This window comes from Tinamus guttatus, unplaced genomic scaffold (genome assembly GCF_059628265.1).
Source record: "Tinamus guttatus ecotype Peru unplaced genomic scaffold, ASM5962826v1 Tinamus_guttatus_pri_ptg000198l, whole genome shotgun sequence".
NCBI classification, from domain to species: Eukaryota; Metazoa; Chordata; class Aves; order Tinamiformes; family Tinamidae; genus Tinamus; species Tinamus guttatus.
The window spans coordinates 413,910-485,998 of NW_028288732.1; the positions used below are offsets into that span (position 1 = coordinate 413,910).

General features: G+C 44.4%; 1 protein-coding gene across 2 annotated transcripts; it reads right to left on the reverse strand.

Annotated features, from left to right (window-relative positions):
• Window positions 1–12,727: 12,727 nt before the first annotated feature.
• On the reverse strand, window positions 12,728–27,079 carry SENP5 (SUMO specific peptidase 5). Of its 2 annotated transcripts, none has more exons than XM_010225570.2 (9): window positions 25,692–27,079; window positions 22,370–22,475; window positions 22,071–22,218; window positions 21,375–21,422; window positions 19,393–19,470; window positions 16,765–16,902; window positions 15,041–15,124; window positions 13,631–13,681; window positions 12,728–13,538 (listed from the first exon to the last, which is right to left on the reverse strand). In XM_010225570.2, exons 1-9 carry the CDS (start codon window positions 26,644–26,646, stop codon window positions 13,428–13,430), a joined length of 1,719 nt encoding a protein of 572 aa, XP_010223872.2. In that variant the 5' UTR covers window positions 26,647–27,079; the 3' UTR covers window positions 12,728–13,427. The 2 variants fall into 2 exon arrangements, with proteins under 2 accessions (XP_010223872.2, XP_010223871.2); XM_010225569.2 differs by having other exon boundaries at window positions 12,728–13,556.
• Between the last annotated feature and the right edge of the window lie 45,010 nt (window positions 27,080–72,089).

Below are 72,089 nucleotides of genomic sequence, written 5' to 3' on the forward strand. Positions count from 1 at the left end.
GCTCACCAGCCTCCCCTTCCTACTCCTCAAGGGTAGGGAAGATTCATGGCACTTCCAACCCTGATTTACACACACATCCCTGCAGCTCACGTGTTCTCGAGGGTACAGAGAGCAGGAATTTTCCAAGCTGTTGGTGACCACCAGATGCGCTGCCTGCAGCAGGCGCGGTGCTGCTCGTGGGGTGACACCCGCCTGTGCCGGAGCACGAGCCATTGAAGACGTCTCTCCTTAGCTTGCATGTGTGGTCTAACCACTAACACCCAAAGGACCGAGATACCAGCTAGCTGCAGTGCTTGACAGAGAAGAGAGTCCTCCAGAGCTTGCAAACCATTTGCAGAGAACAATTTATTCATCCAATTTACACTTTATTTCTGTTCACAAGCAGATCATAGTTTCCATGAAATTGCTCATTGCTAGAAATTATGCAGCAAATATTTCAGCATACGGATCTTCAGCAAATTGCCTGCTGCCAGTGCTATTTCCCTATTCACAGTTGGAAATCTGAGCTGTTTTGATAGGACATGCAGCTTCATAGCACGGCTTTTTCCTGTCACAGAGGCATGGTGCTCCGAGGACCTTGCGCCAACAGGCAGCAGCTCTTAGCTTATAAATAAAAGCTCACAACAGAATCAACCTTACAGTGCAAATATTCATGATTATGAATTTGAAAATCACTTCCTATGAATAAGCCTGCACAGTTTGCATTAAAATACGCTGCTTCAGCATCATTGCTGCCAGTGTACGTTTGTGAGAACAGCCACAGAGAGTAAACCCAAAAAGGTCAGAAAGGGAAGGCGAACAAATTTATCGAGAAATTCAAACATACATTTGGAGATGGTTTAAATAAAGAATTACTGCAAAAAAAGAAAAAAAGCTTGGTGTCTCCATCACCCTTGGAGACTTCACTCTGCAGAGCTTGCTATATAGGGATAGAGGCCTCAGCTAATTGAAAATCTGATTAATTTTTACACCTACCATCTTTGATATTTAAAAGGTCTTAATTTCACTTTAAAGCATTGAAGACTTCTCTGAAAAAGATTTAGAATTCATATTGGAAAACCACAAAGGAGTTTTTAAGACTCTACCTTCTTATTTTAATAAAATGTAGTTTAGATTATTTTTTTTTCCTGGAAATATCTTCATTAAATGGAAGAGGAACTAAAGGGCATGTTAATATAATTCACAGACGATACTAAATTAGGATATATTGTACACGGCAGCGCAGACTGCGAAATAATACAAAGGGCCCCAGAGAGATTGGAAACCTGGGTAGAAAATAAATGAGATTCAATTTGGAAAAAATGCCGTCGATGCCTCTGGGGAAAATAATTTGAAACACGCGGAAACCTGGGAAGCAGGAATGGCTAACAGGGAGTTTAAAACAATAACAGAGAGAAAATTGGTCTGCAAAGCATTATGGACCCTCTCTAACGCCCACCGGCGCGGGCGCAGAGCTTCCTGTGCACGTCAGCAAGGCTCGGCCCTGAGGACGGCGGCTGCCTCGCTGCTTGCGGAGGCACAAGCAGGCGAGCGTCACCGAGCGCAGCCTCATCAACCTCGCCCTGGGCAACGTTCTGCCCAAACCGCCCTGATGGCAGCGAGAAGGAGCGAGGAGCCCATGTGAAATGGCTGGGGGGCACGAGCAGGGCTGGGAGGCAGGTCCTGCGGCGGAGCGGGGCTGCGCGAGGACAGCGAGGCTGGGAGCTGCGCCGGCCCCGGGAGGCAGGACGGGACGGGGCAGGGTGCTGAGGACGCTCCTCAGCAGGACCACGGTGAGAAGAACACAGGCTAAATACTGACATATCGCCTCAAAGGATGGCCCAGCAGGAAAGACGCTGGCAGCAGAGTGCTCTGCACACACGAATTCTTACCTACAAGCCTCTCCTGGCAGGGGCACAGAGGGACAGGACCCAGAGGACTTCAGACTCAAGTGTGTCTCCTCTTCTGCCTGGTTACCCTTCTAACCCACTATTAGAGCTGCTCAGAGTAGGAAGAAAACAGAGACAGAGAGCAAGCGTGAGCAAGAAGGGGAAGAGGAAGTGGGGACAGCCCAGCCTGGGCCTCACAGGACATGTCCCGTGCCATACGGTGCCTAACGGGTCCTGGCTCTCCCACCTGGGGAGGGCTGGCACGTGACAACATTCCTCCCGCTCCGGCGCCCTGCGGCTCTCGCTGCACGTCCGCTCCGCGTGCCTCAGCCGAGGCGGGGGCCTGGACCGCTTCCAGCAGGGCCCCGGCACTGCCAGAGGAGCTTTGCTGGGTGCAGCAGCCTTCCCAAAGGAAAAGGAATATTGGCTCAGATCCCGCAATTGCTCAACCCCTGCTTTGTCGTGTTTTTAATGAATTAACCTGCAGAATTCCCACTGTCACTCTGTTAGACCAAGGTGAAATGTTCTTACCCTCGTATCCAGACTCACAGCAGCTTCAGCCTTCCTTCCTTCAGGGGAGTCTATCAGATGCTGCTGAGTTACCAGAGCAGAGAGGAAGAGCCACCTCTTTAATGTCACCCCGTCCTGGGCCAGGACAAGACTGTTCCCCCAGGTCCAGGAGGATGAGCAGCAGTGCAAGGGATGCAGTCCTCACCTCCACCAGAACCCTTCCTCCCGGAGATGGGCTGCTCTCTGCTCACACCGTGCCTGGCCCCTGCTAGGACAGCAGTTTGGATGCATCAGTCTGAAATCACCAAAGGCACAAATTCACACAACCACCTTGGAAAGATGTTTTATAGAAGAAATTTCTTTGAATAGGCAGTCTGATCCAAGCAAGAAATTGCCATAGTTAAATGCCAAGCCCAAATGTTCTGCTCAGTTGGACCTGTAATGCTTGACCATCCCTGTGGGATGGATGAGGAGAACCTTGTTCAAGTCCCCTTGCTCCCCAAACAGAGGCTTCCCCCATCTCTTTGGATCACATTTTGGAAAAGATAAAATGGAAAGAAGCTAAGTGGGAGCTTTGGTAGGGGATTGACAGGCTGCTCAGCTTTTAGCTCTGCAAGGTAGGAGGGAGAAGACACTGTTCACTGTCAGGGAGCAGAAAAAACAATTATGGGGACCAGAGCGAGGTCTGTGGGGCCACCACTAAAGGTACCTCCTCACCTTGGTTGCCTGCTCAGATGAGCTGTAAGGAAGGGGTCTGCTCTGCAGCCACTGCAGCATCTCCCATAGCCCAGGCACAGCTGCAGCCTCACGCCTGCTGCTTCCTGCAGTTTGGTGGAATTCAGAATAGCTATCAAACGCTCAAATAAAACTTAGCTATGCAACATCTGAACCACAAAGACCCCAGTTCTCTCACTCTGAGTTGCACCAGGTCAGCCTACTTGCAGGATGATGACTTCTTCCTCCCCCCGTCCCCCTTCCCATGCTTAGGGTACTATTTCTCCAGGGTGCTCCACGCAACACTCCTCACCTGATTTCTGTATTTCAGGAAACTGTCTAAGCCTATACATTCCAGATGATAAACTCTAGCTAGCAATTTTCTCCTTTTCATTAAAATTATTTACACTACAAGAACCTAAAACAAAAATCGATTTCAGAAGAAAGGAGGAGGAACAGACTAAGGACTCCTGGTTTCTGCTGCTTCTAAAAAGGCTTGCACTATGTTTATAAACTTGAGCATAACGTACATATTAAAAGGTAACAGTTACAGTATCCATCTTTTATTCGTGACCTTACAAGAAACAGAGCTTGTCAGGTAACAGCATTTCTGACATTTTGAAGCTGTTTTTCTTTCACCTTTGGGACAAAAAATAAAAAAAAATCTTTAAACATTTTGTTGAATGAACTTTCAAAATGGTGGTTTTAGAGACATCTAGCCAAACACATTTTTTTTTTGATAATGTTGAAGTTATATAAGACATTCCACTGATTCTTTTAAAAAAATAAAGTCAACATCTCTTCAAAGCATTTTTATGGTAAATGAAAATGCTCGCTTCTCCCACATGAAAACTCTAAGTTTTCTGAAGCTATGAGAAGGACTGAAGGGAGAAAAAAACAACCATCTTTTTGACTAGCTCTCCTTAGAGCCATTTGCAGGTTCTTGGAGATATTAACCTCGGAGGACACTTGTTTACTCTTTTCCAGAGCTATTGATTCTTAGACATCTGTGAAGCAGCCTATATCTGGCTCTCATGAGAGGGGCCCTTTGGAATTAAAGACGTGGACATGAGACTGCCTTTTGAAAGTCTCTGGGAAACACCACAGAGGAGGTTCAAAAAGCCACTTTCCTACACTCTGGAAAACACTGGGTTTCTAGTCAGCATCCAACTTCCACCAGCAAATGTTTAAGACCTTCAGCTGAGGGTGAGGGAGAAGCAAGAGGGCTACAAAAACATGTTACATGGGCAAGCAGCAACCAGCTCCCAGCCTTCGTCTTCTCACAAGTAAACAACAACTAGGTTTTTAAAAATTCTGTCTTGAAGTGATGTGAATCAAGCACATTTGCATGTTAAGCTTTTAAAAAATAACCTATTTCTAAATTTGAATGCAACACCACACACTAAGGCAAAAGCTTACATGTAATCTATTACCTAAATAAATAAATATATGCTCCTTCACTCCTCAGTCTTAATGGCTTAAGGGAAGGGGAATTTTTAATAGGTAACAATCAGGAAGAAAACATCTTTAACTTCACAACATAGTTAATATTGTGGGCTACTTAAAATGTGCTGTGTCCTGCACTAAAACATCAGTCTTTAGACTGGAACAAAGGATGATTTTATGTATTTCAATACAAATATTTACATATTTTGTCATGAGCTTTTCTCCTAACAATACCAGTTCCAGTTCAGTTAACATATGCAGGGCAAGGTGGTCTTCATATAGTCCAGCTCAGTGGGAACAGAAAAAGCAAAGGATCTTCCTCTTCTTGTTTATCCAATAAATTCACATCAACTGGGGAAGGATGAGACCTACAAGCTTAGAATCTTGCAGGAAAAAAAAAACACCCATGAAACTTCCCAAAAGTCTGTAGGTACTAAATAATGTAGACAGTTGGTCTCATAGCTGCTATTTGGAAGTCCCCTTTACAACTCCAGAGTCTGCAGCTATGTTATGAAATCTGCCCTGTCGTGACCAGGATGTCACATTTATTACCATTTATTTATGCACCTAGAAATGCAAAACTGTTTGATAAGCTTACTTTTAAAATTAAAAAAAACATTTTGTACATTTTAATTGTAATTTCATGTTCAACCAAATGTACCTCAAGGAAATTTGAGTTAAAAAATATCTATTTAAGGTAAGATTCATTGTAAAAGTGAAAAACTAAGGTTCTGAACACAACAGTGAGCTATGCCTTTGTTTAAATGCGTATTCCTTTACCATATCACCCTCGCCAGTAAGAAGTAGTGCCATATTTAATGCAAACAGCTATATTTGGATACAAATCATGTTTTAGCAATTATACTACCCAGCAAGAATGAACAACTCTGTAGTTTTTAATAAAACACATATGAGAAACAGGATCTTCAGTTTACATTTATTTTTATCTTGCTCATTCGTGCTCTCAAGCTACTTTGTCTTGTCTTTTTATCAGAGCAAAATAAGGATATGTTTGTCCCTACTGTAGCTTTACTGCTACTCCAACATCAAGTGATCCCTGACTTTCCTACCCCACTCAGAACCGAGAGCTCCCTCGGGAAGCCCTAGCTCAGGTGTTGGGCTTCCCTCATCGGCAAAGAAATAAGAGCATCAATATCGTAACTTGAGAAGTACTCCAAAACCGAGGGCTGGAGGATACTTACGGAGCTGGGGAGAAGTGGCACTACCATCTCCCTCCAAGCTGGAGGGCAGGGCCTGTTCTCCACCCGATTTGCTGTTTCTTGCTTCCTCGCAGATTCCTGTTTGCACCCACACAGTTTTGGAGACCTTGCTTTCTTCCTTCTTCATGCATCACCTGGACAAAGCAAGTACTCCTGGTACTAAAATGAGCCTGAGAAGCCAATATTCCTCTCATTTTAAAGCCTAGCAAAGGCTCCAATTAACTCCCATGGGCAACAGACAGGCATGTTAAATCCACCTTGTTTCAGTCCTTAATTGGCTGATCTGCCCCTTACTGCAGGGAGGAAAAGGTGGAAGAAGGGAGGAAAGGTAGAGAAGAAGAACCTAGCATGACAGGGTGACCTGGGAAACAAATGAACAAACTCCCATCAAAATACCCCTGTTATGGGCAGTAGCTCAGGAGCCTTCTGAGTGCCTTGCTCTTCCACTGACTCTGTGTTTTGTCAGATCCTGAAGGTATCCCCATGCCATCACCCTTAGTTCCTGCTCCCAGGCAGGCAAGACTTCACCACCTACCCTCTCTTCAGGCACCAGACACAGCAAGTGCTTAATTTTATCACCACCTTCAACAGAAAGTGTTACAATAACTCATGGAGGACATCGACTAATACATCTGGGGACATGGACCAGAGGGAGCTACCAGCAGCAAGGTCAGTATGGGCAGTGTTTTGCCCAACACACTCTTTGCAATTTTCCAAAGCAAAGCCTTCCCTCGAACTTCTCCACGCTTGGGAAAAGGAGAGTGCAGATTTCTGCCAAGCTGAGAAATCCCATTAGCGAACCAGATACGCAGAATAAAAAGTACAGAAGGGCAAAGCTATCGCAATGCAGTTTGCTTTCTGTCCACTGAGTGGATTAGCATAATTAATCAAGTATTTTGAAGTTTTTAGACTGGGAAGCAATGCCACCTAGTGAACAGGAGCAGAAGGGCACGTTGCGTATACGTTTCTTTTCCTGTGAGACCAGAATAGGGTGGGACACCAAATGCAGCGAGCTGCCACGGAGAGCTCGCAGCCGTACTCGGGCACGTATCAACCCAGGTGTCCATCCACCAGCTGCCCCCCTCCACCTCTCAGCTACACAAACAAGTTCAAAGATATTTTAAGCAATGAATAATTTACAGAAAAAATGCACTTTTGGTAGACCTTGAATTTAAATTTTTGTTCAATGCTTTCTAAAGTGAAGAGATAGACAGCTCAGAAATGACAGAAGACTAAAATTAGAGATAGATCATACCGGCATTTATAAAGGTATTACAGAGAGAAAAGGCAGCACTGAAATTGTTACTAATTTTAGGCCAACGCCCGAGCAGGCAGCAGGAATTCAAACAGAATTCCTCCAAACCCAGGGCTCAGCGGCTGCCTTCAGCCACGCTGCAGCCCCACAGCCGAGCTGAGGGCAACGGGTTCCCGTTCCTGCTCTCAGCCATTTTCCATGTAAAGATCCAAATTGTGAGCGAGTCAGGCTCTGCACACCACATATCTGATGCAGGGCATTTTTGTGTCCTCCCCTTCCCCCCCAGACGAATTCCTGGTTTTGTTTAGCTATTTGCAAAGCCATGTCAAGCTATAAGCACACGACCACAAATCAGATGGAAGTTGCTACTGATGTGGTTTCTCTTCTTCCCCTGCCAGCGTTCGCCATGGTAATACAGAGTTATAAAAATAACAGTCATGCTCTCGAGCAGAGCAGCAGTTTGATCAAGCTAAAGACTCCTGGTATGCGAGGCTTTTCTACCAAAAAAATGTTTTGGTCAATTTGTAAAATTGATGGGACTCCAGAGCAATCGCGCTGGAGCCGAACACTTCTATCTTTGATGGGTTTCATGGACAGTGAAAAGGGGGTGTGCGTGTGTGCGAACAGACACATTCTTCTTCCAAGTGTGGTGCACATTTTGCTGAGAAACATGCAAGAATAGTTCCCAACGTGGCAGGCACCACGCAATCAGAAGACATCATTCCGCTGCCGATCCCTCAGCTCAGCCCCGGAGCACACGCTATTTTTACGGTGTTTGCGTGACATCTGCTGGTCAAAAAAGTACACCGGGAAGAACAACGTGACTGCCGCTACACCCAGAGCACCCTCCCCCTCAGACACATGGAGGGCTGCGAGCTACAGCCCTAGCGAGGGCTTCATTGGGACCTGCCTGCTCAGGTTATGATGCAGATTCTTGCAGAATAATCAAATAGCGATTTTTTTGGAAGGGAACCTAAAAGTTCCCCAGGAACATCTTGCACTCCAGATGCACTGGTCCTCTCAGAGTAGATACACGTCACCTTTAAAGACTGGGTTATGTTATCTAGGGACAACCAAATGTCTAGAAGAATCCTAAGCAGTGATAAATGCAAGGCATTGAGTTTCATTAGCATGAAACTTTAAGCATTTTCCAGAGGAGTTTTTTTTTTTTTTTCTCAACTTTACAACATAGAGAAATCTGTTCAGCTGATGTGTGACCCACTGGAGGGCAAAACCCCAAACCCTGCCAAATATCTGCCCTGAAGCCTGTTCTCTGCCCTAATAGCAGTGCTTAAAAATCACCTCCTTAGACTAATTGCGCGAGAAGCGACGGCGTTTCAGCCTGCCAAACCAAAAGCAGCCCTCCAAAGACAGCTCTTCTGAATGACAATACACTGCAGGTACATTTTAACACCAGCTGAAGGGTGTTCTGGAAGAGCCTCCGGAGCAGCCGGTGCTTGTAGGAGGCAGGAGCACCCCTGTGAGCTCTGCACGGCCCAAACCCGTCAGACAGGGTGAGGACAGGCCAAGCCAACATCACCTTAAGGGAAGGGGAGTTCAGCCCAGCACTGCGGAGGGAGTTTCTTCTTCAGCTGCACTTGCTGCCTGCACTGAGCTGATCCAAAACGCAAGCACCTGAAACCAGACACACTACCTGCATGGCCACAGCCCCCGAAGCTGGAGTCTCCTCTCCAGCCTTCTCAATCCCTCTTCCCAAAGGTTCCCATAATAATGACATCTCCTCCTCTGCAGCAAGACACACAATCAACATGACCCAACCCATGGCATCCAGCTGACTACATCTCACTTAAAGGGCAGTTTTTCCCTTGCCCTTCCCCCTCTGATGCATTTAACTTGAGGGGGAAAGGGAGGAACGGATTTCCCAATGGATTTTCCATCCCTTCACTCAGGCACTTCCCAGAGCTCTCCCACAGTGAAGCCCAGGTAACCTCAGCGACAGGTGATGTCTGAGGCTCCTCAGAAGCATCTGGAAGCTGGAGAAAGCACCACATTAGGGGAGATGAGTTACTATCATAGCTGAAATCCAATACAAAAATTAAGAATTCATCAGAATTTCAGGCAGCAGTGAAAGCTACTTTGCACATGTTCTATTTACTTGTGTTCAGGGAAACTAAATTACTTTATTTCAAGATATTTCACTCAGTTTGCAACAGTTTTTAGCTCTATAGGTTGTAATACTACATGCTCAGAAAACTAAATTCAATCCTTAAATCCTTCTAGTGGGTTAGTCATAGAATCCATTAAGTTCAGGCACAGGCAAACCAGACTCATCCTTCCCTCCCAATGCCTATTACATATAAATAGTAATTATTGTTCCTGGCAAGGCTCTGGTGTCTCTTATGATTTTGTATTTTAATGATCTGATTCCTTAGCACTTCCTACTGAAAGAATATAGTTAACAAGCAACCATGTTCCCTCCTCCATGATAGATTTTTAAATTATGAATGTAATAAAGGCAATGATGTTGCTAGTCTCATGATTAATAGCTTAAAGAGACATACCCTAAGCCTTCAGTCCCCCTTTTATCACAAATTCACAAGCTGTATAGCTTTGTATAATTCAGCAAAGATTTAACTCTATAATTACATAACTAAATTAACAAGCAATGCAAGGGCATTAATTTAGTTTGATCTAGAAAAGCAATTTAAGTCCTACCTGTTCTGTTGAGACATCTGTGTTTTTTTAAATGCCACCTTAGTAGGAAGCGTCTAATGCAAGATTTCCACCCTTATTTATGCAACGTGTGACATCTCCAGCCTTGTATGTTGTCACAGCTCAAATGGCAGCAAGTTCCATCCCTGCAGCGCGACGGAACAGAAGGCGTCGTCAGCGTGTGCTTCAGAGCTATCGAACTAATCAACTGGAGAGGCTTCTCCTAACAACAGATCCCAAACAAGCAGCTATAAACATTCCCTCAACCATCACATTAAAAGCTTTTAAAATTAAAAAGAAAGCAAACTGCTGAAAAAAATATAGGGTTTATGGTGAAACTCGGTTTTATTACTCAGTTTATTACCACAGGAACAGGGGCTTCATTTGATTCAAGAACATACCCACAAAACACAGTTGTTGCTTGGAGGAGCTAAGTCCACGTCACTTCCCAAGGTTTAAGTTTTCACATTAACTTCAACAAATGCTACAGTTGGAAATGCCAGTCAAGAACTCAGAGGAAGGCAAGATAAGCTAACCATTATGTTAGAGATTCAACACAGGCCAGTGACACTCTGCAAGCCTCTTTAGCTCTGCTAATCAGTGCAAGACAAACATGGAAAATATTAGCTTTACACTCAAAAGGGCCAGGTGAGAACGGAGCAACAGTACATCGGATAGCATGAAAGCCCTGTCTCCACTCTGCAAAGCATCTAAAGGCTTAAGAACAGACACAACCTACCTTGCAGAATCAAGGCCAAGCTTTGCATTTCTTTGATTTATATCAGCTGCACGGTCATTTTAAACTATAGATTAAAGCAAACAGAAAATAGAAACTCATAATTTATTTTCAATTTTGTTTAAGGTTTATTAGAGCTCAAGTAGCTTAAATACGTCACATGAAATGGAGGCTTTACTAGTTCTGGGACTATTTGTATAATCCAGCCTGGCTAGACAATCCCTCAGAACAAGTCATGAAATTTAAGCATCAGCCAAATCAGTTTACAGTGCTTATGAAATTCTGAATATCACATTAATGGATTTGCTAATAGCCATAACTACATCCACATAAATATGCCTCCTATAATAAAAACACTCTACATAGTTCTGAATGCTTTAAGAAATAGTCAAATGACTACACATTATTGAGTCCATCTCCTTAAAGGCATCAAAGACATTCTCAAGGATGAGTTAATTAGTCCAGTTTCATAGGATACATCATTACTGAGGGTAAGATCCTCACTGCCTCTGATTAAGTGCAGCCCTGCACCAATGCACTTTGCTTACATTAGCTCTGTTTTCAATTTCCCCCTCTGTTCTTTTTCCCCAGAGGCCGCTCACTGGCATGTTCACAGCTGGATACTTGAGTGCAACTTCTCTACACTGCCCCATAACCAACTGAAATGCTTATTAGCAAACATCTAGCTGACAAGCAAGCAAATAAGGAGCACTTTTTAACATGCATCCTTCTCCACTCAGTTCCCTAGCTCACATTGCAGCAGATGTAAATGCAAGGCCTCCTCCCCTCAAGCGATCTGATACACATATGAAGTCATTTCAAAATATCTACATTGTTAAATCTACACTGTTAAATAAAGTTTGCAGAAACAATGTCCTTTTTGCTGATGTCACTGATATAGGATCAAGATTTAAGACTTCTTCAAGCTTCTCACATAAAGGAGGAAAGTCAGATCCCTATCACGTAGGCAGCAAGTTTCAGGAAAGGATTGTTTGTGGTTCAATGCTCCAACACACACCCCTGCAAAGAATAAATGCCCATTAGCAATGCCCCTCTTCTATGAAAAAGAATGGGCTTCCTTGGAGTCACTGAGATGCTCCCAGTCATCCGTGCTTCCTTACCAAACTTCCTACTTTTAGGAGGTAACAAAAGTACGTTCATGCAGTTTTCCTTCTACATTTCATTCCCTTTCTATAGTAAGCCTTGCTTGAGGACACAACTTCACTCACACATCCAAACTTGGCACTTTTTTCATGCATCTTCCTGGCCACTCCATTCTCCCTCCTCATTTGTGCTGGTACAAACATTTAGTGACAAGCCAGACTGGGTCTAGAATGCTTGAATTAAGAGCAGCGTTTTGGTTGGCTCCGTTTTGATCTGGACCAGTTCACTTGGCAGAAGGAAACAAGAAAAAGGCAGTAGTGACTCACATGCTTTAGCTTAGCACTTCAGACACTACATCCCAAGATTAAATTTTCACTTCTCCAGCACAACTCATTGTGCACGTGCTTTCCTTCCTAGCCTGGCTGCACTTGGCACTCCCTCCTTTCTCCTTGTTCCCTCCAGCAAGCCAAGAGGGATTTGCACCCAGCTTTGCTCAAGCCTGAATTCCTTTGCAAGACAGAGGGAAAAGACAGTGTCCTCTTCCAGAAGTCAAGCCTATTGCTAGACACTAGGTGAACCAGTGCAAGGAACGATATTTAGCACTGAAAAATAATATTCCCCTGGGCTCAGCCCTTTATCTGGCAGAGAAACAAAGCTGAAGACATTTGTTGGTGGAGCAATCCTATACAGCAGTCCCTTCAAACAAAACCAGCTCTCTTCAGGAAGGAGAGCACAGCTTACAGAGGAAAGCCACAATTAAGCATCAAGATCTGCTGCCCTCCTTCACGTGTGCAGCACCACTGCAGCAGAATGATGTCGGTTTGGGGAGTTTGCAGAGCAGCCACCACAAGTGCTGTTGTGCCCAAAGAGCCATCCCCACAACTGAACAGAAACAAACTAGAGATGCTTGAGACAATCACATAGCAGATGCAGCAGAAATGAATCAATTCATATATGACCAAAGGCAAAAGCCAATGGTAAAGACAACAAGCTGTAAGAGAATTGATTTGCAGACAGAAGTGAAAGATGTTGAAATGGAACATTTTGATTAAGATCGTGGAACTGAAAGTGATTCAAAACCATTTGAGATTTAAATGGTTTTATCTTGGCATCTCAACTGACACTTCAGGAGCAGCTTTGTAATGCCCTTAATACACATGTCACGGAAACTTCTGCAGCACACAGGAATATACTATCAGACTGGCCGAACATCTCTGTACTTTTTATTATACAGACAAATGCTGAAGCTTTATTTGTGCAAAGGCTGCTTTTCATCTATGTAGAGACAGGCTGATAGTGACAGCTGGATAAATGTTAACAGAACAATGTTTTTATTAGCAACTTGAACTATTTAAAAAAGGGGACTCCACAAATCAAATTTGTAGATGAATTTACCACCCTAAAAGAGAGTGGCAATTCAGTATTATACAGCCACAATGGGGGAAAAAAATGGAATAATCAAATAGCTTCTAGCTGTTCTTTTTATGGCATCGAGTTTGATACATTCAAAGCATTATTGCATCAGAAAACAGATCATGCATCTTTATGTTTCCAGACAAATTCACCTGTATTTGTCATTTCTAGCTACGTTTCAAAGGTGCACCAAATCTACAGTTTTATGTTTTTAGTTGCATGCTTTGCCTATACGCATGCTCAGATAATAAATATTAAATACAGGAAAGAACATAAGAGAACAAAACAGACATTAGAAATATTTTTGCGGCAGCTCTGTTACATTCTGCCAGGTAAAGAGCTTGTCAGAAAAAGTTGAGGTAACAACAGTGGCCACACCACTCAGCTGAGAGTCACTCAAAATCCATGGAAGTTTTCAGAAATTCAAGTACACCAACACCAGCCGCAGCTTGTCAGGAATACTAGAGAAACTGGTGGACTGTATTTCATTAGTCTATTAGCTGGCGTTCACACAGCTCCTTGTAAATCCTTTTTCTCACTCTGGGCATATCTTCCTGGGAGAACTGAAAAGGCTGGTCTAAGGCGAGGCACTTGCAGTACTGAGAAAAAGGAAAAGGCTTGATTGAAAAAAATAAGTTTACAAGATGAACAATACAGGCCACTCAATTCTTTTTTTTCAAAGTACACTTACCTGGAGCACAAAAACCCCACAGTCACTGTCATTTTTCTGTTGTGGAATGCACTAGAAGGGAAAAAAGCATGAAGCACTTTGTTAGAAAATTAAAGGGCAGCTAAAAATCTAAGTCCTATTTAAAATCCAGGATGAGATCTTGCAAAAAGATTAGGGGTCTTTGTTCTCAGAGTAACTTGTTCTGCAGCACAAGAAACCACAGTCGCAATTACTTATTCTGAGCCTGATTTTGCAAGGTGACACTCAGCACCTTGTTAGTAACACCTAACATTTAGAAAAATATATGATGTAGGACAGAAAACAAATTACAGATCTTTCTTTCAAGTTTATTTTCTTTTAGCGACCTATGCAGAACAGCTGTTCAATTAGTTTAAATAAATGTTTGTATAGCACTATCTGCTTTACACAGAACCAAACTACATCAGCAAAGTCACACAGGCCTAGACGACTATTCTCAGCACCCCGGCTCCTGGCAGCAGCTTTCCTCTCCCAGCCACACCAAAGGATCTCAGAAGGAAAGGGCTGGCAAGACTGAGGCAACCCCAAACAGTAACTTTCAACCTTAATTTCTTCCAATGTGCTCAATTTGATATGCAGCACTAAAAAACTCTGCTCACTAGTGTTACTGTGTTTCTAGCACTCAAAGGGGAAAAGCCATTTTCCTCAGCCCGCAAGATCACCCACTTGACAGAATGGAAGAGGACAAACTGACCACGCAAAGTGTGCGTGAGTGTGCAGGGAAGTCATTTAATCGTTGTATCACACTATTGCACTTAAAAATAACTCTGCGCAAGCAGGGAGCTGTTAGGACTGTGTCTAGTGTGCAGTGACCTGTTTATATCTTTGAAGCCACTATGGGAGGGTTACGCAAATCACAGAATCCCTCATTTGCACTACATACAAGTTGTTCCTTTTTATTGCTGCCAGGCTTTGTTTACTTGTGATCAAAATGTGCCACAGAGCATGGAAGACCAAAGCCCTCTATCCACTGAGAATATAAAATACAGGCAGTAACAACATTAGCCCATTTGCTCCCTCACCAAATCCCACCTATTTTGCATGATGTGGGACAGTCCCTTCTGCAGAAGTCAGGAAGCTGAGTCTCCAGCTCATTCAGCCCTTGACCTTGTGCCAACACAGGCAACAGCTACAGGTTTGGCAGCATGGGTATTTAACTGACTAGAGATTAGGCTCAGATCACCAAGTCACTTACAGAAAGTATTAAAGACCTGATGGGAGCTGAATGAGCAGAGTACTAATTAGCTTGGGTAGCCACTTGTGTAGCTCCTATCACCCTCCCTATAGTCAGAATAAAATTATTTCCTTCTTGCAAAGATATGCCAGTTCAGAAACAGTGTTCCTGAGTCTCCCAGAAGGTTCAACTGCAGGGCTTCAGGTGCTGGCACTTACCTTTGTCACAGCAGTCTGCCAACCCTGAAGAAACTCAGGGCGATTCTTCTCTTTTGCTTCAGTCAGCAGATACTTTCTAATGTTCTTTAAAAGGAGATTAAAGAGGAACAATATTATTCACCAGTTAAAGCACAGGAGAAAGACAGTGACATCTTCCTTAGCACCCATTCGACAGTGAGGATGAATTTCGGGTGAGCGCTAAGTATAGGGAGCTGAGCTCAGACCTGGAGGTAAGGACATAACTCTGGGGGGGACTGCACCTTCCACCATCAAAGCTCATCCTGGTCTTTCAAGGGAACTTTAACATTTCTCATTCCCCCTGTACACTGGTGTACTTAATACTGCACTGGAAGTACCACTAAGACAGAGGGATTCTTCTTTGGGGTATGAGACACTGCATGGCCCAGCACATGTTTTTCCTGACTCATTCACCCAACACCAAGGCCCTTACATCAGGGTAACAGCACTTTCAGCTCAGCTCTCACTACAAAAAGCTTAGCATTCTGCAGCTAATCAAAAAAGCTCCAGGGAGCATTTCAGTGACATACAGGAAAAACGTCTGACAAGTGAAGGGAAAAAGAGATGGAAGGTAAATGAACCTCTGGTCTAGTGTTAAGCATATCCTTCTACTTTTCTGTAAGTAGGCTAGTGTTTAATACAACAGTCTAAATGCATTCCAGCACACCCAGATGCACCTTAGTTCTATGCATCACAGGGCAGTCTGTGTCTTCACTCCCTCACCCCCAGAAAAGGCAGGAACAAGTGTCTTGTGTTTGAGAGACAACTAAGGGCAAATCCCTAGCCCAGAGAGGGATGGGACAGGTCACACTGAAAACCTGCAGGAGAGGCTCTAGTGTTGATAAGAGGGAGCCTTGGTTCATGCAACAGGTTCAGAAGCCGAAGAGCATTAGACCACTCACTCCCAGCTCAAACATGAGTTTCAGCAAATGCCAGCAGGGAACAAGTATCTCCATTCAGATGTCCTAGCTGTGAGCTCTCCTGGGTACAATAATTACTATTCTGTTGTAAACCAACAACCGCACACACATAAAATAGAGGGCTGCTGCATCCAGCAGGCAATTAAGTTGACAAAATTAGCCTTTGCAAGAGGGTCATTATGCTTTGCTAGCCCCAGCAAAAGCTTCCTGACTGCTCTTTACCAGAAAGACTGATGCTTTAACTCCAATATTCAGGTAACAGCTTCAAAAGGTTGCTGGGGTATAATAAGTGGCAACAGTAACAGCCCAGTAACAGGTAAAGCACACTGGGCAGCACTACAGCCTCTTCAGTCCTGCTCTCTCAGTCAGGCACCCTCCCCTAGGAAGGGCCAAGATTTATAGTTTCCTGAACCCAGAAGTCTGCTACTGTTTCTAGAGCTGCTTCCACTCTTGTTTAACTAGTGTGCTTCCTTATGTCACTCTGCTTTGAGACCCTGTCTTTTGTGGGAGTGACAAGACAGAGCAACAAAACATGTGCCAATTATACAGTCAGGCTACTTAGGCAATAGGCAATCTGCCCTCAACTCCCAGGTCTGATGTGGATTCACTCTACAACGCTCTAGGTCCATTCATCAGACTCCTCCTTGTCACATCAAGCTAGCTCATTTCATACATGGCAGGACAACAGCAAAACACACTGAATTTAAACTTTAAGGACACGCTGACAAAGGTCTTGTTCGTTTTTAAGAAAGCAGTTGAAACTTTACAGACAGCTGTCACTCTTACCTCTACACAAAACTTAAAATGAATGCCTTGGGAATCATAAAATGAAATAATTCGATTGGGGATGTTCACAGTAATGAGGGACCAGTGGACTTCCAGGTGAATAGGAATCAACAAGAGAGCCTTTTTGAAAAAGTCCACCTGGCAAAAACAACAATATACGTTAGAAACAATTCCATGGGCAGGAAAGCACGACAGAAACTGTATCCATCTTCAGCAACCCCTAGCTAGTCTTCTTTTTCACCCTGTGCTGCAAGACATTCTTCACGTTTCACATATCTCATTAGCAGGCACAAACACAGAGCTACGGTCTATCTGTGCACCCACCTACGGAGCATTGCACGGGACCAGGCTAAGTGACCACTGTCTTTGCAGCAAAGGCTGCTCGTGTCACACTTGGAAGCCTGGGGTGAAGTGGGGCTTGTATTAAGCAATGCTGGTGATACAACCCGGGCTCAAGTTTGGTCAGTCGCTTATCTCCTGTAATGACATCCTGGCAGTGCAAACACCACTGACTTACAGCAGATTTGCATCATAGACAGTGACAGATTCAGCGGTTGTGATTAAGAACTCCCCACAAACACAGCGAGTTGGTGCAGTTTCTGACTCCCTCTGCTTAAGGCAGGCTACGTCACTGCCAGGGGAGCACCACAAGGTGCCTTGGTAGCCAATGGAAGGGAGACGGGTGAAGGCAGCACAGAGATTCATGATTTGCTGAATTGAATCTTGGAAGAGACCAGGGAGGTTTTGAAGCACAGAACAAGGAGGATGAGATGCAACATCCCTAGTATCTGTGCAGATGAACCCTGTTACACCTTGGAAGTTAGTCATAAACCAGGGCCTTCCAGAATCTTCTTGCTCATAGTGCCTCTAAACAGATCTAATTGCTGAGGTTTCAGTGGTACAGACACAGGACACAGAAAGAGAGGAAATCCTCTGAGGGAAAAGATTCCTGCACTGCTTTTTTTTTTTTTTTTTTTTTAAGTACTATGAAATTTGAACACTGCATAATTGCTGCAGCACTGCTACAAGCTAGGCCATTCACAAAAAAAGAAAACAACAAACAACAACTCTTTGTGACTAACAACAGGAAACAGAAGGTTTTTGTCACAGGTGATTGTCACAGGCACCTACTATGGCTGCTCCCACCTGCAGAAACCGCTTCCTGCCCAGCTTACAGCACACTTAGCACACAGCAATCCATCATGCTCAAGCAGGAGAAGCAGGAAGATGTCAGCTAGCAGCAAGAAAACTCAAGTAAGACAAATGAACTACGCTGATGCAGTCTGATGTGCAGCAACAGCAGGGCCAAGCTAAACTCAAGGAGCCTCCTGTGACTCAGGCTTTGAGCTTGCTGCAGGGGTGCAAACCTTTAGCAGAAACAAATGGAAAGAGGCAGCCAAAAGATGCAAGTGTCTTAACTAAGACGTGGTGTAGCAAAAAGGCTGTGGCAGCCTAGAGTCACTGCACCCAGAGCACACAGAGCCCGCGAGCCAGCGCGACAGGGAACGGGAGCAGGAGGCCGAGCCCAGCAGCGCCCGAGCAGACACGGACGAACAGCGGCTTTGACACCACTTCATGCAGATGCACAAGGACACATCCTTCTGGGCTCTGTCCCAGACAGCATAATGCATTTATAGAGCCTCATGAAATACTCATGTTGAAGCTTCCTCTTAACTGCATACTGCAAGAGGAAGCAGTCTACCTGCACCCTCCCAGTGGGAAGGGCTTAGAGAGGAGACTTCACAGCAGTTTAAATAACTGTCCTGTCCACACCTGGACACTCCTCAGCAAACATGCAATATGAACACAAGTTCTGCTTTCCAAAATCAGAGAAAAAACGGTTTTCTTTTTTAAAATCCACCAGTAATAAGCACCAATAAAATATGCTTTGATTTAGTGTCTCTTTAAGGAGATTTTAATAAATTATATGAATAGGTTTTATATTTGGATATTGAGTTTATCTCTAGCATTTCACAGATGTGTGCTATTTAAGTGCTTCTGCAAAAAGATCATACATTCAGATGTGATTCTTGATTAGTGGTGTCTCATTTCCCATATTAGAAAGGCCAAATGTTCACAGAAAAAGTGCTCTTTGTACTATAGCTGCCCCAGTAAAGTATCACAACCATCATATAATCATTTTACTGCATAAATTCTGGAAAACAAAGTGAATTTTCTCCTTATCCTCATACAAACAACACTTTGGCCTATTCACTATTGCTCTTATCTCTGCTCTCTAGTACCTGTACATGTCAACTCAGCAGTAATAATTTAATTTTATCAAATGATTCCAGGCTGAGATAAAAAGGAATCAGAATTAAGCCTGATCTTCTGTAGACTAGTGCACTGGGCACTGTCAAGAGCAGCAAGAGACAGTTTAGGCACTAAAACACATTGCATGAAGACACCCAAGAAGTTAACCCACCACCTAGGATACAGCCATTCCCAAAACAGGTTTTCAGAACATGGTCACACTAACCCAAGCAGTACCACTGTGCTGGGGCTTTTAACATCACCCCATTTTGCACAGCTCCTAACCCCATCCTTTGCATATAACAGCGTTCCCAGTTCCAAGGTCATGGTTTAACCCACCCAAAAGAATCAGAGCTACATGGAATTAAAGGATACCTTTTTAGTCCATCGTTTTACCCCATTATATCCTTTGGTTACGAGCTGTCTATGAAAAAAGCTGTTAAAGAAATGAACCTAAAAAAGAGAGAGAGGAGGAATAAGCACAGAAATCTTCATGCATAATCATTCCCTCTCCCCAAGGATAACTTAGACAAAACAACTTTTAATGAGGCAATATTTGATGCAGGTTTAGAAACAGAACCCCAATAGGGACAAACAGCACTACAGATGCTTTACCAAGCCCCAACTTTTGCTGTTCTTTGGAGAACAGATAGAGCAAGACTTGCTGCCCCATAACAGGGGATGTAAATCACTGCAGCATTTCTATTTACACTTTGATATCTGCAGGCATATTCGTCTCTGATCTTTTGTTGAGGGTAGGCTGGGGAGAAGAACACCAGGATAAGGAGCTGCAACTTTTGTTTTTCTTTCCTTTCCAGAGATTAAGGAAGAGATCACTGGGCTGGGGAAGGGGGCTGGTAGTCAAGGGAATAACTTCTGCTTTCAGTTGAGAGAAGCTGTAAGATTCAAAAATAATTTTTTTGATCAAAAGGGTATGAGATTTAATCCAATGTGATCATTTGTATTCAACTACCATAGCCAGCTCCAGACTTCAGACAGAAGCAATATTCTGTTAGTTAAAAGCATTTTTAAGTTCTACCACATCTGTTCTGAGAATAACTAAAAACCTGCGTTTATGGCAAAAGACTGTAGGCTTGTATTAAAAAAAAATGTAGCTCCAGGTTAACACTATTATCCCCCATGCTTAGCTTCTGGCAATTACAGGAACAGATTAATATAAATGCAAACCTGCAACATCTGTTTTTAATAATTCTGCAAGAGCAGAGGTGGTAGAAGTCTTGAGTTATTACTTGAAAAAAGTTAAGAGAATTCACATCTGAAAAGGCAGACTAACACCCATTAGCTATGCCAACAGACTTCAAAACCACATTCAGGGGCACTAGCACTAGATCTCCCAGGAGGATTTCAATTATGCAGTATAAAAAAAAGCAGGCACAAGCAAACAGATACAATCTCCAATACCTCTACCCTAGCTCACGCTCAGGAAGTACACAGAATATTAATGAAGAATCACCATCAACACCAATCAAAGCAGCAGTGCTCTTTCTTCTGAGCTCAGATATTTTAAGCATTACATTCTGCAGAGCTGATCTAAAAATGGCTTGGCTTGGTTCTTCCTTTGTGGTCTCACCTGAAAATTGTTCAGCTCTGCTAGTAAACAGATGGTTCTTTATAATTGCCACTGCTGCAAGTGCAAGGCACAGAAGGTGAAGCAATTTATTTATTTATTAAGTTTCCTATGTACTACCAGCAACAGATAGAGCCATTGCAATGTGAAAGCAGTTAGCATTCTGTTAAGAATGCACAAATTCCAGTAAAGTCCTGCAAAGTCAACACTGCTGAGGAAGGGAGCAGCTACGTGTTAATTCACATGCACTGGCCAGGCCGCTGTTTGAGCTGTGACTGTTACTGCCCCACAGCTGGCAGGCAGCAAGGATTAGGTGCCACCATGTGACCTGCCCTCACAGCAGAGATGCAACTTCAGGGGAAATTTCCTCTAAGACTGGACTGTGAACCAGGGCACAGACAAACATTTCAGAAGCAGCTACACTGGAGGCAGAAACCTTAATGGAAAGGTGACTGTGGGATGGGGGAGGCAAAGCAGGGCACCTGCCTTCCAAAGGTAGGTCAGTAACACAAGGCTACCAAGGCAGACACCTGCAGGCTACCCCAGCAATCTCCTGAAATAACCGCAACGGATCTGAAAGCTATTTTAGTGCAGTAAGGATACAAAATTTGAGCTGCAGATAGCAAAAAGGGTGTCATTTATACTGCAATCAAACCACATGGCACATCATTTTGAGATAATCTTGGACTTGTATCCAAAATATTCTGTATTTCACCTTCCCCAGTCAGTCTTTCATTAGTCACATTTGCATAAAAACAAAAACCCTCACCTTTTCAGGGACTGCATCCATTATGAGTTCACCATACATGTTAATTATCTGCAAGAGTTAGTAGATATTTAAATATGTACAGAATAATTTTTTACGACTAAAATTCACAAGCTTCCACAAAAAGGAGGACTTTTCACACTATAAACAGTAGTAAGAAGGTGAGCAATTATAGTAACTTTTTGCTATAGTCTGGAGGACAAGCACTCTGGAAGTAGTAATAGCATGCCAGGAGAGAGACTGTGTAACTTGCTGCTTGAAGGCTGCCTCAATTTGAAAGAGTTTAATTCAATTTAGTTTAGCAGTGCATGTCCTGGGCACTGCAACCTTCTTGCTTTCTTGGCTACAGGCCACAGCCTGCTGTTTCACTCTGCTGCTCTTGTATTCTGCCTTTCTTACATTAAACTAAGGGCAGGGAGGGAGGAATGGACACTTTAATGCATATGGGTAACCATTATTTTCTTAAATAGTGCATCATTTTCTCAAAAAGGAAATGATTTAGTTGTAATACTTCCTGTCTTCCAGACCTCTAATCACTTTTATTGCACCTGCCCCTAAAAAGCCCTCACTGCTTCCTCTTGTTTCTCAAGTGTAAAGTAGAGCTGTTGGGTATGATGCAGCAGTAGGTGAGTACTGATACTATAACATTGAAGGGCCAAAAAGGGGTAAAGAACGACAAAAACACCAACCATCGCTAACCTGGTCATTCAGCCAGTTCTGGCCTTCCAGTGTAGCTAAATCATCCATATCTAGCATGTGCTTATTATAGAAGACCCGGAAATTGCAAGTGGAGGATTTTGGATGTTTTTCCCGATACTTCATGATTTCCCTGGTGATAAAAGGTTTTCTAAAAGAGGATTGAAGAGGTAAAAAGAAATAAGTTAGTATCAAGGTCACACCAAATGGACTTGTATTCCAGGAGGGCTTCCAGACGGAGTGCTCATCAGCAATGTGAGCAATTTTTCCTTCACAAAGGCTAGAATGTTACTGCTACACACCTATGAGAGAAATCTTCATTAAAGACTTCTTTTAATCTTCCCAAGACATCTTTTTCACAGAGTGGAACTAAACTGCCATATTTCTTCATAACTTCGTCTAGGAATCCTTTAAATATACCAGAAAAAAAAAAAGTACAAACATGTAAAATAAAAAAGCCTCTGAGTTCACTGGACCAATAAAGTAGTCATTTCTAGCAAGTACTAACAGCAAAGCATTTGGCAACCAAGCACGCAGTACCACACATGGCAAATATTAAATAAAAAGGAGTTAAGTGGAGTGTCCCCTCTGCCAATTAAATAAAAGGTGGAAGGGAGGACAAGACCAGGAAGCCAGGAATCTGATCATTCAGCCTTACAGGAAAGGATCAGACCCCTTTATTGCCATATACAGATTCCTACATCAAACTAATTATAATCAGTACTGAGAGGAGGATCCATCCCACTGCCCATTTCTACTAGCCTCTAAAGTCACTCTGCTGCATCATGGAAGACCATCACCTTCTGCAACAGTTTTCATCGAGAAACCCAAATCTTATTCCTGCAGGATGCAATTTGCTTTCTTCAAATACAAATATCCAGTCAGTGTTCACAGCCTGTTCAGCTCCTCAGTTGCTACCACAGCAAGTGGAAAATACACTAGCCTCACAGACAGCTTAATTCCTTTACCCTAATATTCTAGGGATGCCGTTGGAGGCGTGATGGCCAGGTATACCAGCCTGCCATTCTCTGGGAAAGCACTGGGCCAACAAAACCCCAAAGATACTAATTGGAAAGGAATGAAGAGATGAAATCTGGAAGGCTTAAAACACACCCTACAAAACTTATTTTTATATGGATGACAAGATACAAACAGAGGAGGCATAAATCCCACCCAAGCCTCCAAAGCTGCATTGAGACTGAAATAGTGGAAGAACAGGATTTCAACACTTAAGAGAACAAGAAAAGAGCCAAATTCCTCAACTTTCCAAAAATGAATTTTTGAATGCAGCAAAAATCATGTGTTATATATACAGAAATAAAGCTGGATTCCAGAACAGAGTCCAGAGAAATTGTTCTAACCCCAATTCCAGTGCTTCTCTCAGCCCTTGTGTATGATGGGAGAGAATATCACTGGATATCGCAATGTTCTGCTCACTGCTTAAGGCTTAAATGATGTTGCCTGAAAACTTTCAATGATAGAGATGGAAAGATGACAAGGGAAACATCTGACAGAATAAAATGCCAGAGAAACATCAGTCAGAAAAGGAAAAAATAATAAATAAAGAGACCAACAAGACAACAAGAAAAGCAGCAAAGATATCGCAAGAAATACACCTGGATGGGACAGAAAGGAGGGAGGATTCAAGAGCAAGATCATACAACAAGGAAGCATCTGTCACTGGCAGATACCCTTCAGTGCAACTCCGCTGCACCTACCTAACAACTTGTATCCCTTGCATCTTAGCAGACTGACATGAAGGATGTTTCACACCCTAGTCTTGATGGAAAAGGCATGGGACTTAAAAGTCTCCTGACTTTCAGCACATAAATTTTTAAAAGCTAGTTATTCATGCACACACAAGAATTATTCTTGGAGTTACAAACACAGCAGTAAAGTTTTAGCAGACATCTAGCTAGATTTTGACCTGTCCTAATGCTAATCTGTGCAAAGTTCCTATCACTTTGGGGTGCAGTTAACATTCCTATACAAGCAAGGACTCATGTCCATAGTTATGCCAACATCAAAATGCTTTTCTAGCCCTTCCCTCAGCTGAGAAAACTCAGAAGGCCTCTGCTATGAGCATGAACTGTACTTAAACTGTTAGCTTCTGCCAGGAACACTGATGTACTGACATCTATAAGTTTTTCCTAGCGGAGGTCTAGCTTCAGTTCAGAGGGGAATCCTGAAATGGAAGCCGTTCACACTTATTTTCAAAAGTTAGGTAAGAATTCACTGAAAATTGAATGAATTGAAAAATCATGAAGACTGTTAATCTAATGCATGTGCTGGTTGCTATAGATATATATATTTTATATAAAGAAGTTAATTCCGTCCTCCCATGAACAGGACCACGAGGGCTTATCAAACACCAGAACTTTAACATTTGCCACTCTGATGCAATCTTGGCTCTCTGTTGCAATAAGGACTACATCTCTTTTTCTGCTAGATGAACTTTAAAAGTCCCCTGCAGAAGCACCCCTTCTGCTTAGCACCCCAGATTATCAGTTTCTTGCATAGTGTCAGGTCCTTGCTGGATGATGAAAAGTCAACCACAGAGCAGTTTATCCCAACTAACTTGCATATATGGATAGGGAATGCTAAATCATCTTGTGCATCCAATTTACCATTCTTTCACAATAGGTTTTAGAGAATCAGCTATAAAATTCCAGGGGCAGGGAAAGGCATGAGTTCTAAGCAAGGACAAAGGGGATAAGCATGGGGGAGGGAGGAGGAGAAAAGAAAAAAGAATATGTCAAACCTCAATTTTTTTTTTCTTTTAAATCACATGACAACATCTTCAGGTTTGTGGGAATCTATAAATCCAGCTTTCCCAAAAGACAGCTTATGTTATCAGAACCTTGAATATTATATTAAGGGTACAAGATGACATAATCCTTACTTTATATAAGTATCCTGATACACATAAGACAATTATTACAAATTTAACCATATTCATATTGGTGACTATCAAATTATGCATGCCCAGCCTTTTGCTAAACAAGCTCCAAGGAGGACAAGTCTTGTCTTTCTTCTTAATTAACTCTTATTAGACAGATTTTTAATCTACTTTATCAATAATCATAGAGAAAAACGAGTATAAATTGACCAGCATGTGGCTACTAAAACCTGAGATAATGAAATTACATGACTTAGCTTCAGTTTAGGACAGAACATAAGGTGAGTAAATAAGACTGGAAGACAGTATTAGAACACTAGGGGTTTTCAAAAACCAAGCTAATAGTAGTAATTGGCACCCATTTAAAAAAATGAAAGTTTTAACCCCACATCATCTTTTGAAAACACATAGTTAGAGATAATTGAAATGTCTATCAATAATCCCGCACAAAGCATCCAATTAAATTACATGGTATCTAAAAAACAAGCACATGCACCATTCGACAATCCCTCAAAAACAGCTTTTCAGTTTAGCATTAATTTGGCCTTCCTTCACGCAACCTTCCTCTTTGCAGCCTCAGCTCATTAACTGTTACACTAAGCACCTTTTAGAACTCGCAATGAGAAACCACTTTAATAAATGAATTAAATCAACATATAAACTTGATGATACATTCAGCAGTTTCCAGGATCTGCTGGAAGCCCTAAGATGTGTAAGAGGTATACCACAAAGCCACGTTGTCAGCTGCTCATCAGCCACCCGGGAAGATTTCTGACTGTTCCTTTTGCCTCCCTTCTGAGTTCCTGATTTTAGTCCTGTGCTTTCTGGCAAAGGCTCTTCAAGAGGACTTTTACAGTAAGGGTGATCTAGTAACTTTGTGCCAAAAATATCCAGGTTTAGCGAGCCCTCTACTTCCATTTGGCTAGAGCCGTCCTCACTTTGTGCCAGTTCCATGGATAAAGGTCCATTTGCAAAATCATCATTCAGATCGGAACCCTGCAAGGAGGATTGCAACAGTATCATTTCATCTACACTCATAACCTGATTAGATTCTGCATCATCTTGACCTGAAATAGCAATTTCTTTTTCTGCCACAGAGATGAAAAGGTCGGAGCAATGATCCTCTGTCAGAGCCTCATCTGTCTCCACCTCGTGCAAGGTCTCTGCCTCCGGAGCTCTATCGTGCAGTTCTGGTTGGACAGCATCAGCGCTGCCATCCCGGCCTCCGGATTCTGGCTCCTCGGAACACAGCTCCGTACATGGTGACGGATCCTGCGTACAGCAGATCTCAGGTGCACATATTTCATTCTCCTCACCTAAAGATTCAGGTGTATTACTGTCCATATCTGATAAGCTGCACTGCTTCCAAAGACAGTTACTTTTAAATTTCCAGTAGGAAAGCCAGTTACACAATCCACTGTCCAAGTCCCGCTGGAGAGTCTCGTGATGGTCCCTTGTAACTTTCTCCACCTGCCTTGGCTTGATTTTTCTTGACTTACAGGTTCTGCCTCTTGCTTGAAGTTTTGGGGATTTTATAATTCTATACCAACACCTAACCACAGAAAGTTTCTTATGCATCATAAACAAAGATCTCTTTTTTACAGTATGATAGTTGAATTTGGACCTCTTTACAGTTGTAAAGGGGATACAAGTTCCATTCCACTCCCTTTGAAACAGCATTTCCTTTTACAGTGGTTTAAAACTATTAGGACTGTGTTGCCCTCACCATTATTTCTCTCTTTCCCATTACACACAAAACCTTCTTTCATTACAGGTAAGGCAGCACCACACAGCACACTACAGGAGACATAATGGATATTGACTTGGACGCTATCGAGAACAGCATCGGTTTCTAATTCTTTGTTCGAGGGATCTTCATGCTGAAAGGATTCATTGTTGAGGGCTCTTTTACTGCTTCAGCAGATGGGCTTTTGGTTGTACCATAGGGACAGGACCTTCTTGCCCTCCGTATTTTTGCAATGAATGCTCTATATTCAATAGTATGTTTTTGATAAGTTTTGGCATTTAGAAGCACATCAGCATCCCACCTGCTCTGAAGCTCAAGTGCCTGCCTTCCACACTGGAGTCTCAAGCGCAATTTGTTGCAATTTAAACTCACATTTAGCTGTGCATGCTGTCTTTTCTTCTTAGCTAGGAAGCAATACTTTTGGAAGTGGTATTTTCTGAGCTCCCAAAATCCAAGGGTCCATCTCCTAGACTGGGCAAGCAACTGACTTCTTTCATAAAGCAGGTTCCTTCTATGTTCTTTCATTTTTCTGCTGCATTATGACCTTGAAAAAACAGCTGAAAGAATAAGGGAGATTAATTAAAGAATTATCTGTATTGTAACATAATAGCGAAAACTAAAGGCACATTCCTCAGGCAGTGTGCCTATCTAAAATTCCACCCACCTCCCAGACACAACCCTGCAATTCCTAAGACATTCTCAGCCACACCAAAAGGAGAAAAAAAAAAAAAAAAGCCACAACACTGGAGCTGTAACAGCTCAGTGCATAAGCAGGCTCTTCTCTCATTTACCTTCCCTTGAGGTACAGTACTAAACAGGTAATCCCTACCCAGCCCAAACTCCCTATATCTAATTTTTGACTCTCTGGCCCTGGATGAAATCTCTCCTAATACCCAGGTTGTTAAGATTAATTAATTAGCTTGTCTCAAAGGCTTTTAAAAACCAAAACACCAAGTCTAAATCAGTCAAGTCAAAGAGCGTGTGCAGGTACCTCTGCAGAGCAATGCCCAACAAATGCTTGTTCTTGTGCAGGAGTGCTAGCGGGCACTGCGTTCAGGCACTCACTTCTTTCACTTCAAGCGATAATTCACATTTTGCAACAAGAAGCTTTCATGCTCTGTTCCTCTATATTTACAATTACTGCTTACTCCATCAGACAACGTCAAACTGCCCTTATGAGTGTTTATCATTATATTAAACAACATCTTGTAAGTAGCACTGCTTTAATGAAGCTCCTTTTTCCACTAAAAACCTGCGTCTCCAAGCATGCAGTAATAAGGACGTATTTGAGTACCAAAGTACAATTGCTAAGACAGCTTCTACCAGCCACATTTCCAACCAGGTACAACAACAAAAACACAGAGGTATAATTTAGGTTGCTCCTAAACTGCACTCGAGGAAGTCTTGGCTAGTTCTGCTTCAGTTGTTATTGCACCAACTCAAATTTAAGAACCTGAGGAGAAAGTCACAACTAAGCTCAACACATTGAAACAGGTGAACTGTTGAGGACAATGAATTTGCACTGAATTTGCAATGAATTTGATTGGTGAGAACCACACACTATACAGTGATGCTGTCAAGATTTCACCAGCAAACCCTTTAAATTCAGAAATGCCCAAGATGTCTGCCTTCCAAAGGCCATAAAGTGAAAGGAATTTACTGCCATTAGCTCTCACCTTTTTAGCTTTCTTCGCATATCATCCATAAAGTATTAAATATTAAATGTCTCGATCTCTTTTGCAGTGGAAAAAGATAACTCTGCACAGCTACAACTCTGTGCTAATGGTGAATTCTGGTTATTAAAGCTTTGTACTTAAAGCTTTAGAAAAAAAATGGGAGTTATTCAACACTTATGTTTTCAGAATTACATATATACATATATATATATATAATATATATATATCCCCGAAGCTCTTGTAAGCACAACTTTGTGCCAGTTTGAGATATTTAAAAAAATAATAATAAAAAAAATCAGTGAATATCTCAACAGGAGGAATACAGGAACAAGCTCTCAGAACGCCCTTGATCTCACACTCAGTAACAAGTTCGTTGCAGATGCATGCTATATTTTAGTGAAAGCAATGAACACCACACTATTCGCAACTTAGATGCTTGCAACTTACCTTCCCTGAATCAAAGCCCTGGAGGAGACACAGCACATTGGTATCTTTTACTAACTTCAAGCCTGTTACAATTTAACCACTAACCAACCTTTGGCAGCCCTGTTTATCTTTAGAGGGCAGGTTTTGCCCAAAAAGCCCAAGCAGAGGACAGGCCACGTTGCTAGCGGTGCTCTGACTGAGGTTGCTGCTGGCACCCATGGGAACTCTCTGTCCCCTGGTGCAGACCCAGCCTCGAGCTCCTCAAAGCCCAGAGCACACGTGGCATGGGGCCAGCACAGGGCAGCTCAGGAGCCACGTGCAGCTGCTGAGCAACTCAGTTACAGCTCACGTGCAATTTCTGCAGGAACCTGGCAAGCCCAGGGACCCCATTTCCACTGGAGATCCATGGCAGGTTCTTGGGGGCACAAGACAAGCAGGAAGGGCTGTGGGCTGGAGAGATGGGATATACAGCACAAGAAGTGCACTCAACAGGGGCTCTGCAGTGAGGGGGGAAGATGGAGCCCCCTGCTCCCACCACAGGCTGCAGATTTGGAAAGCGAGAGAGGAAGCTGAGGAGGGTGTCTTTGGAAACCAGCGCAGGGTTAGAAACTGGTGGGATGAGGAAGTCTGAAGCTGAAGCTGACTCAGTAACCACATGCAGAAGTGCTGCAAGTGCACAGGCCCAGCAGTTCGCTGCGCTTTGCTTCCGTTTCTGACCTGCTTAGCACAGTTCTGTGAACTGCTAACCAAACAAAGTTTTGACCTAGAGGTGAAAACCGCCCTATGGAAATACACTTTAACTAAACACCACACATTAACGCAGGACTCTACAGAAACTTTCAAAGTCCAAAACTACCAGTTCATGGGACAAGATGGAGTTGACAACTTGTTATCATAGGAGTTCATGGCTTTGCAACAGCTGCCTATGTTTAGTTTAGTCTTGTCTCTTCCTTCAACTACCTCTTATTGAGAACAAACTCAGAACCTCACCCAGCTGGCTAGATATCTGCTAAATTTACTGCTGCCAAGGTCATTATAATTTACTTAAATCCATGCCTTCATCTAGGGTAAACTAGATTAGTGAGGATGTGTAGATCAGGAAAAACACAGAAGGAGAAACAGTCACAAATCAGTCAGAGCAACGAAAGAAAAAAATATTAGATTATGAGTCCAAAGTTACACTTTGTACAACTAGGGCTCAGACGTACAATAAGGACATGAGGTTTTTTTTGTTTGTTTTTAATTTTCAGGTTTTAAATTGATTTTAATGGCATATTACTCAAACTTTGTCCATTCCTTCCTGGACACCTTTCCAAGCAAGAGCATGGAAGCAGCTAAAACACACTACAAATTCTTATTACCCAAGCTTTGCAAAAACAGGTACTAGAATTTTCAAGTCCCTTCACATATGAGGAACCAAAAGTGTCCCTGACAATTTTGTAGAAGGCTTTCCTTAACACATGCATGTTTTTAGGGTTATTAAACACACTCGCATACGACATCCAAAATCTCTGAGGAAGGATAATTTTGCCACTCGTATTAGTGACTCACATGCAGGTAAGCAAAGGTAGAGAGAGCTGTTACCACAGGGTTTTGGCTAGGACAGTTTCCCTGGCTCAGATGTGCCTCCAGGAGACAGACTTTAGTTAGGTCTAGCCCGCAGTCAAGGCCGCTGCTCTGCTGCCTTCTGCCCTGGGGTTCAGCACTCCCACCTGTGGCAGGCATCTCTGTCGAGCTCCTGGTTGTGCTTGGACTTATGGCTGGACTCAGTGATCTTGAAAGTCTTTTCCAACCGTAACGAGGCTATGACTTAAAGCAAAGTGTGGGGGGTGAACAAGCAGCCTTGGAGCAGATAAGCTCTCTGCTTACAGGAGACAGCAAGGCTGGGAGGCTCTGCAAGCAAGAGATAGCTAGAGAGCAGAGAAGAGAACCTGAGAGCAAAATAACGGGCAAAAAGAAGCATCTTGCAGCAACAGAAAACACCAGTGCATCACCTCTCCCCTGCACTCTCTCCAGCCTCCCTCATGCTGGTCCCAGGCCCTCCAACTCTCGCCCTTTCCCAGGCTGAGCTCTACCCCTGCTCCCCAGCACAGCCTGGGGCCCGGCACCAGCTCAGCCTCTCCCCGAGCCCGTATTCCCATTAGCACGGCCGGATCCTGCAGAGCACCGACAGGCGCAGCACTCACGGGAGCCATAAAGGAGGCACCCACCGCCCGGCCTTCACCCAGCGGGCGGGCCGAGCGCTCCGGGGGCCTCGCGCGGGGCTGCCCGCGCTCGCGGCCCCGCCGCAGGTTGCTGCCCGGGCGCCTCGGCCGCGGGCCCCGCGCAGCAACAGCCGCCACCCCGGCCGCCCCCGGCCTCACCTCCGCCCGCCGCCGCATCCCGGCGCCAGGGCCGCGCGCCGCCCCGCCGCGCATGCGCCGCGTCACCCCTGCGACCGTTAGGGAGGGCAACGGCTGCGCGGGCCGCGCGCGTGCGCCCCGCGCCGCGCCTTAAAGGGGCCGCGCGGCCGCAGGTGCCGCCACGTGCGGAGTGTCGCGCGATGGCACGGACAGAACGGGCGGGTGTCCCCGCGAGGCGGGAACGGGCGCTCCGGGGATGGGGTTTCTACCGCCATTGCCTGAGGAGCGCGGCTCTGGTTGCCGCGACTGCTGCCATGGGCCGCATAACATCCCTGCACCCAGCTGCCCTGCCTGAAACGCGGGGATAAAAACAGCAGCCGGTTTTGGCGCTGCATGGGGATGTGCAGAGACACGGTTGGAGCAGGAAGCCCTCCAAAACTACAGCAGTCTCGTGCCTGGGTGGAGAAGGGCTGCGCATCCCCCACCTCGCTGTCCCTGCCTGGAGAAGCCAAAGGGTTTTTCCAAAGAAAAGCCAGTGGAGTCGGGAACACAGGCAGGCCGGTGTACAGCATCATTACACTGTGCAGGATACGGGCTGTGAAATGCCATAGCAAAGAAATAAATAGGAGAGGCAGGATACAACAAGCTGATGCTGCAAATGAGAGCAGTGCGGGTGCTGCAGCGAGAGCTGCTGTCTTGTGTTTGCTGGAGACGCGTCCAGCCCTGCGCGCCCCTTCAATCCGGCCCTTTCCTAAGCGGCCACTCACTCGCCCTGTTTGTGCCTCCAGCCAAGGGTGGGATGAGCAGCTTTGGGACAACAGGACGAGCCCTGTGGCCTGCACCAAGCGCACGGCGCTCAGGGTGCGCAGCACAGTTCAGGCTGCGGAAGGAAAACGGCTTTAATAAGCGGAAAGAGGATTCCTCACCCAGCCCATCCCGGACCGCGGCTCTCTTGGTTCCCTCTTTATGAGAGCACCTCTGCCCCGGAGTCACGGCCTGACCCGGGCGCTCGTTAGCACGGCCAGCCCCAGGCGCCGCAGAAACGTGAGAGCCCCAGCTCCTGAGATCCTCTTAAAAATCACCATTTGACTTTTAAATGTGGGTTTTTATAAGCTTTCTGGTTTCGCCTCTGAGGATCAGTCTTGTCACGTGTTTGCACTTCCTCTTTGTCCACATAGGCTAGTAGCAGATTTTTAAGAACTGGAAGCTGAGACTCTCAGATGAATAAGATGCCTGTAAACACTGCGGCTTTATGAAATGCATGAAAGACATGAGACTTGTGAAAATTAAAAAAAATAAATAACACCAGACTTGGCAACACTGACTTACAGAAAGGACTGAATACCGACTACATTACTGTAACATTTTTGTGGTTAAACTTGCAGCCTCAATGTTTTAACGATGGTAGACTTTATTGCACTTAACACAAGCCTGGATTTGATTCTTTCAGAATAAAAGGGCTTTTGAAATCTGTGTAAATGCAGTTTCCTGAGCTCATTGATCATCAAATACAACCACCAGAACTAAATCTCTGACTTCTTGAGCTAAAGCAACAATCCCATTAACTTGGAGAGCGGTGAGCTCTTACAGGAAGCAGTCGTTGCAGGAGGACGTGTAGCATGAGCTGAACCAGTTGGCTGCTATGTGCTTCATGTGGCCAACCAAAAATAGGGCCAAGTAAATCTTCATATAACCATGTTTTATTTGGAGCCTGCTAGCAGTCAGTCTGTATTCACCAAAGAATGCAAATAGCCACATCAGGAAACTCAGCGGAAAATTTCAAACTGGCATGGTTTTAGAAGAGAAAATACACTTTCCTTTGTTGCCACTGCCTGTTTTTCCACTTCTGAATGGGAATAAAATCAAGGACCACTCCAAGGGGCCGACCTGTTCCATAGCTTCCAGCCTGATGCCAGTTTGCTGCCTGCGAAGCGAGCGCATCTCCACGCCGCGAGCTTCTCACGCCACTCCAGAGAACATGGCCAGTGCTGCTTGTCTGCCCTTTTGAAAGCAGGCTTACTGAAACTGGGGACGTTTCTTGTCTCTTGTCACCCTTTTTCATACCTCCGCTCCCCTCCTGCCCTGCTGTGGCTGTACAACCACTCGTGCAGCTCACTGGGAACTGAACACTTGAGTAAGCTGCATGATGAAAGAAAAAGATACAATCTCCAACAGCTTTTCTTGGGAATTGCACAGGGAGCACTGGACGGTGGAGGCAGGCATGAGCAGTCAGGCGGGGAAGGGCAGGCAGGAATCCAATTAGCCACCAAGGATAATGTACCTGGGACCACAGTCTCAGCACGGGTATGTCCACAAACTGCCCTGCCTACCGTAATGAACATGAACCTTGAACACGCACGAATGATGTCAGGCCCAAAGGGACTACAAAAAGGATAAATAGGGTCTCTCCCCTTCCCAAAGGCTGCCAGTATTTTTGATTAAAACAGGCTGGCTGTGCTCTCTCAGCAGCGACACACTGGGAGCGGGATCGGGAAGAGGGCGGCCTCCCGGGAGCAGCGCGGAGACACAGGCCCTGTCACCACATTTGGTTTGTGCCACTGAGCTGCCTTTCACCCCCGTCAGATTGGGAGTGGTTGTTTTATCCGAAACAAAAAGAGTGACATGGAATAAGGCATAAATTAAAAGCAGGATGAAGTTGTCACTGCGTTTCTTAGAATTTTAAAGAAAGAACGAGAGGCAAAAACCTCTTGCAGCAGAGATCTGATTACAAGCAGCCCCAAATGATATCATTATTGTAATAGTCAAACTGCTTCTAAAGCAATATATAGTTATGGTCATTGCAGTGCAAGAATTGTACTATTATATGGAAAATGTGCAGTGGATAGAAATGAGGATGACATAGTCAAGGAAAATCTACATTACCAGGGAAGGTTGAAGAAGCTGAGACAATCTTCGGAAAGTAAAGTGCTGGGGGGCAGCTTCTTTTCTGACCTGTGAAAGGGAAGTGCCTTTAGGAATTTTTATTGGGAGAAACTTAAAAAATGGAGAGCAAGCAGAGAGTAAGATGAAACGGGGAGTTCAGACCTTTCCTGCTGTCCCACGAAGACATCCATGTAATGTCATCCGGAGCTGGTCTGCTATATTTAAAGCTTTTGATATGTAAGTACTGATAAATAAAAATATCTGTTCTCAAAAAAATACTTAAAAAATGCAGGCAACTTGTTAGGAGACCTGGCACGTACAGAAAATGTGATCATAAACTCATTGCTCTGCTCTCTGCCATCTTCTGAGTGGAAGTTACGCGTGAAAGGGGAAGGCTTCAGCTCAGACATGGGGCCCCTCCAACGTAGGAACTGTCATCTCATAATGAGATCTGGTTTGATCCGGGTATTTCAAGAAATGCAGCTTTGTCAGCCTGTACCTCAGACACATCACTATTCTATGTCCTTGAATCGTTTAAATGTCAGGCAGATTAGCATCCTGACTGCATGGAGAGAAGTAGAAGTGTTCAAAACCAACCTTTTATTCCTTACAGTCCCAGAAGGAGTTACAGAAAAAGCCACATCTCACTGCCAAAGGGGCAAAACCTCTTAATGGAAAAGTTTTCTGTATAATGAGCATCTTCTGAATGAATATGAACTCCCACACACACAGTGAGATGAGATATTCCAGTGCAAGAGGAGTGCAAGGGAGCCCCAGGTGAATAAGCAACCTTATTAGCTTCAAGCATCAGTTTCTAGCATTTGAAAGGTTTCCAGTACGGATGGCCTATGACCAGGAACTGAAAGCATTTAAACTTCAACCTGGTAATGCAGAAGACTAAGCAGATAGATTATTACTAATGGATGACCCTACCAAGGGAAAATTAGGCTCACTACAGAATACTTCCATATTTTCCTTAAGTTTACAGGAAAAAAAAAAAAACAACTAATCAAAGTGAAAACTACATAATGTTATTGGAGTTGTGCTAGCAGCAAGAAACATCAGGAGCCCTACTGTGCTGAAATATATTATGGAAGTGACCAAATTGACTATGTAGAAGGAAGACGACCAGTTCCACCTTGCTGCCTGGGGTCCTCTGAGTCCATGTGTCACTAGTGGAAAGTCACCCCACCTAGATTAGGAAAGGAGGAACCTCCAGCTGGAGATGACAACCTTGTTCCATTCATTACAGAAGGAAGCTCCCAAAAGTTAAAGCAGAGGGAGATGAATCATACCTTTAGTGAAGAAGAGCTTCTGCCCTACATAACTTAGCATCAAAGATAAGGCAGAGATACCCTACTGCGGACTCAGCAGCTCTCACGTGGGGGTGCGATAGGAGACTGCAGATGGTGACTTGTGCATCCAGGAGATACCATCTGCTCAGACCCCAAGCAGAGAAAGGACAGGTCTCATGTGCAGCACATTTCCTGGCAGAGCCCAGCCAAGCCTCACAGCCAGGCAATCCCCCTTCAAAAAACAAGAGTTCATCTCTGAATTGTATAATTAATGTTTTCTTGCATTATGAAAACATTATATCCATTATTTTGAACAAAATCCTTACTCATTTTCAAGCTAGCTGAGATTTTTAGCAGCATTTGACACTTCTGCACTGCAGCAATATATACTGCAATACTGTCAATATATACCTGCAAAAATGTTACAGAGATCACAGACTCAGCTTTTCAAGAAGAGTAACTAAAGATATTCAGAAAAGTTTATGGATAGTGATTCAAACTGTACCCTCAATTCTATTCTATGGACAGGAGAGAGAGATGTTAATTTAAAACATACTAGATAGGATTTTAACTCACAGTTTTTTTGGATACTTATTTGTGATCCAACATATTTTTAAAGATGCTAGATCACACGTGTTAATTTTGTCAAGACTGGCTTTAGAAGAGCCAGGCACTTATCGTGCTGAGCTAACATGTTACACTGGAATAAAATTGGATTAACCACTAAGAAGACAAAACCAGAACTGCTCCAGACTCACCCCAGGGCCCTGAAGGCCAAAAGGCTGCTCAATAAAGACTTTAACAGTTACTGCAGTTCTGGCTGTTGAGCAATTATTCATTTGTAGTTGCAGAGGAAGTTCTTCATTTTCCCCAGATTCTACTCAAACTTAATCAGTATAAATAAATTAAAGAAAAAACAAATTAAAGACCTGAGTTGATCATCTTAGCAAAATCCACTGACGGTTAATCATTATGGAGTCCTAAAGGGCACGCGGCCATAATGTTCTCCATAATGTCCTCAATGAGGTTTTACAGAAAGTTCCCATTGCAGCCCACCAAAACCTACTCCATGGGATTTCTGGGTAGACTGCAATTAATTTCCCTCCAAGGAGGACTTGCTTTTCCCTGCGAGGCCGGGCCAGCAGGCACAGCCTGTGGATAGACTGCAGGCTCCAGCTGGTAGCCAGTGACCAGCTGCTGCTTCTGCTGCCTGTCAAAGCCCGGCCAGCGAAACGTCACTGGATGAAGCCCTGGCCACCAGCAAGTGGTTGCCAGTTCCCCAGGCTTCCGAGCGGGTTTCTTGGCCAGGTGCTGGCGCATTGACTGAGGAGAGCAAGCTGAATGGTGCAGACGGCAGCAGTAACTGTGGTCTGTTTTTTTTCACACAGGAGAATCACAGGAAAAAAAAAAGTGTTCTAGTGTCACGACTAGAAATTATAACTCAAATCTTTTGTAATTCATCAAGCATGGATTGAACTATTTTTCAGCATTCGTGAGATGAACAAAAGGATCTGAATTCATCTTTCACAACACAGTGCTGAACTTCCATTTAGAAAGAGGAAGGAATCTCAAGAGTTTGACACCGAGACATGCTAGTTTGGCAATATGCTGTGACTGACTTCCCAGTTGGTAAATCCGGAAGGATAATTCCCTGCCAGAAGAGGCCATTGTAAAGACGAGCTGATTCTGGGTACTTGGGTAACAGACATCGTGACTGAGGACACAGCTATGAGAGCTGGAGAGGACCCTGTCATGTTGTCTGCTCCATCCTGTGGCCTAAGGCAGGGTGAATAACACCCACATCCTTTCTGACAGCCCAACATTGCTGACTCTCTGGGCAGTCTATTCTAGTAGTTACTTATCCTTCCCAATAGAAAGTCTTTCCCAATGTCTACATCTCCCTTGCTTTATCTTTAGCCAAGTATTTTTCATTTAGACTAGAAAACAATTTGTTCCCTTCCTTCCTGAAGCTGCCTTTTACCTAGTTCGAGACCATTATCATGTCTTCTCTGGCCTTCTCAGACTAAACAGCCTAACCTTTCCTTGCGACTCCTATCTTTTTTCCTTTTTATTATTGCTTTTGTCCGGGCTCCAATTAGCCTTCCTTGAACTATAATGTCGAAATGATTTTGAATTCCAAGCCTCTCATCATTATGGATATCCTCTTCCTAGTGCTCGTGTAAATAAAGAAAAAGCCTCTGCCATCATTCCTTCCCTCGAGATGTTTGAGATTCCTGGAGAGCAGGTTCACCTCCCTTCTATCATTACTCAGAAGATCTCAGACCATTTACCCTCCATCAGTCCGTCATGGCAAACACACTCAGAGGAGGTATTTCCAGCAGTACCTTCTTCCTTTTCCTCCTGCCTATCCTTCCTGGACAGTCTGTTGATATAGATAAGCTATAACTAAGTGATGCCTTCAAAATGCAAGTCCAAGGCTCTTATAAAACTTGTCCCCACCACTCTGAAGCTGAGTGAGTTGCAAACCTCTCCAAGGATAAGGCCTTGGGATTTTTCAAACCATGTGCGTCTCTTTTATCCCTTTCCCAATCTAAATTCTAAGCTAAATTCCTAAAATTCTCTCTCATGGATTTCATTATATCTCTATAAAAAGGTAGGATAGTGCAATTATTCCTTACTCACCAGCCCCAGCCCCTCGCTGGACCATTCTGGCCAGGTAAAAAAGGTGTTTTTGAGATTGCCACTTCCAGATTGCAGTGACAGGTACGACTGTGGCCTTGCAAACAGCTGCAACGGCGTGTGCTAATTGCTCTCCTCTCCATTATTTATAAGACACTTCCCGACGAGGCTTCTCACCGCAGCCCGCGCTCGCCGCCGGCCCCGGAGCCGCCGGAGCCCCATGGGCTGCCAGGGCAGAGGAGGCGGCTGCTGCAGCCGCGTCCTGGCAGCCCTGCCCTCTGCGACAGGTCGAGCCGGACCTGCTCACAGCTCCGTTCCCAACTGCAAAATCCGCATGGAAGGGCTGTGTCTGCACGCCGGGCACCCTCATTACTCTGGGGATAAGATCAGAGGGTAGCGGAGGCTGCCCTAAGTGAGCTAAGGCAGAATAGGGGGTGTCAGTGAGCTGTGGAAGACAACCCGCATCACTAAATGGGGCTTCCTGAGCTCTGCTCCCAGCTGCAATAGGGGGGTTGTAAAATGGAATTAGGAAAGCCAGAAGTCAATCGGCTTAAATTCACCTCACAGGGGGCAGCAGCTTTACCAGAAATATTTTACAAGGTACATAAATTGAGAAAAGTAACACACGCTACCATAGGCAAGAGTACAAAATATATATCATGAGCAACCATTTACCACTGCTTTTTCCTGGAGGGCTTATCATTGTAATCCAGCTAAAAGCTATTTAAAAAGCGATGGCTATAGGTAGCTAAAAGCCCTGTGAGTTAAATCAAAAGCCTAGTATTCCTGCAAATTACACCAGTAATTTTTCCTTCTACAGATACAAGTAACTGACAGGGAGATGCAACGTGCGACCAGATTTGCTAGAAGAAAACTGGCAAAACAAAAACTTCATGTCTTGAGTTGCGGGACCACAACAGGGAGCAGTCATTACCATGCAGAAGAATGAGGCAAAGCAGCCTGTTGGAATTACTGCACACTATTGCTGTTTTTATTATTTTCTCAGGAGGCTATAAAGGTTGCTGTGTGAGCAGCCAGTGTGACATCTTCATGAGCTTCACAGCTGTGTTTAAGAACTAAATTTAAATAGTATTCCCAGCCAAACTGGATAGATGAAATTGTGTGTGGGAGCCTTTTCCAGAGCAGTCCTTTACCCTGCCCAGCCCACAACAGTATGTATTAACCCTGTGCTCACTTATTTTACACACACTGGAGTATTCACTGTTGTCTGTGCAGAAGCTCCTGACCTCGGGTTCATCGTGCAGACAGGAAGGAGGACGACACAGAGTGGCCACGCTGCTCTGCAGATGCGAGCTGGTATTTCAGAGCCAGCGCTGACAGCCCTCAGCCCCTCTGCTCACCGCAGCACAGGGATGATCTGCAGTGCTCTGCCAAGTGGGCAGACCCTGGAGCATAGTTTTGCACCCCATTTTTTCACAGTTAAAATATGGCCTGAAAGTTTTCCCTTTCTCATTCGCTCCCATTGTGCAAGGAACTGGAGGAGCTGCTGGGTCACTTGTACTTGCAGTTGAGCTGCAGCCTGGTGATAAGGAAATGGGGCCTCTGCAGCCACAGAGGAGGCAGCTGGAAGAAAGCTGATGTTCCCAGCCACCCATCACAGATGCGAGAGGAGACAGGACAGAAGGTATCTGTCTGAATATGTCACACACTGACAGCATGGCACAGGTAATGCTATGAAGCCATTCATGCCTCATTTCTCCCACCTGTAAATTATTCCTCCCCCTTAATCCCCACAGGAGCATCATTATGATTGCTCAATTAATTAATGGTTTAAAAGAGCTCCGAGACATCCAGATGGAAAAGAAGGATTTTTTTGTGTGCTTCTGTTTCTTCGAAGTTGCATGCATGAACACTGAACTTTAAAACCCCTTCCCTGAGGAATAAGAATGATGCCCAGTTATGGATAGGAAAGTTAAACCACAGAAATGTTAGAGCATCTCAAGAAACAGACTCTAGTTCCAAGACACCACTTGCTGCTTACCCAGCTAATTCAAACACAGTTTGACTTCCAGAAAGCTGAGCATTCCCAATCCAGAACGTGAAGAGCCAGAACATTCAACCCACTGCAGATCAGGTGCTCAGGATCCCAAATCACCTCTCAAAACCTAGGTCGGTCCAGAAAAGCCAAACAGGAACTCACCTCACCCAGGAAATCCTGAAGGCCAAACAGCACCCTGGAGTGCTCGGCCCACCAGGGCACCCGCCGCATCCTTGGTGTTGGGGGAGATCTTCAGAAAAGCTTCATGCTGTTCAGCTATCAGAACAGGCCATCGGATTTTGAGAGGCAACTACCACGCAGCTCTCCAAGTACACTGAGTTGTAATGAATGGAGCAAGAATTCCTCTGACCAAAACACATATAAATATATGTGTTTATGTGTGTCCCACATATAAATAGAATGCTGAAAGGAAATCTGCCCGTTCCAGACTTACTATTTTTAATAGAAAACCCAACTTCCTGTCAAAACAAGAGAATAGACAACTTCCAGCAAGCTTGAATGCCAAGATTTTCTGAAATACAGAGGCAGCCATCTGTCACAGCAGGAGTGCTTGGTGCAGAGCCCTTCTGAAAAACTTGGCTCCTCTTTGGAAGATGGTGCTCTTGAAAGCCTGCTTGGAGGGCCCTTCTAGGGACCATTTCCTCCATGGAGGGTCTTGTTCTTTAGGTGTCTTCCAGAGCTGTCCTCAGCACAGTGAAGCTGTGTTTATCTGCCAGTAAAGCACCCAGATATGGGCTGAAAGTGCAAAACTAGCACATTGCTCTGAGCTAGCCCTAACTCCAAGGAAGAAGGGGTAAGCTAAGTCCAGACCTAGCTGTGCCCGCAGTTAATGTTGCTTAGCTTAGCAAAAATATTCTAAACTCATTTCAGCAAATTTCCAAATACATGAGTCTTACGAAAATAGTCCTCTGAATATCCCTTTTAATTCAGAAATGTTTGTATCTCCCGAAGCCCCTTTGATTCTTCTTCCCCCTTCTCTCCCCTCTCTCACTGCTGGTGACTCCTTGCCTCAGGTTAACAAGAGGGCACCAGCCACCCAGCAAGGGGATGAACTGCTCCTTGCTCATAGAAGAGTCTTAATAGGGGGACCCCAATCTGGGGTGGGAAATCAGCTTCCAAACAGGCCTCTCTGGGGGTTAATAAAATCTCTTGTAGAGACAGGAAAATTCTGCAGTAGATGAATCATCATATGCACTGGGACTGAGCAAAGAGAGACAGTATGATGTACAGCACCACATTAAAACAGAAATATGATCCCACTGTAAACACCTACATCTGGTACCTGCAGCAATTCCCCTTCACAGAACAAATATTTCACAGCAATGTTCTGAACACAGCCCAGCAAAGAACAGCATTAACCTGAACATTTGCCCTTTCTTCTGCTACTGGCATGTTAGAAGCACATGTTACTCATTTCCTTTCTAATAAATACATATGAAGATCCTTGTGAGTCTCTGGGATAGAAACTAAAATTGTGTTATCTTCAATGGAACAAGATCTCTGACAAATCTGTGAGATACATAAGAACACCTTTTATTTAAGTGGGCCAAGAAGCTTTGAAGCTACATTAATACCTCCAGATAAAAGGCACATGGCTGCTGCAAAGGAAACCCCAGTGAAATTCTGGCTACATGGAAGTTAACAGCAAAATTCCCACCAGTTTCACTGTGAACAAGACTTCAGGTCATAAATCTATTCTATAGTGGATTTTCTATATAAAACTTTAAAAATGATTTTTCCCAAAGGAAAAAGAAAACCTTTATCGTATTTTATTTTAGAAAACTGTAACCAGCTATTTCATTTTAGATTGGGTACAACCCAAATTTAAAAATTTCCATTTGTCTTGTGACCTGATTCGCAAGTTTTAGAGAGCCACTGGGGGAGGATTTAAGATGTTGCCACTCTGGCAATCCCTTCCACCCCCTACAGAAAGTTCCTTTATCCATCACAGAGACAGCAGAATTAGTGTAAGACTCCATTTTAAGCCATCACTGCTCTTTTAATCCACCAAAAACTGCAGACTTTCCTCTAAGGCCCATGAGTTCCCTCACTGCTTTCACTATGATGCATTAATTCTCCTCCAAAGCTGTCCCAAGTTTGAACAGAAACACATTCTTCAATACCTGCATATCTTACAGATAAATATTTTTTAAACTGTGCTACAATTCATATTGACAATGGCTGCTACTTGGTATAGTCTTACCAAAGTTAGGAAGTTACTCTGGATTAATGAAGTGCAATTAAGAGCAGAATTTGGCCCCTAGAATTCCATGTCTCAGAGACCAACAAAAGCTTTTTCTTGGTGCTACTCATCCCCTTTAAAGAGAACGCAGTGGAAAGAAAGTTCTGTTGCACTCTGCAACAGCAGCAAATGATCCTCCCCCGAGCCCCAAGAGATTCGCCCTTAGCTTTACTTACTGAGTCATTAAAGAATATTCAGCTCTTAATGCAACAAATACAGCAAACTTCCATTTGCTACAGCACAGAAATCTCCGAAGCCACTGAAACATTTTAAACTAATAGCTAAGACCTTGTCCTGCAAAGCTTAAGCCCCAGGAACTCAACGCAACTTCAGCACTTGCTGAAGTTTAAGCACAAACCGAAATGCATGGCTGAATAAGAATGGCCTCAGGAATTATGCAAATACTTAGATGAATCCAGGTCCAAATATGAATTACTTCAGAAGATGGAGAAGTAAGCAGTACAATTCAATCAATTTTATCTCCTTTACCAAGAATGCACAAGTTCTTATAGCTAATATTACAGCATCTACTGCTGCTGCCAGAAGCCAAATGACCTATTCTTTAACAGTCAAGCTCTCCTCATTTTCTAACTGAAGATTAGTCCATTTATGTTGAACAGTGGCACAGAATGACAATTTCATAATGCATGGATTGAGTGCTATTCCACTCACATGTTACATTACCTTGGCCTTTCCTCCACTGCACTTCCCCTTGCAATCGACTATCATGGTAATAAGGTGGTGCCGCTTCTAATCTCAAACAGTGTGTGTTATGGGATGCTGGCAACTCATTAGATACCTCCTCAGATTAGCCAAGCGCATCTGACCTTGAATCTGAATGTTAAAAAAAAAAAAAAAGAAAGAAAAGATATAGCTTATTCATATTAACAAACTGTGTTAAAATTGCAACGTGAGCTGGGCACCTCCGTAAAAATACCCAATAAAATGAACTCTCAGCAACATCACTGATAAGGGTGGCCAGTACCTCTGAGCAGACAATCAGCTCTGTCCAAAATTGATTCCATAACATGAAGGCTGATGGTGAAAATGCTGATATACATGATTAGTCCTTACTCCTGCAAGTACTCTCAAGGCTGGAGCACTTGCAGGGTCTGACCCCACAGCTGCATCACTAACCGACAGTGCAGTGTGAGACACAGGCTCCGGTCTGTCATGCTTCCAGAAGTATCGGTGAATCTGTAATTCAATGCCTGAGAATGTCATCATGGAAAATGAATGTTTTATAGTAGATAGCATGACTACTCCACAGACTAATGAAAGCCCTCATTTAGTTGTGATCAGAGCAGCCAGACATAGGGGAAAGTAGAGAGGAATGAATAAACCTGCTACCAAAGACAATTGTTGGCAGATACAACACAATGGCCACAGGATGAGAACTAGCTGAGAAAACATCCCAACTTAGACCGAAAAACCTCCAGGGAACACCTGCTAAAACAATGGAGTGTTTTACTTCTAGGTCACCAGCTTCAGCTTGGCCTCAAAGGAGAAGATGGCTGAAAGTTAATGCCAGCTGACAGTGGTGTCGAAGCAGTTGGATGCATCTCAGCCTACTTCCTAGCAGACTGGAGGACACAACCCAACTATTTGTGATTAGTGAAAGCAATAAAGCTGAAAATTGAGGCAGTGATTCAGTGATACAGTAAATCCAGCTGTAGCCCTCTCCGGACAAGGAGCTGATGTTATATGTGCTAATTCTGCTGATTCCAGCTCTCCTGAAATCCTTTTGACGAGTGAACTGTGTATGAACAGGTGCTAAGGCAGCTCAGATAGGTTCCTCCTTGCACAGACAGAAGTTTTTGTTCCAGGTTGTGTGTGCCAGCTAATTCAACATAAATACTGTTATGTGCCCATCCCATATTGATATGAAAGCTCCCCAGTCTCAAGGGTCACCAGGTCACAGCCTGCAAACTTCCAGCTCCAGTGATGGAGGAGGTTCAGTGCAGAAACAGGGACATCCGAACTACGCTGCCTTATTGTCACCGGTCACTCCCTGGACAGGAGAAATGGAGATGCTGTCCACACCTCCGTCTGTCCTGCGAAAGGGTGGAGGATGCCAGATGGTTAGCAAGTCACCCAGGACACATAAAGCCACACAGGCATTAAATAGCACAAACAGCGAGGCATTAAATGACACCATCCCTGCTGGCACCACATCCTTGCTCATCAGCACTTCATTCATTTAAACCTTTTAAAGAGAGCAGGGAAATAGGAGATTAGAGCGATGTGCTGCTGCCTTTGATAAGCCTCAAAACAGGAGCGATGTTTGTGTTAATCCTGTAGCAATAATATAGAAAAGGCACTGATTAACTGCAGTTCAGGAGCAGCCTAGTGCGATCTATTTTCTCAGTGAATTCCTCCACGGAAAGATGGGTCACAGGGCACACCTCCAAAACGCACTCAGGCGTTTGCATCCACGCTGTGTCTGCGGCCTGTGCTCCAACAGATGGTTGGCCAAAGGACTTCTCCCTTTTTTGTTGTTGTTGAACACACAGGAGCAGAGCAAGCCCTCCTGCCAAGAGTGCAGTGAATGCACAGCATTCAGTAACAACGGGGTGACCTTGATTAGTGTCTAATGAGTAGAAACCAGTTGCTTTTCAGCACATAATGAGGTAGAAAAGTTCTGCTATGGTCTGCCAGAGTTCCTGATGCTGCTCTGAGGACTGCTGTCAGAGGTGCAATCTGTGCAGCCTGCGCCAGGCACCGAGTAGCCCTTGCTCCCTGGGTCCCTCTGCACACATGGCACCTCATGCTCCTCTGCACATTCACTCTTAGAGAAGCCTATGCATTTCTCTTTACATAACCTATTATCCTTTAATCGGCAGTATGAGTGCCAGGGCAGCTCCACCTCTGTGCCTGGCGAGAGCAAATGTGCAGGTAGCTTCCACTTGGACTCTTTCTTTTCTTTCTTATTTGCTTTCAACATAATGAATGTATTCTGTAATCACAATTTGGCTGACAGCAATGGGAAGGGACTGAGCAGCCGTAGAGACATGGATCCACCAATATCAAGGGAGAATACCCTTATGGAGCTTTCCCCTTATAATTCTCCACCTCTGGGAAAGACGCTGGATTTGGATGGATTATCTGCTGTGAACACTTGCAAGATCACTGGGGCTTAGAAAGGCACTATCATCATCACGGTACTACTGAGGATGGAGAGGGGTTGCCATGGGCGTTGAACATATCTTTTAAACTTTAGGACAAGGAAACATGGGCAGTAATGTCATCACCTGCTTGTAATTGAAAAAGCTAAATAAAACCAGGCTGATGAAGAAGAAGGGAAAAGTAGTACCTCCTCTCCCCTGCATAACAAGAAATGGTGCTGGTGAGAGGCCTACAGTTCCTCCAACACCCCTATCTGTGCCTGTAACACAGCCACATTTCATTAGAACTGGAGGGAGAACCACACATTCATGCCATGCTACACATTAGCAGAGGTCACAGAGGAATAGAAATCATGAACAGGAGGTAGCAGTGGAGAAACAGAATAAAACAAGGAGCTTCCACCCTGTTTAAACCCAGGGCACTTGCAGGGCCAAGACTTTCCCAAAGGAGGAATCTCTGCTTTGAAAGAGAGAAAATTCACAGCTAATAAAAACGAGAGTGGAAGTCACAGCTCTGAAAGATAAATGCACAAAGGGTTTGCACTCTGCATGGAAGGGGGAAGGGTGTTGCAACCAGAGGAAAGATTTTGTGGTCTTCAGAGGTTTCCAAGCCCAGAAAGCTACAGCCTGCACTTCTACAAGGCACTCTTTGTTAGGCTTGAGCTCCCTCTCTTCTGTTTCACAATTCACCTGGAGAGGAAAATGTTAAAGAGCTAGCATTAAAAATGAAGAAAAAATTGTAAGAGTATTTTTAATTTTTAAAAGGAGAAAATCTTTTAAAGATGCATAATCAGTTAGAACTTCCCCCTGGTGTTATGTCCATGTACTAGATTTCCTTAGGGATCCACTCACATCTGCATAATCATCTGTTTTAATTATATAATGCCATAGGGCATTTAATAGTATATGGACAAGCAAAAAGACAAGGGGATGAAGGTGGGACAGAAAATAGAGCTACTACATTTCAGTCAGCAAATACGAGTGTCACTTGCAGCCATGTGCACAGGATGGCAAAGGCACAGTCATGTGAATACCCCAACGTAAGTTCCTTCAATCCCTTGACAGGTAGTTCCTCTCTTCTGCCCTCAAAGCCTCTAACCTTTCCTGTGACAGATTCACAAAGCTCTTCAATCCAGGGTATCCATCTTCCCCACACTCCCAAATCCTCTCCCATTTTAGAGGCCCTCACCTCAAAGGGAAACACTCCTAGTCCCAGTCCATGGTGCTGCCATTTCACCAGCCCCCTGTATCATTTATACCTGGTGACATTATCTATAGAAGCCACATCAGACACCTTTTGGCATCAGAAAAACCCCAGATCAGTCTTTTCCTCACCCTGAAAGGTCCCAGTTCTCATCCATAATTTGCAATCTAGTAGATCCCAACTGCAAAGAGGTGACATAAGGAACCAGGTTAGTTCACACTGGTCACAGTGGGAGGACCTCCAGGAGCGAAATGGGGAGACATCAGTGGAATCTGCCCTGACCATGAGCACACCTCTGAGCAGCACGTGCTTTTTATCACGCCAAGCAGGAGTCCCTCTTCCTGGCAGACGCAGCCGTTCTCTTCTCCTGCTTTTCTTCATCAGCAACTGTGGTACCCTGGAGGGCCCCTGCAGGGCTCAGCACGGAGGGTGGTGCGTGTGTGGCAGCGCATGTGCACCAGCTGCTTCCCAGGGATGCTTCCAAGATGCTGTGATGGGCTCCTCTGGCCCCCACAGGCTTAGGCAGATTTTATAATGATGGATTCCTAGGTCTCTTTGCCAAGATAAATCACAGCAAATGACAACACTGGTGGAGCCAAGGGATGCATCCGATATCCCACCTGAGATTCTCAGGGGCCCCTAGAGGCAAAGGAGCTACACAAAAACACAGCAGTGTAAAGGGAGAAGTCAGAAAAAAAATAACGCTAGCAGAAAAAAAGACAGGCAGTGACATGACGAAGCTAGGACAGCAACCAAGAAGACATTTTTCCAAGGTTTAGCCCTAACTGTCAGTCTAACAGATCCTAGCATTGGAAGTAATTTCTACAATATTTGGATTTGCAACTTTACAGGTTCTGTTACAGCCTGAAACACTGTTGGGTGTAAAGGAGTTTCCTAATATCACTGCCATCTGGGACTACACGGGCCCAAACTTAGGGACAGACTGAGGCCATCGTAGCTTTGGCCGCTCAGCACATTTGAACTTTATCCTAACTACAAGGCAAAAGATGCACAGGGCAGAACTAAGCAGCTTGGAAAAGTATGTGTGGGTTGCTTACAATCAAGAATGATTTAATGCTACCAAGGCAAAAAGATGATCCTGCAAAAGGGTAAATATATATTAAACTGGGAAAACAGTGCTTATATGCTCCATAAAGAAAATACTCTGTGCAATTACCAACAGACAGGATATGGATAAGCAGTTTTCAAGAAGAAAGCCGCTCTATCTCATTAAACAGCTGCTTCGCTCCTGCTTTTTTTCCCTCCTCAACTCTTCACCTTTAATCTACAACACCCAGCCATGCCGCACACCCAAGAACGCAGAGCCGACAAGCACAGGAGGGCCTCCCTTCACAGCTCCGGGTAAAAGCAAGAGATGGAAAGGATGGATTGTCTGTGATTCCTCACTGCAAACCAGTAAACACCTTATGCCCATTGCAGACAGGCTAAAAATTTGGAGACTTGGAGATTTGTAGGAATGTAAGGCAGAAAAACAGGTGAACTTTAGCAGAGGAGGGAAGGCAGAACCAAGAGGCCGTGCAGCAGCCCTGTGGCAACCGCGCGGGTGGCAGCTGCGGGGCAGGGGTTGGGGGCAGCTCCTCCTCACCGAGGGCTGAGGATAAGGGGGAGATACAAATCAATGAGCTCCTCCTGCCCCCGCTTATGTCAGGGAAAGGTATTTGTAGGGAAGCTTAAATCTGCAGCAATTCATCACCACGGAAAGCTTCCACCTAACCTCGGAGACTGCTGCATGGCCTAGAGGGAGAGGAGGGTTTCAGCTTTTCCTCAGGATGGTCGGTAACGCCAGAACGCTGTGAAGGCCCTGCAGCAGGTTTGTGCTGTGAAAGGAGGACAGACTCCTGGGTCCTCTCTATTCCTTCTGTCAGAATACAGCCCTGACTACAGAAAAGACGGCTTGGACAGGGGCTTCCTTCTCCTCCTCCGTGCTGGGATCACAAGGAGCTCCTGCGCCACGCTCTGATGTGCTGGCAGCCTCGGCAATCTGGAGGAGCTGTGATTTATGGCTTGGAGAGAGCCCGCACTCAGGGAGCACAAAGGTAGGGTTGGCAGGAGCTGTGTCACTGCTGGCCCTTTGTTTTGATCAATGAGCGATGAGAAGGGAGGATTCAATCGTATTTGCTCTCTGGTAAGGATCAGCTAAGGGACAGAAGGGTAGTGGGGAGTTAATGACCCCCCACACCCAGCACACGCACCCCGAAACGGGATGACGCTCTCTGTACATCAGTGGGGGGAAGCTCCCTCAGACACCTCTCTCTTTTCCTCCTGCAGTGGAGAAGGAAATGGAAATACGAAAGGGAACTTTTTTTAATGTTTCGTCTTGCTTTAATCACATACAAAGTCCTCCATTTAATCTCTAGAGGGGCTGTTACATGCTCTGCAACAAGAGAAATGAAAGGAAGTTTGCAGTTCCCTATATCTAAGAGACAGAGAAGTGCTTGAGGCATGCATCATGTTGCAAATCCCACTGTAAATTCATGGACAGATCTCCAGCAAGTACCAGGGAGCCAAATCCAAACACACTAACCCAACTGTTAATCAGATCATTAATTGGTCTTTCCCTCCATTTCAATGCTTGTCATGGGAAGAAACCAACAGCATTTCCCAAATGAGCTTTTTAAGAACGTTCAGAACATAATCAGGTCTCTGAAAAGGGGCAGTTCCATATTCCAACACAAAATTTTAACACTATTGCCTGCCTAATTTAGCAAATGGCTTTAGTAGGGGCCTGTATTTATCAAATTACCACCTTCAAGAAAAACGCTTACAGGAAATGCATTACGCTCACTCTGCCTAGATCTTCTTCTGCTAATGAGGGCATGCCCCATCCTTTCCAAAACACCACGTCTGAAACAACAGTCCAATTTTCACATTACAGCCATGGCTCCCTTGTACTGACTGAGTAGCTGTCATTTAGATTCCTGCTATCAACTCCAAATTCTCTTTCATCTGGGGTCTGCGTTATGTGATGGCAGCCCAAAGCAGTGACCTATGACTTGCTACATTTCTTATCTCATGACATGTGGAATAACTTACAAATGCAGGTAATTAGTTAAAGATGTTTCATGACAAATTAGACTAATGGAATTGTAATGGTTAAATTAACATCTTGGGGTCAGTTTTAAGGTCCCTTGTTAGGGGCGATAGTTCAAAATGAAAGCTGCGGGACTCTGGGAAGTATCTTGTTTTTTTATTAAAGTGCTTCTTTTGCCTGTGAAAAGTCAAGGACATATCTGCTGAGATAGGGCCTGATCCAAGGGAAACAATCTGGCTGGCAGTTTCTGGATAAGTCAGACTCCCCAGTCCTGCTTCCAATCTTGTCCTGGAGGCAAGAAATACAGTGGAGCAGAGCAACAAGAAAGAAGGTTCAAAGCATACAGCTTGCATGGCCTTTCAAGTGAAAATCTCATCCAATATCTTTTCTCAGCGAGGGAGTTAATTTCTCAAAATCAAAACATGCAATATAAATTAAACAGTTAAATGACATCTTATTACCTGAGTCCTTTTTCGAGGAGCAGCCTGAGAGGCTCTCCCTGTAGGATCTTCTCACAACAGAGCAGTTTGACTCTCACACAGTGCTAGGAACAACCAGGAAAGGAAGAGACAGCAAAATGGAAAACATAATTTTACAATTTTGTCAATCCCTGGTGTGCCCATGCCTTAAACAGTGAGTGCAATTCCAGTCACATCAACTCAAGACGAGGTAGTGGAGCTAGGAGAAGCACAGACAGAAGCTCCCTAGAGCTAGGAGAACATCAAAGAGGGTGATTGGAGGGTACTAAACAGCTTCTGTAAATGAAGAGACCTCACAGACAGGACTATTCACTTACGAAAGAGACAAATGAACTTGGGTGTAACTCAGGTATTCAGTGTAGAGTTAGATGGAGAAAATAAACAGGGAATATTTACTCTTTGCTCTTTACAACATTCTGTGAAATTATCAGATAGCATATCTAAAAAAGAAGAGCACTTTTCACACAATGTGTAATTAAATATGGAAGTCACTGATATAGAGGGATAGATGGTTTGAACAGTTTAAATAGATTTGTGGGGATCCACCAACGGTTACTAAACTGAGCAGCTCAGATGCTACCTGGAGGTCAGGAAGTGCCTCCATGCAAAATGCCAGAAGCTGGAAGGGCAGATTAGATAAAGGGCTCCTGCCTTTATATTCTTTTGTTATCCTTCCACTGTTTGCACTCCCCAAGGCAGGACATCAGGTTAGATACAGTTTCCTTCTGACTCAGCAGAGCCACTTTTATCACCTGATCTTGGATCTGTCCATAGTACAAAGGAGATAAGTAATTAGTCAGTGAGCAGGTTAAGTCCACTTCCCTTCAAAGGCAGCTCTGACCTGATGGCCACCTAAAGGAACAGCTTGCATTTCAGAGACATGGAGCATCCCCAGTTTCCAGTGGGGATGAGGCACGTGGGCATATATACATGTACATACACATGCATAACATGTGCCTGGGAGTGAGATAGTATCCCCAATCAGACATCCTCCGTTTTTAACCTCTAGCACATAACCTTTGAGCTTCCCCTTTCCAACATAAACACAGAGCTGAGCGTACATTTAGACAGAGAGCCCTGCTGAAGGAAGCCACACTACTCCTTGCCTAAGCAGAGACTGAGACAGCAAATGACACGGGGCAGCTGTTAGCTCTGCTGCTGAAGTCACAGTCTCTGAAAGCGCAAAGACCTCCACAGAGCAGGAGAGGGACCCCGGGTTTCGGTGTTCACATGCCATTCCAGAGCTACCCCAGCCTTGTCTGGCCAGGACAGCCCCCTCCACTGATGTTTGCCTCTTGAAACTGGGATTAGCCTATTTAATTCACATTTAAAAAAAAAAAAAAAAAGTAGTGCACATATAAATCTATGGTGCCTGCTGCGATTTGGCATTAACCACCAGTTCAAGCAAAGAGCCATAGGATTAAGCAAAAATTTCTCACCTTGATGCAGCTGCTCTGGCCTGGTACTTGTGCTTGGCCAAACACCGTCCTCCACAGCCCCAAGGGATCCCGGGAGCACGGAGGGGCCTGGGCTCACGGCCCTGCCACCGCGTGTCCTCCTCCGCCCCCGGGGCACCAGCTTCCTGGGACCCTGGACCCGGCTGAGTCACAGTTCGACTCTCAGGCCTCTCTCTCAGTCTTGTCTCCCTCTTTAATTATCTATATATTTAAGAAAAAACTCCCCTTTGGATATTTCATATTACTTCATGATACTTTGTACTTAAAAAGAACACGTAAATCCCCAGATGAACATCAAAGGAAAATGATTACTGTTTACTACAGTTTTGACACTCCTTTCATGACAAAAGCAGCAAGAATGGAGAATTTAGGTATTTAATATGGATGTAAGATGGTGATTGCAAGACGACAGGAAGAACAAGCTGTGACAAACCAACATCCACTCAGTGCTTTGACTTTCTGTGTCTTTCCTGTTCCTAATTCCTGGCACTTGCCATTCGTGCCTTTTGCACAGACGTACCAACGACAGATGCAAATGCAACAATTTGCTCCCACAGACAAAGCCAGGATTTACAAGCCTTGGTAACAGAACACACAGATGCTGTGACATTGTTTACCCTTGTAAACATACACACACGGTATCTTTTATGTCATTTCATGTATATGAAATAGTAATAAGTAGCAAACATAAAAATATAAAATGAGAACCTCATGTTTTTACTGCACAAGAGTTTTTGTTCTTTATGTGAGAGCTTTTAGCACTAACAGCTACAGGAGTATACACAGAAACCACTTTGGGTTTTGAGAGGACTAATTTAGTTCTGCTGGTTTCTATTACAGAGATAAGAGTATTTGGACCTTGAACATAAGAGAGAAATAGCTGAATAATGATTTATCTTTTTCATAAGAAAGAGCAAATACCTTCCATTAGTGGACACTAAGAGCTGTTAACTCTGCAGAGCATTTATGTGTCAGTTTGAAATGTTTGTAGGTAAGAAAGATATTTTAGTCTCAAGTGTCCTCCCTGCATACTGACATACTTACACTGTGTAAGTTTCAAACGTTTGTAAACTTTATGCCCCACAATTTTTGTTTCACTCTTATACAGAAGTGATGTAAGTATGATGTTGTCAAATAAATGTGCTTTGTGCTACACCACCCTGAGAAATTAAGCAAGACAAGGTTTACTGATAATTGTGGCATGTTTTAAAACACTAATTAAGGCCAACAAAGGTTTGGTCTGATGAAAGAAACGGTCTCTCCTTGAAAACTTTGTCTCACTTAATTCTCACAGACACAGTAAAATCCATTTATGGAGAGTATTTAACTGGCCTATCTCCATTTTGCTTCCAAACACCCAATAACATGGAATATTCCAATCTTTCACCCATGAACATATCCTCACAATCACCTGTGAGGAGATGATCTGTGAGCATCTGAGGGCAGGGAAACATCCTTACTTTTATCTGAGGTAGAGGAAGGCTGATGTGAACAGCCACTGGGCACCCGGTCACACAGGACATCCAAAACAAAAGCAGGAAATGAATCCAGATTTCCTACGTGCTGCTTCACTGCGTAAGGCACAAGATCACTTGGTCATTACTCAGCCATCCTTTCTCAGAAACCACTGCAAAGATAAGTTATGAAAGGCTGAAACAACCCTCTCGTGACAGCACCAGTTATGACAGTAGCCAGTTTAATAAAACAAAAGTACAGAGATAACAGTATTTTCCACTACTTGAAAATAAGGGTATAGGCCCCTCCTAGTTCAGTGCCTAAGAAAGGGGTGCACTTGATAATCACTATGAGTGTGATACACTATCAGTACCTCAGTCTGCCCCTTCTGGCTCCATCTTCACTAGGGTGAATCCCTCAATTTACCTTTTCTGGAGAATTTCAATCACAGTTTATACTTACAAACTGAACTTAGATTTGCGAAACACAGAGAAGATCTTCAGTGGAGCCCTCGGGAAGGATGAGTTCTTTGGGGAACTCCTAAAAATGACAAGCAGGTGATCAGAGGGTGAATGCACTAGTAGAGGTGGCAAAAGAAGGTTCAGTGCAACTACCTACGCTCAGTTGGAGCAGCCTTCAGGGTCTTTCCTGCAGAGCAAAATAACAGGCCCCTTTCCCTGCTCCCTTCCTATCCTTGCTAAAGCTGCAGTCATGTAAGGCCCAGCAGGGAGGCTCCCCAGTACCTGCAGACCCCCTTGGCTTTCATTCCGAGAACGACGGCTCAGAGATGCTGGATCCCATTCCCATCCCTGAACACCCAGCCCCGTCTTAGCCCAGATCACACAGTGCCTTTTACTGAAGCAATGTAAACATTTACCAAGAGAAGACAGGGAAATATGATCTGACACAAGAAGATTAAGCTGTATGGGTTTTTTCACAGGAAGGCAAGTTCTTTAGCTGTCAGATAGAAGCCACAGAGTGATGCCTATTGTTTCTTAAAGAGTAATTACTTCTGATTGCTTCCGAGTACACTAATTTGTCTTGATACAGAACGACAGCATAGCCCAAAGTGGTGGGTAGCTGCATTGCTTTACCTGTGTATAGGCTTTTGGGGGGCTCACAAGAACATCCTCGCTGGCTTGGGCAGCACATCGTTGTTGTGGGACGTTGTCCGTGTCACGGGCAGAGCTGCAGCTGCCAAAGCCGCCGGTGCTCCGGGCTCGGCGCTCCCACGGGAGCTCCGGACACGGCTGCCCAGGCCCCGGGTGGCAGCCCACAGTGCCCTTATGGAAAGAGCCAGGGAAAAGCCCCTTTATCAAAAGGAACCACTACACTGAACGGATGGGTGCAGAGCAAAAGGGCTGCAACTGCTGATTTTCTGCTCTGCTCTTATTCCCTTATATCCTCATAAACACAATACATATATTACTAATACCCGAGTGCCACCAGGCACCTACAAGAAGTCTTTCACTAATTTGATCCAAGGAAAATGGTAATACTAAGTGTTACCTGATCTTCCCTGTATTTGCAGTAGTTCAGGGGAGGCAAGAATAGACAGGCAGGAAAAACTTGCCATTTCACAAAATTATTCGGAATTCAGAACATACCCTGGACCCTAATCTATATCCTATTTCTCAGGGATGATTTTGTTACTGCAGAATTTTACATGCTTGTCACAGGGCAAGAGGAACCTCTGGTTTAATCTAGGAACGCTGCTCTGTCGATGTCTTGCATCTGTGTTGCAGTCAGATTCTGAAATCTCAGCATCTGAGAGCTGAACAAAGCATTCAGCTTGGGTCACTCAGAATGTTTTGTTGTCATTATTTTTAAACATTTATTTTTTTCTACTTTAATGTTTTTCATTTAAATTTTCTGATCTCCATTTCCTAAAGCTTCAAAGTATAACGTTGCCTCAACTGAAATAAAATTAAGAAGATTTTTGGTTCAAAAATGTCAAAACATCCTGTCATGCACATTCTGAAAAAGCAGTTCCACGCTTTGGTTGCACTGGGGGAGCAGAGAAAAAGGATCCTGTTTTATGAATGGTTTCAGTTTTGACAAATTAGGACTTTTCTGAGGGAAGAAAAGGAAAAAAGAACTCATCAAAGAATCCCTGACTGCTCCTAGGCAAAAGTTCACCTCAGATGTCATCTAGTGATACTGTCTATTTTCTGAAAAGAACATTTTTATAGTGTTCAGTTAGGAGCTGACTAGAACTTGTTAAGACAAATTTAGGGAACTCTAGTGAGGGGTCACACAGCTGCCCAACACGTCCCCAAATTTCATCTGTCTTCCAGAAATTCGGAAGGCAGAGAATAAGCCGAGCATCAACCGTTCTTCCACGCTCCTGGCACATCCTCCTTTGCAAGGGGTCTCAATACTTATTGCAGGTTCACTGCAACATAGCAACCCTCACCCCACATTACCTCTTCAGTGGGGTTTTGTGCATGTCCCACGGCTCTGTGTCCCATCACAGACACTGCAATAAGAGACAAAAGTTCATTAGGAAACGCAAGGGCATCATGTAAATCTCTGAGCATCATCACAGTTTACACCAAAGCATCCGAGAGCTAAACAGTGCACTGCAGAGCAGCACTTGGGGCAGCCAAACCAAGACCTGTCACTCGTGGCAAGTTCACACCAGTAAATAACTGCTCACTTAAACAAGACCTGCGAAGATTTTACACAACTGATGGGAGAAAACAAATGCCACGGGGATCAGGAACAGTCACAGCCACGTAGTCCTCTCTCAAGTATCCAGAGCTCCTACTGCCTGCACTGCAGGCTGGAGCTCCCACTCTGAAGGCAAAGTGAGCCTGGGCTTATTACCAGACCTTGCAATTTAATTTTCCACTGGACATTAATTTAAAGAGTTTGTTGAATTTAAAAACAATAAGTTGTCAAATGTGACCAACTCTTAAAATAATGTTCTGAAAATAAAACTAGAGAAAAAAAGTATTATAAATATATGTGTATTTCTTCAGGAAAACAATCTTTCCAGATCTGAATTATGCATTGTGAAATGAAAGAACATAATAAATGCCTCTGCTCTTTTGTGTGGGCTTCATGATAAAACGAGCTGATAAATAGGCCAAGATAACAGAACAATTGGAACCAACGTTTTGGAAGTCTTGTTCTGTGCTACTGAAGTAATAAAGTAATAAATCAGCATTAACATAAACACATGTACTCCTCTTCTTCAAAAGAATTAATTATTTCATGTTATCAATAAAAATGTATCACTACCGATGGCAATTTCCCTTTTTAAATCAGCCCTAAGGTCTTTCTATTGATTTCACCCGAGTTCCTGGAGAATAGTTTAGATCCAATAAGTTTGTTTTATTATATATCTCTGGAAAGCACCTTTCAGTAAGATCTGTGACACTAGTTGCCATTATTAAGTGTTTCCAAATACAGTCATACTGTAAAAGTTATTTACCGGCTTCTTACACTGCAGTTTATCACAACCTTCATTACTCCCTATAGGAGCTGATCTAAATCACCCAGCTGACTGCTCAGGTGATCCAGTTCCTTGACTACTGGTGCTTCTAAAATAATCAAAGCCCGAACCACTTTCTATAAAGCTTCCATTTAATCAGTGCTGACATGTACCTTAGATTGCACTTTGGAAGGTGCCAGGAGTGCCTCTGGGGCTCTGGGGCTTATCACCAGGAAGACAGATCATTATTTTGTTAGCAAGTCACAGCAGCAAACCTAACTGTTCACGTGAAAAATCATGGACCTACTTTACCCACCAAATCCGCCTGCAACTTTGTAATTTTGCCCCAAGCATCCATGGAGGGGAAGATGCTGTTACTTGGTTTCACTACAAGTGAGCAACACGGGACTAGCCAGGTGGCATTCAGCAGCTGATGCCACCTCTATGCCCTTGCCTGCAAAATGCTTCTCTTGGTACAACTGCATCAGCCAGAGGCCAGATCTTTTTCTTCTGACAAAAGCAGCATCAGCAGAAACTCCAGTTTTCTTCCAGACATAGGTTTTTCAGTATGTGGGGAACCAGTCTGAAGTATATTGGCAAAAGATCACTATTATTCTGCCAATATAAGCCGTGTCTCCGCTAGGGAGCTGTGTCCCTAATGCTCAATCAGTCAACAAGCCCTGTAGTTAGACTGACATATTTACAAAAAAACTCCTTTGATTTCTATGGCGCTAGCATGGATTTGCCCTGATAAAAGCATGAAATAGATACTGGCCCTCTGTTCATTCTTTGGCACTTGAACGGTATTCTGAACAACCGCAAGAGTCAGTGCTATAACAGTAACCCATAAAAACAGACAGAAAATATAAACACATCTGTCCCTATGTCCCATAAAAATTAACGGCATTGCACTGAAGAAATCATTCCTAAAAGTTTCAGGCAAAAATCTTTTTTAAAAATAGTTTTTCATAAAGAAGTGACATTTTCCCACCAGCACACAAACCTTCAAGCAAGAGGATTTTGTCAAGAATCCAATTTTCCACTGAGACGCGTGACTGACCATCCCTTCCTAATAATAATGCTGGTGGCCACCGCCTGCGTTCTGCAGCTGAAGCCACGAGGCCCGAGAACAACACGATCCGCAGCAGAACACCACGAGCAGGCAGCCTTGCCCCAGACACCGTGCTAATATCAGTTTTGATCTCGCTACAGCAATGTTCCCTGCGAGAGCGCTGCGGCTGACACGGAGCACGGCAGGCTGCTTTTCAACACCTTCACACTTGCCGCTCTCACTCGGAAAACTGTTGAGAGCGAAAGCACCACACGCGGCAGCAGGATGAATTTTAATGCCAGTTTTATGATTTTGTAGCAGACAAAAAGAGAAGGACTGATGGAAGGAGGCTTAGCTGTTTGCAGAGGTATTGAGGATCATGAGTCCCACCTACATCACAGGGAGCTTTACCCAACTACAGGTTGCAAACATGGGAGCTGCAGTGATTTGAGAATCTGTATGATCTAGACATTCATGTTGACACTGAGAAGTCATCACTGTGTGATGACTGTGAAGATGACTATGAGAAGTCATCACATGTGTGAGCATGAAAAGTCACTTCTTCCAGCTCTTGTACAGAGGACTGGCGTCTGTAGGAGGAAAAATTGCCAGAAACAAACTCAACTCAAGACAAATCAGTCTTTGGGAGATAGAACCAAATCATGCAAGCGACTTCTAGCAGAAGATGGGGAAGGAGAAGGGATGCCTTCCCAACAGGCACAGTCTGGTTTAGCTGGGGTACAGGCCAAAGACAACCATTTCAGGGCTCAAAGGTTATAAGATGAAACTGAACATTAAGCAGACTTGCCATAAAACAAATCCTTTCAAATTACACACCAGAAAGATTGCAAAAGGATTCAGCAAGTACCATGCAGCTGTGAATGAATGTGGCTGCTGCTGGTGTGGTGACTGAAATCATAGATGGATAAAAACAACACAGCTCACAAGGCCTGGCAGCTCTGTAATTTGAAGACACTAGAGAGATTTGTTTGAAAACTGTCAGATCATTTTCAAGATTTATCCAGTTTCTCTGCCATAGCAGCTTCCTTCGTTACTTCCTAAAATAATTTGGGTTTACACAGCCTTGCTTTGCCTGTTGGTGACACCAAGGAGTTGAGGGCCCTGCCTCTCCGGAGCAGCCTGGAGCCCAATCCAGCTCTCACTGAAGCCAGCGGATACTTCTCCATAGGGAGCTGGGATGAGGTAAAGGAGAGGCTGGAGACAGATCACCTAATGGTTTTGTTCTTGAAAAACCTTCTCATCAACAGAGGGACAGAATCTCAGTTTTACAGATGGAAATCACGGTATAATTTAGGAAGTCTTCCAAGGTGGTGCCTAAAGGTAGTTCTGGGGCAACTAGGTTTGCTACAACAGATCTGCATACAATTAGAGAGCTAAGCACTCAGGGGCAGATATTCAGATGTGGCAAGCAGCCATAATTCCCCCAGGCATGCGTGGAGTTTTATGGGTGGAAGTGAGGAAGGATTCTTCCCCAAGAGCAACTTGCTGACAATAAACCAGCAGCAAGCGCTGCGATCGCCGCCCCACGCGGTGCGATGCCTTGCTTGATGCTGCCCCCACGGCAGAGCTATCCTATTGAGGTGCTTCTCACAGGGGCACTGGAGAAAAAAAAGCAAACAAAACCAACTTCACAGCAGTTTTGGCACAAGGAAAGATCCAGTCAACTGTCAGTGTGCACTTCAATACAAAACCCTGACCAGGAGGAAAATGACTCACGCGAAGTCTGGAGCAAGACATGGTGTAACGCTTTCATATGGCCCCAGACACAATTATAATTCCTCCCATCAGCTCTTCCCGCTGACATCAGCTTTCACATTGGTTTGGCCCTAATAATTAGAAAAGTTCTTAGAACTCAACCAGAATATCATTGTTCCCATGGAAAACACCCCACTGCTCCTGTGATGGGAAATAGCTTTTTTCCTCTTCCTTTTGAAAATTTTATTGCTGATCTGGCTAGGCCGGGCTCCAAGTCTAAGCTAGATTTCAGTGTGCTTTTACAGTGCTGGCTTCACATCGGCATCTCCCACTGCTTCTGAAATCAACTTGGGAAAATGAGCCTCTGTAGGAAGCGGGGAGAAATGTGTCAGAGCAGCAGAGAGGCACGTTGGGCTCTAACCCAGGACAGGGGGGCAAGGCTCCCCATGCTGCCCTCCCTGTGCCAGGCCCTGTTCCAGGCCCTACATCCCGCTGCGGAAGGAGGAATCCTGGTGCCACAAGAAAGCCCCGTGGAAGCGACCGTGGGCCATGGAGAGAGCCACGGAGAGGGGAAAAAAGAGAGTTAATTAATGTTACCTGAGACAGTGTGAGCTGCTCCCACTGCATAGCAAGCAGGGGAGTGATGAGAGAGGCAGCTGCAGCTACCAGATATCTGGCAAAACTGCTCCGAAAGAGGAGGGAGAGAGGGCCTTCAAGCATCGCAGGGGATGGTCCCCACGTGCAGGAACTGCAATCTCAGCCAGGCCTGGGGGCAAATGGGGCCTGGCCTCCATCTTCTACCCTCTCGCCACCATCCCCACTTCTCCTCTTGGGATTTCAGTCACGACAGGGCCCATCACACTGTGACTGCTCAGGCAGCACCAGCAGCTAAGATGCCATTTGGACAGCTGGAAGGTAGGGGCTGGCCCCGTAACCGTGTCCTGTGCTGGGAATCCATGAGCAGCTCCATTCAGAGCTGCTGCACTCAAATGTATTGGTCTCAGACGAGGGCAAGGTGCCTTCACGGTGGGAATTCAGTGTCAGAAGCTCATGTGAGCTTCCAGCAGGCAGCTCACGACAGTGTCACTTAACTGTCCCATTTACTTTTGCATGACGTTACAGGGATTTGGAGGCTGGAGCTCCCAGCTTTAAGATGGTAATAACCTTTTTGCAGCTTAAAATAAAAAATGGTAAACCCAGTAGAAGATACGGTTAAGCAGTAAACCAGCTTAAACTGCAGTATGTTTAATTTGCTTTTCCCACCATCAGTCATAGCATCTTGGGAGAGCTGAAAGCATCTCAAAATAATTTGATGAGTGAGAATTTGCTTGGAGGGCACCTGCTTGAAAATAGATTTTTAACTCCTAGGCTACAGCAGTATTACAAAACCACTCACTTTACACACTGATACTCAGCCATCACCAAGGAAAAAATGTTAACTTTCATCTTAAGAGCTCAATTCTAGATTTTTCTAGCCAGGTAAGCAGCACTCTCCTATCCCAACTATTCAAAGAGTTAAATCATATTACAGATTATTTATATCTGCATATATGCAAGGCTGCTCTACAAGGCCAGGGTGGTATAAGGAGGCACATCAGCCAAGCTGGGGATCTGCTCGACTGTTTTACACCCATTTCATACTCCCTGAGCACAGGTATACATGGCAGTAGAAAGCACATGATGACAGTAACAGGGTACAGCAGGAGTTTATTTCTAGTGCTGAAAACAACATCACCTTAGCAGACTCCTCCTGGTGTGGTTACATACTCTATTTTCTTCAACACTGAAATCATCCCTGACTGTTCTTCCCTATCTCTGCACTGCAGTTTTCTGCCAACAGAGATGACCGCCTGAGGGACCGTGCTCTGTCACGGGAGTGATCCAGGGATGGGAACTCTCCAAGCTGATAAACGTTTCGTATTGCAGGGCTATGGCTTCAAACTCATGAGACGTTAACACGGCATTGCTTTACACACCCACCTTCAGCAGGAAAAGAAGGTGTTCCGACCTTGGGCTAACAGTTGGAAGTGGACATGTCCCTTCTGCTGTTCTCACCTACACATAGGGTACTCTAGCAACAATTTCTCATAACCACACTAGCATTTTAGCAACTTAGGTAGCATGTTACAACCACGTTTTTTCATTACAGTACATGTGTGGTCCCAAGAACACAAGAGGGTGCTTAGAAGTTGTTTGCAATACTGGAGCCTAACACACACATTTGTAAACTTAGCTTATGCTAAGCATGCTTGACATCATGTTAGAAACCAGGAGTTCTAAAATGGCATACTGCTTAGCAGGGACAGGGGCAAAAATCCTCCAGTGGTAGCACTGTTATAAATACAATGCAACTAACATCACCCTGTGGCCAAAAATAAAGTCAGCGTGTGTCAGTGCAGCCAAGGAGCCAGGACTGCTCTTGCTTACTCCACTGCTGCTTGTGCTGCTTTCTCTGAAGTTGACTGTAGTTGTATTCGAATACATGTGAAGAATCCACTCATGCTAACCTTGCACATCCACACAAAGTCAAAAGGAGTTTCAAAGGACACAGAGGGAGCAGTTTTTATCCCTCCATGTGGACAGCTGAATTGTTTGATGCATTATTCCCTTGGAACTGTGTACTTGTTCTGACGAGGGCTGAGAAGGTGGATTTCTTGCTGGGCCACTTAACATAGCAATACTTCTGATACTGAGTCATCAGAATAAACAACATTCTTTAAAGTGAAGTATAGTTTCCCATTGTGAACACGAATTTGGCTTTTCATTTACTCAAGACTTCAGAAAGAAAAAGAGGGGAAAAAAAAGCCTGAATCTTTTGAAGTGCAGAAGTAGCACCAGGGGCTTGTAACTCAGCAAGAAGGGGATCGAATCACTTTACAATTAACTCTCACAGTCCTCCTGCTGTGAAGATGATTGTGCCTCGATGCAGAAACTGAGGCATAGACAGCTGATGTGCTCAAGACTACATAGTGGGCCAGCAGCTAAATTAGGAACAGAATGCAGGAGTCCCAGCCCACGAGGGCTGGTGTCAGGGAGGCTGAGGAGCTTGCTCGGGGGTGGTGGGCAGATGTTCTTTCTGCAAACAGGTGAACGGTTGGTGTCTCCAGCTACCTGTCACAGCCCCTTCATCAGACCTGCAGGCAGACAGGACACACAGCCCCTTAAGAGCTGCTCATTTAAGCATCCCCAGCCCCTTATCAATCAAAACAAGCCAGGTTTATTTAAGATAGCTTAAGTAATAGCTCTTTGCTAACCCAGGGGATTTGGGCAGAGGCATCTTAAGGGTCCTCTTCTGAACATCTCTGCAAACAATCTGAGGATGTGATAGCATCTGGCAGGGAGACAGCAACAAACAGCTACAGGAGGGCAAGGAGGGCAGAAAAGGCTAGGAGATGATAGCTCCTTTTTCACTGGCACAACTGGATCCAGAGATGGGTATCTGATCCCAGCTTATCACAATACTTGACCTGAATCGCGCAGACAAGAAAGGTTCCACAGAGGAAACAAAGCTTTTTTGACCACTTACCTGAGAACATCTCCTGTGTGGCCCTCACACCAGGTCAAAATCTTAGCACGCTAAAAAGAGAAAACACAGTTAAGTAAGTATTTTTTTGGAGAGGGAAAAATATCCAGAGATGATGTTTCTCTGAGTTTCACTTCAAGCAAAACTTAGCAAACCTCTCACATACCACAGTAAGTACACAGATTTTCACTCAGTTCTAAATTTATATAATCCTCTGTGCTTTTCCCACATAGACAAAGCCTTAATTATCCTCTGGCTATCATGTATTTTGCAACAAATAATACTGTCTTCCTGCACACAGGCAGCATGGATACACACACAGTCGCAGCTTTGATTTTCACCATCCTGTAGCAGAAGTATAGATCAATTAGTATCAACTTAAAGAGCAAAACAAAAAAAAAGGATGCAAACATATTAGAAGTGTTTTGTCTCCTAATGCTGGTATTAACCAAGAACAATTCAGCGGAAAACTGCACAATTTGTGCATGGAGCTAGCATTTTATGCCAGTGTCCAAAAAAAAGATCATAGAATTGTAGAAGCATTAAGGTTGGAAGGGACCTCTAGAGATCATCTAGTCCAACCCCCCTGCACATGCAGGGTCACCTAGAGCACGTGAGCACGTGGCACAGGACTGCGTCCAAGCGGGTTTTGAAGATCTCCAGAGAAGGAGACTCCACAACCTCTCTGGGCAGCCTGTTCCAGTGCTCTGTCACCCTCACTGTCAAGAAATTTTTCCTTAAGTTCCTGTGGAACTTTTGATGCTTCAGTTTCCAGACGTTTCCTCTAGTTCTGTCAGTGGCCACCAGTGAAAAGAGGCCAGCACCATCCTCCTCACTGCCTCACTTGAGGTGCTTATAGACACTGCTCAGGTCCCCTCTCAGCCTTCTCTTCTCCAGGCTGAACAGGCCCAGCTCCCTCAGCCTCTCCTCATAGGGCAGATGTTCCAGGCCCCTGATCATCCTCGTAGCCCTGCACTGGACTCTCTCCAGCAGCTCCACATCCCTCTTGTACTGTGGAGCCCAGAACTGGACACAATACTCCAGATGTGGCCTCACCAGGGCTGAGTAGAGGGGCAGGATCACCTCCCTCGACCTGCTGGAGATGCTCTTCTTAACGCACCCCAGGATCCCATTGGCCTTCTTGGCCACGAGGGCACACTGCTGCCTCATGGTCAACTTGTCGTCCACCACGACGCTCAGGTCCTTCTCTGCAGAGCTGCTCTCCAGAAGGTCGGTCCCCAGCCTGTCCTGGTGTCTGGGGTTATTCCTCCCCAGGTGCAGGACCTTGCACTTGGCCTTGTTGAATTCATGAGGTTTTTCACCGCCCAGTTGTCCAGTCTGTCCAGGTCCCTCTGGATGGCAGCGCAGCCCTCTGCGGTATCAGCTACTCCTCCCAGTTTGGTATCATCAGCAAACTTGCTCAGGGAGCACTCTGTGCCTTCATCCAGGTCATTGATGAATAAATTGAACAGGACTGGACCAAGGACTGACCCCTGGGGGACCCTGCTAGCTACAGGCCTCCAACTGGACTCTGCACCACTGATCACCACCCTCTGAGCTCTGCCATCCAACCAGTTCCTAACCCACCTCACTGTCCGCTCATCTATCCCACACTTGCGGAGCTTGCCCAGGAGGATGTTGTGAGGGACCGTGTCAAAAGCCTTGGTGAAGTCGAAATAGACGACATCCACCGCTCTCCCCTCGTCTATCCAGCCGGTCATTTCATCATAGAAGGCTATCAGGTTAGCCAAGTAGGATTTCCCCTTGGTGAATCCATGCTGACTATTCTTGAGCACCGTCTTGTCCTCCATGTGCCTGGAGACAACAGCCATTATGAGCCGTTCCATCAGTTTTCCGGGGTAATCCTGCTGATAAGGTGTCCATGAAGCTTTATCCAAGGTCAGTGGTTTTAGTAAATGTAAGCTTTAGTTAGTGACTCTCAGTCCTGTTGCTAGAGAAAGCTGGTTAACCAAGGTGAGGAATCTGTGAGTTCTCCAGAGGTTGGACACACTGCTACAACGCAGAGAGGTTATGAAGCTCAGCTCCTAAAGTGCTCCACATTTGGTTTGCCCTCGGATGATCATGCAGACTAACACAGAGTTTTCTTTCTGGGTCAGCAGGTGCTCATTTTCTGGGCTACTTTTGAAAGACTAGAAGGTGAAAGCATCACATAGGCGTTGTAAAGACTTGGAGAGCTGCAGCAATTAGAGCTGCATTTCCTTATGGCCACAAGAGCCCAAGGTTGCAGTAGCTCTGCTAGCACCACCCCAGGCAGCTCTGAGGTCTTCTTGTTCCCGGTCACTCAGAGGGCTCAGTCTGCTGAAGGAGCCAGCAAGCTAAAATGCACTATTATGTCCTTGGGGAAGTGAGTGTTTCCCATAACGGAGAACACAGCTGTGGAAGAACAAAAGGCAGCACCTTCGTGTCATTATTGGGAGTTCAATCACAATAAGACTGTCAAGAGCAGGGTTTATAGGATGAAAAGATTGATTTGGGGGTTAGTCATCTATTGAGCACAGTTCATATGAAGAGATACAAAATCTCTAGTCCGCACAGAAACTCCTGCCTTGGGGGGATTGGCTGTAACTCTGCTGAAAACAGGTCAATCACCATCTTCATGTCTCGGCTGCATTAGGCCAGTCCAGGGCCCGGTCCTTCAGGTTGCCACTCCATCAATACAGCCATTGATTTCATCAGCAGCACTGTCTGCACCACATCAATCGCGAAGGAATTCACAAGTTGCCAGGCTGATTTCCCCATGAAAGAGGATCTTTCTTTGTTAAAGAAAATTGCTCACAAATATGAAGTGGTAGTGAGCTAAACAGAGCAGATAACCAGCTGGTGCATAGGATGCACAAAGCGATTTATTAGAGCTACATGTTGCAAAGACTGAGGGGAGAACTCCAAGTGACCTGAGGGGGTGGTAACCAGGCAGTGACTAGTCCTGTTTTGTGACCCTCCTCAAATCTGCAGTTTGCTCACATGCTTTACCAGGATGTGCTGGTTCAGACACTACCGTTACATTCTGTTCTGGCCCAAATCTTGCAAATCCTGGCACCCAAGGGCAGTCCCACTGAGCACTATGAGACATAACAGCATGCATAAAGTTAATAAAGCAGAAAATGTTTTCAGCAGCAGACCTTGAACTAGAAAGCATCCATTCTGCCATCCTTCCAGTATGATGCATGCATTTAAAATAACACTATTCCATTTATACCAGAAGAGCTGAAAAGTCAGCTTGAAATTGTGGCTATGTGCTTCTCAAACTAAAAATGTGGCAAAGGGGAACTGATTTCTCATCTCAGATTTTGTACACTCTCAGTCTCATTTGTGTTACAATCTTTATTTTTTAAAAAAATCTTCAAGGATAAGAGACTCATTAGCAGCCATTAACCTCCACCAGTTTCAGTCTCACTATCTGAAAAGCACAGAAAAGCTGTATTTTTGCTTTAGGGATTTCTCTCTCCCTGCCTTAGGCTGTGAACTTTGGAGCCGGGAACAGTGCTCTGAAGAGTTCGGGAAGCACACAGTGATTTCAGACAGCAGTTGCAATGCATGTCGTTGACTCTGGGATATTTCTGAACCTTGATTAATCTTTCCACTGAACTAAACTTTCCAAATTATTCATAAGACTAAAGTATCTTTAAGCCCAGAAATATTCAGCTTTTGAAATGCATATTTATGTTTTTTCTCCTTTTAAGTGTATTTTGTGCCTAATAAAGAATTCTGTAGATTTATAAATATCAAGGACAACTCCCATTTTTAGGATATACACGCCCTGATCTTGCAAAGATTTACACAGTCTTAAATTGACTATGAAGTGGAATTCTGGCCCCACATAAATCACTGCAAGACTTCATGAAGCTAAATCGTCACACATACCACACAGAGCAAGGCTCTGTAATGTGAAAGGCCTTTCAGATAGTACCGCATGAACAGGTTGATAGCGTATTTAGAATAAATGCATATTACTACTTAAATTCCCATACTAATAATGCTTTGCCGTTTAATCGCATGCTGCACGCCAGGAGGTCAGAACATCCCTTGCTCGCATTTCTGAATTCAGCTGCAGAGCTTTCACACAACATGGATATTATCCCCTTTCCAAGCAGAGAATATGAAGCTACAGAGAGGTTAAGCAACTTGCCCAAGTCCACAGAGGAAGGCTGAAATATGATCTTTAGACAGCAATGTATTTTTTTTAAAAAAACATTCCCTGTGGTTTCAGCTGTCTAATTTGAGAGAATTACAATTCTGGAGAAGCCATTTTCTAGAAAGCACCAAAAGGGATCAGACTGGGGAGCAGGCAGAGAAGATCTGTCACTATAAATCTCCAAGATGTGCACATGGCCCTGAGGTTCAGAGTCACTGGACATGTGAAAATTCTAGCACAAGGCATCTAGAAAAACGAAAGATCTGCCATGGTGTAAATCAGCCTGTTGTATTATCTGGCATTCTACAAATACCAGCGCAGAACATCAAGTTCCAATCTGAGAAAATGTTCCTGAGAGCATGCAAAAGCGCTTCGCTGAGACAGAGCCTCATGCACTTTACTCAGTTGTCTCCTTCACGCATTCAATTAGCAAAAACGAGGTTAACTTTAGGCATATGAATAAGTCTACCTACAGCCAAATCCCTTAAACATGCTCTTCACTTAAAAGTGCTTGTGTATATATGTGTATATATATATAAGTGCTTTAATTCTTTCCTGAACTGGGGCTTACTTCAGCGCACAAGATATATTCTCCATCAAAATCAGTGCATTTCTTTCATTCTGCAACAGAGCAACTAATGAGGACAAAAAAAGACTCCTCCACAACCTTTTATAGGCTGAATTTTTTATGAACTTATTGGATCCTTGAACATATGTGTAGTTCACTAAAATAAATACATATATTGCTTATTTGAACCAGCTCCACTCCCTTTTGCAGAAACGCCTGACTGCTCGATGCTTTCCAGCACTAAAAGGAGCAGGAGCTGCAGCCCATCTCCAGGCTCCCGCCTGCACCGCAGACCCCGCCGCCGCATCCATCCCCAGCCCGCGGGGACGCTCTCCCGCCGCATCCCGCGCCATGAGAGCCGGGGCTGCCACCCGGATCCGCAGCTGGCAACGCGTGGGGCGGCGCAGCCCGCAGAGCTGCAGCAGCCTCGTTCCCCACGCGGGAAGCCCGGAGGACCGAGCGGACGCCTGGCTCCGTTTACGCCACCTTTTCCATGAGCAGCCTCCGGTGCTTTCTCGAGGCAGCAGTTGCCCAGTGAGCGTAACGACATCCACGTCCCGAAGGCACAGGTGAAGGGCGTCCAAATGGAGAGTCTTCATCAAAAAAGCAGAAATCACCTTGTGCCTTTCCTCATTTCACAGTAATTCTTTTCTGCGTTAACAGGAAACATTTTCTTTCTATTGATTTCCTTAGAGTGTCCTTAAGTTTCCTCTAAACTTCAAAATTACTAGGGAAATTTGGGGTTGCTAAGATTACTCTGTATGTTAGGAATCCAAGGGAATTCATTCTTTGTGCTGGCAAGCCTTCAAACTATCTTGATTTTATCAGCTATAATTCATGTTTTGTTCACAGGACAAGCTTGTTCCTTTTGTATTATTTTGAATCATCTCTGGAAAAAATCACCTCACACTAACATGTAATAAAATATGAGAAGAGATTATGACTTATTAAATTAAGCCAAAGCACACAGTCTGTTTTGGTGTAGTACCATCCCTTGAGGGAAAGTAAATACATTTTCAGATGAGTTCTGCTTCTAATTAGGCGACAAAACAAGTATCCACATTTTCAAAGGAGCCCAACACACAAGGTGCACAACAAGCACAGGAAACGGAGAAACTCAGCCCAGAAGCAGCACAACAAGAACTGCTGGGTGCTGACCGTTTCAGCCAATTCTGAGCTGCATGTGTTTTGTTTTGTTTTTGTGATTTACATGTTATTTGCAATTTTTTTGCTCCAATCCTCCTCCTCCAAATTCTTGCTCTGCATGCATTTCACTACACAAGTGAGTCAGTAAGAAATGGTCACAGGCATCTTAATTCAGACCCATGAACAGTTTAAGAATAAAATGACCTTTTGCCTGTTGGATCTGTGCCTTGTATCACTATAGGTCACTTCTTTGAATTAGTTAAGTTTGCAACACTTCACCACTGGAACAAGCCAGGACTTTAGTCATTGAACTTCACAGCAGGACCAGACATGTTTTTAATTTCAGGCTCACAAGAATATGAAATAAGATTAAAAAAAAGAAAAAAGAAAAAAAACGCGCCAAGCATGCAGTGCCCCAGTATAGATAACCTTTAAAAATGATGTCAAAAATACATGGCATAGGAGATGACTCAGCAGCTACCTGATTTTCAGAGCAGATGGAGTGTAGATGTCCCTCTACGAGAGGCTGCTACAAGAGATTTCTACATACCTGCCTCTTTCCAAAGACACTGGTTCCAATCATGGAGCGGAGTTTTTCTCTCCAAAGCTGGCTTTGCTAATAATAAGTGTGAAATAGGCATATTTCTCAGGGGGATTTTCAAAATTTAAAACGCGCTCTGCTTCTTAACACCTCCTAGTCTAGCGAGTGCTTTAGCCCCCCGCAGCCTAAGTGCAGTAATTAAGTGCAAGTGTAATTGTTAGCCCTGTCTGCGGCCAGGGAGCTGCCGCATCTCTGTAGTGTCCTGCCTGCAGCCTGGAAGTCATGGATACGGGACCAAATTATTCTTCTCAATCCATCCCCCCGTCCTCCCACCCAGTTCCACTCCAGCATATTTAAGCTGACTGCTGGTAGCATGACAAATGTTAGTTACACTCCATTTAACTCTCAGTTCAAAAAAAGCAGGAATATGTCATGTTTCTCATCACACAACAACAACAAAGACTCCCCCTACCCTGCCAGCATTTAATCTCCCAGATCTCTTTAGCTGCAGTATTGGTTAGGAGGGGACGTGGGATGAGGGCTGAACGTGAAGCCAAGCATTTGGCTTCCTTATGGAGTTTGGATGCTCCGTCCACTTGTACGTAAAGCTGCTTTACCCTAAACCATCGCCCATATTCTTTGATACTATTTTATGCTGATTTGGGGGGTACTGTAGTTTCACCTTCCATCGAATCTTTATTCAGAGACAAGGGCAGGTAACCAGCAATGATTTTCCAGGAGGAAATATAAGGCCTGGATGCCAACTAGAGGACGTTTAAGATGGACCTGCAAGCTCCCCTTCCCCGCCAGCATAGCCAGGTCTGCAGGGCCGTCCCCTCCTGCGCGGGCACCTGTGCCAGCCCCTGGGCTACACTGTGTACTGGGCTAGCAAAGCCCAGCAAGGGGCCGGCATCACCTGGGTGCCTGCCAGGCCTGGCGGGCAGAGCTGCACTAGTTCAGTTGCTCTGGAAATGGCAGGCTAGTTTTTCCTACAGCCTTTCTGAATTTCATACATTCCTTTAACTCTCAGCATTTATTTTCCCCCTGGCGTCTGAAGTAATCTGAGAGAGCAACAAGCCTCTGCCCCGTTCTAGGCCCCAGTTTCTCCATCACTTTAGTCCAAATGTGCTCCCTACCGAGCTCGCTCCCGTAACAGAGCCGGAGCTTTGTACGAGCCGTGGCAGACACTGATGGCACACAAGGTAGGTATTTTCCACCCAGAAAACCAGAAACGTAAGTAGGCAGTGCACATTTAGGAACAAGGATTGCTAGAATTGTATTAAACTTTGCTAACTTGCCCATTTAAGGTAACCCACAGAGACAAGAGAGTCTTTTGTTCCATGTGTACTTACCAAAATGCAGGCAGCTCCTGGGTGGAGAGAGCTACCCATTAGCGTGGATAAGGAAACACTGGGCAAGCTCACTTGGGTACAACCCCTTCCCATATGAGCGCAGTGAAATGTCTAATGCTCACACAGATTAAATGGACATCATTTTAAGTCCCATTTGGAAACTCCCTGCCTACCAAATTGCCTATCACTTGGTCATTAACGGCAAAGTTCAAAAACATTTTCTGTAAGTCCACTGAAATATTATTTCAGTGCTCTGGTGTTTTATTCAATAAAAACAATTTTCTCATTTTTAAATGCCATGCCAAGTGTTTTAACAACTGGAGCTACAGCTCATGTAACTGAAACCTCCCCTAATGTGAGCTTGAGAATTTTTACTAGTTCTAAAAACAGCTGGTCATGCATATACTAGTTAGAAAAAGAATGCAAAACAAAACTAGTAAAAAGTGCTCTTACAAGTATGTTTAACCATTTCTTAAATAAATTTTGCCTGTCTGGATATGAGGCCATTTGCATTATTTATTTCACAGCTATGAGAAAAAAAAACCTACTAAATTCCTAACAAAGTGTATTAGCTTCTGAGAGATACTTCTAATCTAAAACCTGGAGTATGTTCTTAGACAAAAAGTTTATTAATTCTGACATTCTTGGAGGAAGCAAAATTCCTTGAAGACAAGTCCTAACCTCAAAGATGTTTCTGAACTGATTTCAGGGATCTGTCTTCTGTAATTGTGTGTGTGCACACACATGCATGTGATTGCAGAGGTGAAGGTCCATATGTGTGGAGGGAACACAGATCCTGATCCACTGAAACGGATAAGCATCCTTGCACTGATCTCAATGCTATTGTCTGGCCATACAAGCCCAACTTGTTTTCTCACATAATCTATAGGATTCTTTCACTGTTCTCATTGAGATCTGATTCAATTGTTGGCTTTGATTTCAATCATTAAAATATCTAGCCACAAGTACCTGGACATACATAATAGCTAGGAACCTGATGCTGTAAGTGCTGAGTAATCTTTGCTTCCTATGAAATCAAGGGCAATATAAAATTGCTAACCTGGCCCTTAGCACAGCTCTGCAAAGTACTGTGCACGTAGATGTTGCATCTCTTGACAAGGCAAGGCTGTATTAGCCTGTGTGGTAGACAGATAAACAAAATACGACTTTTGTTCTTACCACTGCCACAGTAAAGATGAGCAGATTTCCCATGTCTCACCTTTTCATGAGTAGTCGCAGGTCACTACTGTTGTGTCTCATAAAAAACAGGCTGTAAGAGAGAAACTGACACAAGCCCCCTGCCCATACGTAGGCCATCTATACTGAAACCATTTCTGGGAGATATTTGTCCAATCCGTCCTTCAAGATCCTCATCCTTTTCTATTACATGGTACATACTTATCACTAGCTGGTAGCAATGTGGTGTTCAAACCAAAACACAGTTCTTATCCCTTCAGGGGCAGAGGAGTCTAGTGGTTCATACTGGTAAGTATTTACTTGACCTTTCAGTGGCTGCTGAAAGGAGTTGTCACACGGCAGTTTTGATGGGCTCCCCTCAGCCAGTTCCTATAACAGATTGCAGAGGACAGGG

Excerpts from the sequence above, each read along its gene's own strand:
- SENP5 (XM_010225569.2), bottom strand. The coding sequence starts at position 26,646 with ATGCTGTTTCAAAGGGAGTGGAATGGAACTTGTATCCCCTTTACAACT. Across the intron at positions 22,476-25,691 it reads GCTGACAACGTGGCTTTGTG|GATTCCTAGACGAAGTTATG; the intron begins GTATACCTCTTA and ends GTATATTTAAAG. Across the intron at positions 19,471-21,374 it reads TGGATGCAGTCCCTGAAAAG|GTTCATTTCTTTAACAGCTT; the intron begins GTGAGGGTTTTT and ends TCTCTTTTTTAG.